This window comes from Cynocephalus volans, chromosome X (assembly GCF_027409185.1).
Source record: "Cynocephalus volans isolate mCynVol1 chromosome X, mCynVol1.pri, whole genome shotgun sequence".
NCBI classification, from domain to species: domain Eukaryota; kingdom Metazoa; phylum Chordata; class Mammalia; order Dermoptera; family Cynocephalidae; genus Cynocephalus; species Cynocephalus volans.
Window position 1 is genome coordinate 74,703,593 of NC_084478.1, and position 72,089 is coordinate 74,775,681.

At 36.9% G+C, this 72,089-nt stretch overlaps 1 pseudogene; it reads right to left on the reverse strand.

Moving 5' to 3' along the window:
• Window positions 1-16,166: 16,166 nt before the first annotated feature.
• LOC134368050 (importin subunit alpha-1-like) lies at window positions 16,167-39,786 on the reverse strand (annotated as a pseudogene).
• Between the last annotated feature and the right edge of the window lie 32,303 nt (window positions 39,787-72,089).

Below are 72,089 nucleotides of genomic sequence, written 5' to 3' on the forward strand. Positions count from 1 at the left end.
TACTGTTCTCTGACCAGTCATATCACATGGGAATCTGAATCGATGCCAGTATTCTTAAACAGAGAGAGAGAGAAGAGTATAGCTGGAACTGCCTCAACATAGGCCCTAGCTCTCTTACAGTACCCACAGAAGAGACAGAGGAGGAAAAGAAAAGGAAGGACCATATATAGGCATTGGGCCTATTTGAAAACATTCACCCCACGTATTATTAAATCTGACCCAATCAGGATCATGCCATCTGACCTATAATATAAGTATTCTTTTTTTGAGAAGGAATGAGATAAGTGCAGGGTAGAAAGACAAGTATTTTCCTGGTACAGGAAAAGGGCCTAGTGCTGTCTTCTCCGTTACAAATAGGAATTATTCAGGCCAAATAATTATAAAAGGCACTACAGTTTTCTGGCCAAAGGGAAAAGAATAAGCAAAGATACAGGAGTGTTAAGTGGTATGATAAAGGAAAGTAGTATGTTTATTTGCAAGAAACAGCAATTCAACTCAAACTAGCTAAAGCAACAAAAGGAATTTAGCACAAGGTTAGAATAGTGTCTATGGAACCCAAGAACAAGACAGCAAGTGAGCTTCAAGAAATAAGCTGGAGCTAGGAAGTCAGCTGCTGTCTAAAGTCTCCCTCTCTCATCCCTGCATCTATTTGTGTGTCTGCTTCATCTTTCATAGCAGACCAGCATTTTTTCTTTCCCAGGCCATATGGCAGAAAAATGGCTGCTGCCAACAGCTCTGAATTTTATAGTTCTCAGCATAAGAAAGCAACCAGGTTGGGCTGAAATCTCTTAGTCTAGATTTGAGATTCCTGAGGAAGAACTATGATAGTCCCAGACTGATCAACTGTGGCCAAGGGGACACATAAGATAAAAACTTATACAGTAACATTGGGATGGAGTCTGTGGGAAGAGTAGTGCCCAGAAGAAGGGGGATGTTCATCAAAGGAGAATTGCAAATAGTATATTTCTGATCTTGAAGTGGAATGTAGAGATAAGGCTGAAAAAGAGACAGATTATGAAGAGTAATATGTAGTTTGAAGTGTATTCAGTAGGTACTGGGGAATAGGTCTAAAACATTTTTAAGTGAGGAGAAACCTGGTAAGTTTAGCGTTTTAGATAACTCATTCAAGAGAAAGAGTGGAAGATGTTTTGGAGGAGAGGTAAAAATAAAGGCAAAGAGCCCAATTAGGAAGTTGTTAAGTGAATTAAGCCAGACACAGAAAGAGAAATACCACATGTCCTCACTCATAAGTAGGAGCTAAGAAAGAAGGAAAGAAAGGAAGAAAGAAAGAAACCACAACAATACGTTGATCTTTCAGAAACGGAGAGGGAGAGAGAGGTGGGGAGAGATAGGGTAAGGGGCATAAAGAATAATTACAATTTGTAATAATTAACATGCTAATAATATTGATTTGATCAACACACGTTGTGCACAGGTGATGGTAGTCAAAGTTGTACCCCCCAAAATATGCCTAATCTATCATGTGTCAATTTTTTAAAAAAGGAGCCCAACTGGGAAGTTGTTAAGGATTTCTGGGGAGATGGTAGACTAGAGGTACCAAGGCACATTCTTCCCACAGAAGATTGAAACTGGCCCACCGCCACTGCCACTGCAGTCGCTGGAGCCATTGTCCAGTCCCAGAACCATCGCCCATCACAGAGCAGCTCCCCACAGAGCAACAGTGTGTAGGTTGCCCATCACTGTAGCCACAGACTCTGCAAATGTGAGGGAGGTGGCTTCAATGACTGCCACCATTGCTGTTGCTGTGAGTTAACCCCACTGCTGCCAGGGACACTGCAGATGCAAGGGAGACAGCTGCTATGAGATAACCCGACTGCTGTTAAAGACACTTGAGATGAGAGAGAAGGCTGAAGCTGCTGGCATCATTGCTGCCCCCATGAGGTAACCCCACTGCCCTCAAGGACAGTGCACATGTGAGGGAGATGGCTACAGCCACCAGCACTGCTGCCAAGGATACTGTAGATATGAGGGAGGCAGTTGCAGCTGCTTGCATCCCTGCTACCCCACCAGTTATCCCCACTGCCTCTGCAGATACTGCAGATGCAAAGGAGGCAGTTGCAGTTGCAGGCAACCTGATGCCCCCATGATGTAACCCTGCTGCTGCTGAGGATGCCACAGACATGAACAAGGCAGTTACAGCCATCAGCACCTCTGCCACCCTGACAAGCTAACTCCACTGCTGCCAAGGACACCAGAGATATCAGGGAAGCACTTGCAGCTGCTGTCATTGCTGCCACCATGAAGTAACCCCACTGCCACTGCAGACACCATAGCTGCATGGGCCACACTGTGGACACTGCAGCCAAGTGGTTAGCTACTGCAACTACCACTGCTGCAGTTGCCACAACCACTGGCAGCCGCCATCATTGTGCGGGCAGCCAGCTGCTGTTGGAGCCATCACTGTCATGCAGGAAGCCTGCCAAAGCCACCTCCACAACCACTGCCAACATAAAGGTGGACCTCTGACACTTGACTGCATTGACACAAGGAGGGTCACTAGTGGAGTCCAGGGAAGGAGAGTAATAGAAGCAACTGATGTACCAAATGACCAGACATCAATGTAGAAATAGAAAGAAAATATGAGCCCACAAAAAGAATACGATAACTCTCAAACACCAGACTCACAAAACAGGAAACCCTCGAAATGACTGAAAAGGAATTCTGAATAAAAACCTTAAGGAAACTCAACGAGATAAAAGAAGATGAAGTTAGATGACACAATGAACTGAGCAAAACTATCCTGGATATGAAGGAGAAAATTTAAAAAGAGGTTAATACTTTAGGAAAGAATGACAGAGAGAACAAATCTATGGTTACTAGAGGAGATGGATAAACTTCTGGACACATACAAACTACTAAGACTGAACCAAGAAGACACAGAAAACATGAGCAGAGCAATAACAAGCAACAAGATTAAAGCATTAACCAGCCATCTCCCAACAAAGGAAATCCCAGGACTAGATGGCTTTATTGCTGAATTCTACCAAAACTTTAAAGAGGAATTAATACCAATTCTCCTCAAACTATTCCAAAAGATCGAAACAGAGGCCATTCTCCCAAACTCATTCTATGAGGGCAGCATCACCCTAATACCCAAACCAGACAAAGATACAACAAAAAAAGAAAACTAAAGGCCAATATCGTTGATGAACATAGATACAAAAATCCTCAACAAAATATTAGCAAATAGAATATAGCAACACATTAAAAAAATTATACACCAAGATCAAGTGCGATTCATCCAAGGGATGCAAGGATGATTCAACATACATAAGTAAATAAATGTGATACAGCATATCAACAAAATCAAGGACAAAAACCATATGATTATCTCAATAGACAGAGGAAAAGCATTTGACAAAATTCAACATCCCTTCATTAAAAGGACTCTCAGAATATTAGGTATAGAAGGAAAGTATCTCAACACAATAAAAGCAATGTTCTTAAGCTTTTCCCTTAAGCACAGGAAGAAGACAAGGATGCCCACTCTTGAGGTACTAGCCAGAACAATCAGGCAAGTAAAAGAAATAAAAGGCATCCAAATTGGAAAAGATGAAGTCAAACTGTCCCTGTTTTCAGATGACATGATCCTATATATAGAAAAGCCTAAAGATTCTACAAAAAAACCCTCTTACAGTTGATAAAAGATTTCAGTGAAGTCGTAGTATACAAAATCAACCCACAAAAATCAGTAATGTTCTTATACTCCAACAATGAACTAGCAGAAAAAGAAATCAAGAAAGCAAGCTCATTTACAATAGTCACCAAAAAAATTAAATACCTGGGAATAAATTTAACCAAAGAGGTGAAAGATGTCTACAACAGGAACTACAAATCACTTTTAAAAGAAATTAAAGAGGACACAAAAAGATGGAAAGACATTCCATGCTCTTGGATTGAAATAATTAACATTGTGAAAATGTCCATAAAGTGATCCACAGGTTCAATGCAATCTCCATCAAAACACCAATAATATTCTTCACAGAAAAAAAAATCCTAACATTCATACAGAGCAACAAAAGACCCCCAATAGCCAAAGCAATAATGAACAGCAAAAAAATAAAGCCTGAGACATAACACTAATTGATTTCATATTATGCCACAAAGCTATAGTAGCCAAAGCACATGGTACTGGCATAAAAACAGACACTTAGAACAATGCAACAGAATAGGGAACCCGGAAATCAACCCATACTTAACAGCAAACTGATCTTCGACAAAGGCACCAAGAATATATATTGGGGAAAAGACTGTTCAATAAATGATGCTGGGAAAAGTGAACATCTATATGTAGAAGAACGAAACTAGATCCCATACCCTCACCATATACCAAAATCAACTCAAAATGGATTAAAGACTTAAATATAAGACCCAAAATTATAAAACGCCTAAAAGAAAACATAAAGAAAACACTACAGGTAGTAGAACTGGGCAAAGACTTTATGAATATCACCTAAAAAGCACAGGGAACGAAAGGAAAAATAAACAAATGGGATTATATCAAACTAAAAAGCTTTTGCACAACCAAAGAAACAATTAACAGAGCAAAAAGACAACCTACAGAGTGTGAGAAAATATTTGCAAACTATGCATCCAACAAAGATTAATATCCAAAATATACAAGAAACTCAAACAACTTAACAGTAAAAGAATAAAATAATAAAATTAAAAAAAAATAAAAAATGGGCAAAGGAGCTGAATAGACATTTCTCAAAGGCAGATATATATAAATGGCCAACAGATCCATGAAAAAAATGCTCAGCATCACTATTCTTCAGGGAAATGCAAATCAAAACCACATTTAGATATCATCTCACTCCAACTAGATTGGTCAGTATATTAAAAATACAGAGAATAAGAAATGCTGGTGAGGATGAAGAGAAAGGGGAACCCTCCTATACTGTTGGTGGGACTGTATGTTGGTGCAGCCATTATGGAAAATGGTATGGAGATTCCTCAAACAACTACTGACAGAACTACCATATGATCCAGCAATTTCACTGGTGGGCATATACCCAAAGGAATGGACTCATCATGCTGAAGGGATACTTGCTCCCCATGTATATCACAGTTCTATTCATGATGGCCATGATTTGGAACCAAACTAAATGTCCATAGTCAGACGACTGGAGAAGGAAAATGTGGTATATATACACAATGGAATACTACTCCACTACAAAAAAAGAATGAAATACTGACATTCACAGCAACATGGATGAATGTAGAGAAAATCACATTTAAGTTTAATAATCACATTAAGTTTAATAAGCCAGGCACAGAAAGAGAAATATTGCATGTACTCATTCATATGTGGGAGCTAAAAAATAAACAAATAAAAAGAAAAGAAAGAATGGTACAACAATCACAATAATACATTGAACTTTAGAAAAGAGAGAACAGAACTGAAGTTCTCAGAGGTGGAAAATGGGGAGGGGAAGGCAGATAACGGAGGAATTGGTAAAGTGCAAGAGAAGCTATATTACATTGTTTAATGTTGACTATACTAATGATCCTGATTTGAACATTACATATTGCACACAGGTAATGATATTCAACTCTGTACCCCACAAAAATGTATAATCAACTATGCTATTTAAAAAAAAAAAAGGAAATTGTTGAAATAGTTGTGAAACAAAAATGATGAGGGCCTGATAGAGTTTGGATGTGTTGTCACTCCAAAACTCATGTGGAAATCTGACCCCCAATGTGGCATTGATGGGAGCTGTTTGAGTCACAGGGGTGGATCCGTAATGAAAGGATTAATGCTCTCCCTGGGTAGGGGAGCAGGTAGTGAGTGAGTTCTTGCTCTATTAGTTCCCACAAGAGCTGGTTGTTTATTTTTTTTTTTATTTTTTTTTAAATTTTATTATGTCGATATACATTGTAGCTGATTATTGCTCCCCATCACCAAAACCTCCCTCCCTTCTCCCTCCCTCCCTCCCCCCCAACAATGTCCTTTCTGTTTGCTTGTTGTATCAACTTCAAATAATTGTGGTTGTTATATCTTCTTCCACCACCCCCCCCGGTTTGTGTGTGTGTGTGTGTATGTGTGTGTGTGAATTTATATATTAATTTTTAGCTCCCTCCAATAAGTGAGAACATGTGGTATTTCTCTTTCTGTGCCTGACTTGTTTCACTTAATATAATTCTCTCAAGGTCCATCCATGTTGTTGCAAATGGCAGTATTTCATTCGTTTTTATAGCTGAGTAGTATTCCATTGTGTAGATGTACCACATTTTCCGTATCCACTCATCTGATGATGGGCATTTGGGCTGGTTCCAACTCTTGGCTATTGTAAAGAGTGCTGCGATGAACATTGGGGAACAGGTATACCTTCGACTTGATGATTTCCATTCCTCTGGGTATATTCCCAACAGTGGGATGGCTGGGTCATATGGTAGATCTATCTGCAATTGTTTAAGGAACCTCCATACCATTTTCCATAGAGGCTGCACCATTTTGCAGTCCCACCAACAATGTATGAGAGTTCCTTTTTCTCCGCAGCCTCGCCAGCATTTATCGTTCATAGTCTTTCGGATTTTAGCCATCCTAACTGGGGTTAGATGGTATCTCAATGTGGTTTTGATTTGCATTTCCCGGATGCTGAGTGATGTTGAGCATTTTTTCATATGTCTGTTGGCCATTTGGATATCTTCCTTAGAGAAATGCCTACTTAGCTCTTTTGCCCATTTTTTAATTGGGTTGCTTGTTTTCTTCTTGTAAAGTTGTTTGAGTTCCTTATATACTCTGGATATTAATCCTTTGTCAGATGTATATTTTGCAAATATTTTCTCCCACTCTGTTGGTTGTCTTTTAACTCTTTTAATTGTTTCTTTTGCTGTGCAGAAGCTTTTTAGTAAGAGCTGGTTGTTTAAAAGACCCTGGCATCTCCCTCTCTCTTGCTTCCTCTTGCTTTGTGATCTGCTTGTACCCACCAGATGCCTTCCGCTTTCTGCCATGAGTAGAAGCAGCCTGAGGCCTGCACTAGATGCAGCTGTCCCAGAATTGTAAGCCAAACAAACCTCTGTTCTTTATAAATTACCCAGTCTCAGGTTTTCTGTTATAGCAGCATAAAAACAGACTAATACAGGGCTTAAGCTAAGGAAATGTGTCTTTTTTGCATCTGAACTAGGGCAAAAGGAAATTGTAACTGCAATTCATCTAGATTTCTTCCATGGAAAGTAAAAAAAAAAGAGAAAAGGAAGGGTGAAAACACTTTATTTACCTGGCAGTAAAAGTGTAAAATAATTGATGGCAGTGCAAGTATAAAAGGATGTTGGATATAGGAGATATTTAGGAGATATAATCAGCAGGCTTAGAAACTTATTTAGATGTGGAGGGCAAAAGAGACAGTCCAAGGTGACTTTCAAGTTTTTGGCTTCAGAGACAAGGTAAATACATCAACAAAGCTTAATATAGGACTGTCGGGAGGTTTGCCAGACTTGGGAGTACACCCCTTCTCAAGACAAGATCATACTTTGGTTCTTTTGGTCTCAATGAGACAGAATGTTCATGATGCCAAGAGACAGAGCCCAGGCAAATGGTTTCAAATGTCTTTTATTCACTATTGAATATAATGCCAAACAAGTTCCAGATTGTATTAGTCCGTTTCCATTGCTCATAACGAAATACTTGGAACTGGATAATTTTTAAGAAAACAAAATTTATTGCTTACAGTGTCTGAGGCTGGGAAGTCCAAAGTCCAGGGAACACATCTGGTGAGGGTCTTGGTGGTGGCAACAGTGACACAGGGGTCTCACATAGCAGAAAATGGCTGAGCAGAGAGAGTAAGAGTCTTACTGCTCTTAAAGTCCTCAGAACCATGCCCCTAACCGCCATTATTTATCCATTCACTAAGGCAAGGTCCTGCAATCTAATCACCTCTTGAAGGCCCCACCTTTCAATTACCATAATAGGGTTTCCCACCTTCGACAGTTAAAGTGGGGATTTAAGATTCAGTGAGGTTGGGTGGCATCCAATCTACAGCACAGATCAACCTTCTGCTCGAAGTAGGCATTTTCAGTTGTCTGAATCATCCTGATTCCTGGAGCTGGCATTGTTCACATAGGGATTGAAGTCAAACTACAGAGGAATTTTACCTACAGTAGGCATCTAAGCATCTGGAAGAACTATTCCAAGAGGTAAATAAAGTGTTTTCACCCTTCCTTTCCTCCTTTTTTTTTTTTTTTTTTTTACTTTCCATGGAAGAAATCTAGATGAATTGCAGCTACAATTTCCTTTTGCCCTAGTTCAGATGCAAAAAAGACACATTCCTCCTAAATATATGGATATATATTGACATGGCTATCTATCTATCTATCTATCTGCTACAATCTACTAGAATTCCTAAACAAAGGGTCTTTAAGCAGAGGATATACAGACTCATCCATTTGTTTATTCAACAAAAATTTATTGAGGGCCTACTATGTGCCGAGTACTATTCTAAGCATTAAAGTTACAGCAGTGAAGACAGCAGACAAGAATCCCTGTCCTCATGAAGCTTCCATTGTAGTGATACAACTATTCTTCCTTGGTGCATATATACAGCCTATTTTTCAGGAAAAGGTAAAGTCTTGGCTTAATCGTTGTCTGCAGGCCCTTATTGGTAGGCAAGGACCATTCAAGAAAAAATTATTGATGATCAAATCACATGGTTTATTGATCACACATAACACACTTTCACTTTCAATTACTCTATGTCCTAGCCTACTTCTCACTTAAACTAAATGATCCCTTAAGGGCACACTGCACACAACTCCTATTCTTTATCCTGTTAGGAACAGGTCAGGGATCTTATGGTCCTTTCCTGACTCACATCCACCAGGAACTGGGAACAGCTGATGGAGTGCGATTGATGATCTTTGAGAAAGTGGCTTGAGCACAGTATACAGCTGGGTCCCTCCTCAGTGCGGCAGATGCAGCACTCAAAGGTCCTTATCCTCACAGGCTAAAGGTCCTGTGGGCTTCAACAAGACTGGCTTCCACCTCTGTGTGTGAGTAGCCCATACAAAGAAATGTCAATTTCAATCTGTTTCTGTTCACTGGACCAAGATCTGAGTGACTGGCTAGCAACCTGCCACAGCTGACAGACACAGTGAAGACAGTCTGTCAGGTAGTCCAGTTTATACCCTGCTCGATGTCTGGTAAGGTTGATAAGGTGATGACACATGGATGACCATCTGGAGTTCCTCCATCCAGATGGTAATATCTCAAAAGGGTGTGATCGGTTAACATGAGCATGACTTGCTTAGGCCTGCCAAGTTCCCTTGACCAAAGTTCCTCCCTTTTAAATTAGCACAAAGCACTTATTTAGCACTCCCAACATTAACTCACATAAAATTGTCATAATCTAGTCATTTCATCTGTTTCTATGAGAAGGTGAAATCATCATGTGATGATACCAGGGTCCCCTTTTGGGGAATTTTTTTTTGGTAAACTGCCCTAATAAAGAAAAAGAACACAGCATGGGAAGATGATGAGTTTAGGTATGAACAGGTTGAATTTGAACTGGTTGGGGGGGGCATACAGGTGAGGCTTTCTAGTAGACAGTTGGATCTACTGATCTAGATCGCATAAAAGAGGTCTAAGCTAGCGATACAGATTTGAAAGTCATCCATATACAGGTAAAAGAGTACAGAGAGTAGAACAACAACAACAAAAAAATAGGCCAAGGGCAGAACCTTCGGGGAACACCAATATTTAAAGGGTGGATAGAAGAAGAGGGGCCCATAAAAGTTACATAAATAAAAAAGGTAAAGAGGAAGAAAAAGAACAAAGAGAATGTGTGTCTGGAAGTCAAATGAATAGAGACCAAAGTGGTGAACACCATCATATGTGGCAGTGACGTCCAGTAAGAAGAGGACTGAAAAGTGCTCATTGCATAGAGATATTTGTCAGTAATTGGTTGTGATATTGTGAAATATATATTTGGTCTTCATCCTGTTACCTGGCATACAACTCCTAAAATCCTTAGAATCTCCAAAGTGATGTCTATTTTGTATGCTAATGAGTTGACTGATGGCTGAGGCCCCTGAATAGCCTCAGGATGGGGTCTGGTCACAGGAAAGACCAAGGCAGGATTATAGGGTTGTGACTTTTAGCCCCATCCCTCACCTCTGGGGAGGGGAGAGAGGTTGAAGGTTAAGTTGATCAGCAATATAATCAATCATGCCTACATAATGAAGCCTCCATAAAAACACAAAAGGACAGAGTTTGGAAAGCTTCTGGATAGCTGAATGTGTGGAGTTCCTGGAGAGTGGCACACCAGAGTTCCATGATCCTTCACCCATACCATGCCCTATTCATCTCTTCATCTATGTCCTTTGGAACATCCTTTGTAATAAACCAGTAAATGTATTTTAAGGGTTTCCCTGTTTCTGTGAGCCACTCTAGCAAATTAATCAAACCCAAGGAGGGGCTGTGGGAACTCCAATTTATAGCCAGCTGATCAGAAGCACAGGCAAAATAACCTGGGGCTTGCAATCTGCATTGGAAGCGGGGATCAAACTTGTGGGCCTCAGTGCTCAACCTGTGTGATCTGACATTATCTCCAGTCAGATAGTGTCAGAATTGAATTGAATTGGAGGACAGCCGGCTGGTGTCTGCTGTGGAATTGATTGTTGCTTGGTGTGAGGGGAAAATTCCATACACATTTGGACACAGAATTCTTCTATGTTGATTGTGGTGTTAGAGCAGAGGAAAAACAGTTTGCTTTTCCCACTCAGATTGATGTTTTTAACCAAAAAGATTTTACTGGAGAGGTGGAGGTGATATCCCTATTACAATGGTTAAAAGGTGAGTGGGGAGTGAAGAAATGGAGGCAGCGAATGTAGATAACCACTTTTGAGACCTCTAGGTGAGATTAAAAGGTGAAAGAGTAACAGGAGACACTTCCAGGAAACTTGAGGAAGCTCCAGAATTAAAGGAGAGTATTTATTTTAAGGATAGAAGAGCCTTGAGTATGTTTATAGGCTGAGGAGAATGATTCGGTAGAGAGGGAGAGGTGTAAAGTATTGGAGACAGAAAGAAAAAGTGATGGGGCACGATCTCTGAGGGGCTGGGTGAGACAAAGACCAGGAGCTCAGATGAAAGATTTAGTCTACGTGAGACTGGGGGGATAAAGGTATAATATGGGAACAGATGCCGAGTGTAGGCGAGAAAAATTCCTGTTAGCTTCATTTTTTTAAAGGAAGGTAGGTAATAAAGTCATCAGTTGGGTGGTGGGTTTGGTGGGTGGGTGACAAAATCATCAGTCATAGTGGAAAATGGTTAAGGTTTGAAATAACAGCTGAATAGAATTGGAGAGGGACTGACCAAGAAAAAGTAAAAAGATGGCTCAGTAGGGCTGAGATGAGAAACTAAATCTGTGGTGACATATATTTGCATTAAAAGGTCAGAGTGAATTTCTTCAGAGGAGTTGCATTAGAAATAGTGAACAAAGGGTGAAGAACTATAGCATAAGCCTATATCCTCCCCCTCAGATATGAAGGGTCCTCAATAAGTTCATGGAAAGATCACAAACTTTTTGTGTTATGGAATGGATGCGGCAAGGAAGCTCCAGACACTGGGGGGGTTGGAGAGTCAGAAAGTGTATTATGCTAGCAGGACCCAGGCAAACTCACCTCCTGAAATACTGGGACCCCACCTGAATCTTACAAGGCTTTGTATAGGCAGGTTAGGTGGGCTCTTTAAGTTTTGGTTTCTCCAAATTCTTATGACTTGAGCAGGCAGCTGATTATTAACTGGGCTGACTTCTGGGGTCCCTGGTAGATAAGCACAGTTAGCCACAGAGGTGCTGCATAAGCACAAAATAATTTTTAATCTTGAGTTTTCCCAACATTTGAAGTACATGCATACAGCTGTCAATTTATGATATTTCATTTAAGTATTTGTTATATTGTTTTCTTGAATCCTTTAGATTATAAGCTCTTTGGGGCTGTGGCACTGTCTAATATTTGTGCCAGACCCTCAAACAAATATTAAGAGCTTGCCCTTGACAAAGGCTCTGTCCTTGACCAAACTTGAGTCAGGCTCCTCTGAGCCCTCTTCTCAACTAGGCTCCAACCTTGGGCTCTATTCTTGCCTACTTAGTATAATTTTATCAAGAATCCTGCTGAGCCAGTTTAGTGAAAATCTCCCACCCTTGGTATCTGATCACCCTGGATATCTGATCAGATTCTTCATCTTCTACCCTAGATATCACCTTGGTCTACTTTTAGCAAGAATCCCCTTAGCCTTGATGTTTCCTCTTAGTAATATAATTTTCCATCCACTGACCTCCACCCTGTTCCTTGGTTATAAATTCCCAGTTGTCCTTGTTGGAGTTAGAGTAGAGCTGGATCTCTCTCCCCTACCGCAAAACTCCATTGCAGTAGTTCCTCTTGAATAAAGTCTTCTTTACCATCTTTAAAGTGTCATGAAAAATATTTCTTTAACATTGCATTTAGCCATCAGATACAGACCTTTTCCAAACTCTTTGGCATGGAATACAAGGCATTTTACAATCTATCCCCAACTTATTTCTCTATGTTCAACTCCATTACACCCTTATGCTGCCCAGCCTCTAAACACAGATACAATATGTGTAAGTCAAACTTTTCTACTTTCACTAAACACATAATGCACTTTCACATTTTCTGAGCTTTTGAACTTACTGGTATGTTCATGGAAAAGTGGAATTAAAAGATAATGCAAATCTTTCTATGAACTTTTTCTATGAATTTTTTGAAGGCCCCTTGTACACTTTCCTTCGTATGGAATATTCTTATCCCATTCTGGAAAACGCCTACTCATCTGTGAACACCCAGAGCCATGCCACCTTCCATGACTTTCTTATTTATTTAAGAAGGATTTCCTCTTGATCTACTAGGCACACCTGCTGTGTCAGCACAGAGCTCCATTTTTTGAATAACTCACTGACTTGTAATTGTAAAGGTAAATAAAGATGAATAAAGGATAAAGAGACTATTTACTCCCCCTTAGCTTCATAGAGTGTCTCTTTGGGGGACATAGTGTACCTTTATTCTTTCTCTAACTTTTGGGATGTAAATAAATCTCTCCAGTGACTAGAAAGTCTCAATCTCCAGCTTTACAATGCACACATTTCCAAGGTCATGTCATACTCTCCTTTGAAATGTAAAGACATATCTTTAATGTAAGAACCCAACTCCAGGTGTAACCATTTGTCTTTCAGGAAGACTTGGGTGTCTTTGGGTAGGTAAGGGAAGTTTTATTATTCTTTTGGAAGAAGTCAATTAACTAAACAAATAGTTACCTCAACTCCCAAGTGAAATCTGTATCTGCTTTACTGTACAAGTTGTGTGAAATTTTATCCTGAATTTGCAGTATCTTGAGGGCTACCTATATGCATGTACACTGTTGTGCTTACTTAATAATAAATCAGCTTTATTTCTTTCCATATTGATATGGATGGGTCTTTTTGTTGATAGGAGTTTTCATTTTGTCAACGTAATAGAGGCAGATACCTTAATGTGGGCAAAGGAGCTCAGACTTTATCCTGAAACCCCAGGAAAAATATTGAAGGAGTTAAGTACAGCGATGACACAGTTCTGTATCTAGAAACAAACATAAAAGAATTAAAGATGACTAGCAGCATTTTATATATTTATTCCTGTTTCTCTATAAACAATAAATATGTGCTATGGAATGTAATGAGTTCAATAAGTGAACAGAGAATATAGGTTTCATGAGACTAAATGCAGGTTTTAGAAGATATAAGCAAATTCTGTCAAAAGTCTGTCCCTGTGAGTTATTGATGGTGATTGAAAAAGACAACACTAGGGAATTGTCTTCCTTTGAACCTGCGAGACGTGTTTGTACCATATGGAAGGAAAGGTATGAGCTGTGTGAGAACTCTGTTTAAGCTCTATTGCCATATTCCCAGTTGTAATACACATTCCCTATGTTTATGCCCATTTATTACAGCTGGTTAATTATTTCCACCTGATGCTTCTATTTAATTAGTCTTAGAGTGATTCACTCTTTTTTACTTTTCCAATTGTTCTACTCTTTCTTCAATATTTTCTGGCTGTTCGGTTCTAGTAAAGTTTGATTTTAGTCTATAGTCCATTTGAGCTCTCCACTAATGTTTCATTAGAACTTCTTCTAGGGCTTCTCAGAGTTCTTAAACACGGTACAGCTATTTTTACACTTCCTAAAATGTTTAAATCCTTTATTAAGTAAATAAACCAGCAGGAAGCATTTTCTAAACATGTTCATGCATTAATGTATTATGTTCAAAATTGGTGACATTTTTATCATTACACATTACAGAAACTCTAAGTCTAATAAACTCTAAGTAAATACGCCCTCAGAAAATCACAATTTTTGTATATAGTCACTGCCTACATGTCAATTCTGTGTCAATATTTTAAAATTGTTAATTGTGTAGTTTTGGAAGGATCGCTACAAATTTACATGTTCATTAATTGGAGGGTTCGCATAAACTTCTTACCCAGGTAAACCTTGGAAATATATCTAAGCATTTTATAGATCTAGATGTATCTCAGACACTGTAAGGACTGGTCTGTGGCTTGGTGCCTAAGGGGGAGTGGAAAGAGCTAGGGCTAGAAAAATAGAGGAACGATCTTAGAGGACGTTGAATGTTAAGCTAAGGAGTGTGTACTTTCTCCTTTCTTACAGGCAATGAAGATCTATTGAAAAACAGCTCTAATTTTTACTGAGTGCTTATTCTGGGCCAGAGTAAGTTATGTATGTTAAGTGCTTTACGTGAACTCTCATTTAATTCTCATAACTATTATATAGGTGCTATAATTATCCCTATTTTACACATGCGGAAACAGACACAGATTAAGCATCCTAGCTCAAGGAAACACAGCTACTCGGTGGTGGAGCAGAAATTCAAATTTGGCTTTGACTCCAAAGTCCATTCCCTAAAGCATGAGAACCGACCAGAAAGGATGCTGTTGCAGTAGTCAAGAACTGTTAGCTCCTACTAAGGGGGCTGTTCCTTAACCATCGGAGTTAAGCAGAACGAGTGAAACGGTCAGAGAATTTATTTAGAAAATTCCTCTGGCAGCCATTGTAAAGGATGGATGGGAGGAGGCAAGACTAAAAGGAGCAAGATAAGTAAGTAGGGAAGTTGTTGGGACTGTCACTCAACCGCCTAGGTGCCTATCGAGGAGCTGGGGAACGGTCGAATCCCAAGTCTCCGGGCCTCTTTCGAATTGCAGAGTATCCTAGACCTCTCCCCACTCCACCCTTACCTGACGTCGCTCCATCTAGGCCCTACGAAGTTGAGTTTTACGAACTTTTCTAGGTCGCAGACCGGTTGGTACGAGCTCAACAGCCACGCCAGCGTTGGCCGCTGTCGGAGGCGGTGATTGGGCGCATGCGCGCGGTAGCTAAGCAACGGCGGTAGAGGCGCCAGGGCGGTAACCGTGCTGGGCCTCTGTGTGTAGGCAGCGGCACCAGAGGAGGAGGAGCACGGGGATGCAGCTGCGACCGCGGCCCCAAGAGGGAGCCGCCACTTCTCTGTGGTCGTGGGGACCGAGGGACGGGAATCAGGCCTGGGAGTCGCGTCGCTGAGGGGGTCGGGGGCAGCCGTCCCGCCAGAGGCTCGGGCCTAGTACCCCAGGAGGGTCGGGGCCGCTGGGCTAAGGCCTGCCCCCCGTTGTCTTCCCTCGTCCCTCCACGTCGATAGTGGTGAAGTTGGCGGCGTCAGGGAGCGCAAGGCACCAAGCTGCCTCCCTTGCACCCAGCTCCTCTCTGGCCCAGTCTCTCGGACACCTGCGCCGTCGCCTCCTTTCGCCCGCCGGGCCCACCCTCAGCGGCGGGCGGGGGAGGGGCTGCCCCTTGCAGGGGTTGCGTCCAGCCCGGCGACGACGGGAACCGTAGGAGAGTAGGGGTGAGTAGTGGCACCGCACTCGCACGGTGCTGGGGCGCCTTTCCGGCCTCCGGGGCCACGGGCGGCGAGCGAATCTCTGCTTTCTCCCGCGGAAGCCTCTGACGCCTCTCGTACATCTGCTTACTGCTCTCTATTCCCTTCGAGGTAGTTTTCCTTCTCAGCGCCACCACTTTCTGGTCTCAACCCTGGCGTCCAGGAACGCGGGGTCTGTGCTTAAGGCCTGGTTTTGCTTCTTAGATGCCATAGATGCTGATAATTCTACGTACAGTCACGCAGCCTGGTCGCTGATTCGAGGATAGACTCTCTCAGTGCTGTCTCTGAACCTTTCCCCTCCCTCTGGCTCTCGTTCTCCGGAGGCTCATCCTGACTGCAGGCTTCTGAAGAGCCCATTCTCCGGGCTGCTGTCGCCCCATGCCTCAAGGCTTCAACAGATAGCTGGAGTTGCCCCTTGCTTTTCGGTGTTATTGCTACTCCTGTGCAGAGAGCTTCTGAAAGCCTTGTTCCTGGCTTCTGACTCCTGACATGTAAGAAGGAAGACAGAAGTAATAATAATAAAACAAACTAGTAACACACATTCCACTTGACTTCCAAAGTGCCGTCACACTTGAAGATGAGTAGGCAAAGAGTTCATCCAGAATGGCATACTAATTTTCTTTATCAATATGATGATGAAACCTAAAATGTCCCTAATAAAAAAGAGGATGACTTGTGATCTGTTCTTCTGGACATAGCCAGCAGTTGAAAATAGTCGCTTCCAAACAAACATTGGCATGAGGCACTTTAAGTGCTATTTGGAAAAGTGATTGGATAAAATTTAAAGTTGTGAGGTGCTTTGATGAGTGAGGTTGTTTTTTTTAAAAGCAAATAGCTGAAAAAAAAATACAGTTCACAGTTGATCCCTTTTGAAAGTGGACTGAATTTATATTAACTAGTGATTTTGATTGTAAGTAAGGCACTTCTGTGAGCAGACAATAAAATATGGATTTCTTCTTTTATTTGGCTCTCTTCCCTCCCTACTGATTTTTAAGCCATTTCGGGTTTATTTTATTCAAAAAGCAGTGGTGAAAAAGACGTGCAATAATGGAAAAGCTAAATTTAGTTTTGGTAAACTCTTTTAAGCTAAAGACTTTTAAGAAAGACATAAATGCCATTTGTAATTATATAACGTTATCTAGTGAATCTGTCAATACTGCCAGCTCCTTGATGGTTTTGGGTAAAAAAATGCTTTGCTTTGGCAGCTTTCATGTTGTTCAAGGTGCTCTTGGGTATGGTTTAAAGCACAATATAATTCTGGTACCACTGCGAAATAATCTTGGATCTTAGCGAGTATGGTTTGTTTTGTGCATTAGCAAACTGACATGCTTCTAGTTGTTAGATTCCAAAGTTACAGATGTTTTTGTTTTGGAAAAGCTCTTGATGAATTCTAGTCTGAATTATTTGAAGTAATAATGTACCATGTGAGTACTTGCTGTTCACCTTCATATACTTTCAGAACTGGGCAGTAATTTGGATCCAAATTTAGAATTCTATTGTAATGAAGGTGCCAAGTACTCAAGAGTGTTTACTTAGGGTGCCATAACCACATTATGAGATAATATTGATAGCTCATTTTACAAGTGCTGTCAAGGTGCTTGACCAGTGAACTCTGGAATGAGAGTTTTTGGCTTTTTTTTTTGAGTGACTTTCAACAAGCTTTTATTTTCCAGCTTCTACTGAGTGTCCACTACTTATACGAGGTATTGTGGAGAATAGAACAGAAACAGGTCCCAAGAGTTAAATTGCTTATCCATTGAGGAAAGAAGATACATATATGAAACATCATGATCAACAATTGGAACATAGAGCAATAAAGACTAAGGGCTAAAAGAATTAAGAGTAAAGGCAGATTACTGGAGGCTGGTGTTTGTCTGAGAAAGCTTTATAGAGACAGTCAGATTTGGTTTGGTTCTTGGTAGAGGTAGAAGCTTTGTTGGAAGGGGGTGGAGTTCAGCATAGCATGAGCTAAGGCACTTCATATTCTAATCCTGTGTATATTATTCTCCTGGATAAACCTAACAGGGGAGGAGACTGTCAGTGGCAATTAACTCCTTTGTAGTGGGCAAAGTTTTCTATAATAAATTACATACTAAATTAAGAAATTAAATATAAGTAATTTTACAAATGTGCATATTTTAGAAGTCAGACTTAAAATAATCATCCTATTTCCTGGGGCAAGTGAGAATATTTTCTAAGCAGATAGAGTATTAAGTTCACATGTTTTTATAATCTGTACATTTTTTACTCTCTGCTAAAAGGCAATTACAATTTTAGTGTTTTGTACAAGACTGGTCTGATTAGTACAACCTTAGATTATTAATATGCTCCCCAAACTATTTCTTGATAAAGGAAAATATGGAAATTCTATAAGTTAGATGGATTTTGGTTCATTAAAGTATATGATAACTTAGTTTTTAGTGCTGCCATTTATTACTACTATTGCTACCATTTCCTGCAAACAAAGGGAGGGGGTATGTCAGAGTCCTGAAAATTGATGTCTGTCAAAGTTCTAATATGGTGTTACTGATAATGCGTGTTTTAATCATCGGCAACTAACGTCATTTTTTAAAATGCAGTTACTGATAATGCGTGTTTTAATCATCGGCAACTAACGTCATTTTTTAAACTGCAGTTACAAACCTCTGCAAAACTTATTTTAGTGCATTTCTAACAACTTTGTGCTGTGTTGAGAATTAGTTATATTACTAATATAACTTTTTTGGTTTTAGTCAACCATTGTAAGTTGATGTTCACATGTAGAAAAAATAACAGCAAAATATACTACAATTGTTACATCAAAGGAGAGGCATGTCTCCCAACGGAAATTCACATATTACAATTCCAAATACAAGGAATTCACAGATTTTCTCTAAGGAATGGTATACTCAAACTTGAAATTTTTGAGGCTTCTGTACATTTCATTTGGTATCTTTTGCTGCTAGCAATAGACTTCTTGGATTAAAGTTATTACTAATAAACTTTAATTCACAGTAGCTAATAGTTTCTAGGCTTAACAAATGTAATTGTAATCTTGAACATCCTCTACTTAGAACATTGGCTATTAGTTAAATAAACAAGTTATTAGTTAGAGAACAGAGTGGTCTACCCAGCCATAGTCAACAAATATATGATTTTTGATGGAAATTAACCAATTAACAGTAGGAAAATATATTCAGAAAGCATTGTGATAAGCAAGTATTGCACATTCATTTCTGTTCTTAGCTACTTATGCTGGTATCAAAGGGAAGATCTTTGGAAAGAGAACTAGTGAATTCAAATGATAGGGAAACTGCCAAACAATTAAAATTACCTTATATGTCAGCTTCTAAGTACTGTGGTGGTTTAAGGTGGGTACATATCTTAGTTAAATTGCTAAACCTCAGTGGTGGTAGCATATGAAATAGGGCAAGGAACTGTCACTTTTCATTACATGTAATTGTGTCACTCAGTATTTTTACCTAATTACTGAGTCTGGAGGCAGAACAGCATTGCACTTAGTACCAATGATTTATCTATAAGTTAGAATTTTCCTTAAATACGTAGTTTTAAAACTGTTATTATATTTTAAAGTATGATATTTATTATGTCAATGGACCAAAATTTTTCTCAGCTGAGCACATCTCTAGATTTTATGATGGAAGCTTGTGCAAAAAAATCTCTTTTACTCAATAATTCTTTCTGGAGCAAATTCTCCTGGAACATAACCTTTTTCACTAATTGAAAGATACCTATAGCCAATTCACTGTAGAAAGAAAAGTGGAGAGTGGAATTCCTTTTTAAAGTATGGTAACTACAAACAAACAAACAAACAAAAAACCTTCATATACGAACTGTAAACTAAATTCACAGGAACTGTCTCACACACAGTTATCATTTTCTTAAAGTCATGTCTTATGAATTGTTAACTCTCTTTGGACTATTGGCATACAAAAGTTACCTACCTCGGAATCAGTGGTCTGATTCATTCTTATTTTCCTGATGACAAATGTACCCCTGGGATTTGATGGGGAGATTAGTTTTGTTACTGATAGTATTTTACTGTAATAGAAAACTTTTGTAACAATTTTTAAACTGCAATAAATATTAACTGAAACCTGAAATTGAATTTTGATATGAATAATAATGATAAAATGGACATTTTTCTAACAGTCTTCATTTAAAACCATTGTACAGTAAGTATTAGTATCTCCATAACCTTTCACAGCCCTGAATTTCATAGCTCCTCATTGTGCTCACTTTCTGTACCTCACTTCTACTTTTGCTAACCACTGTGGATGTTAGTTTGTTTTTGCTGTCACTTCTAAGCTACTTCTGTGGCTCCTAAATGAGTTTTACAAAAGACATTTATATTTTTTAAAAGTTACTAAGGAAAGATTTTCTCTGATAGTCTAAAAAACCAGACCCATACCAAATAAACTGTATTTGAAACTGTGTGTTTTAACTAGAAATAGCAGCAAGGAGAAGAATTGTCTAGGTTCTTTTAAAATACTGTGTCTAACTCAGGCAATTTTTGAATCACTAGATTTTTATTTCAAAAATAATTATTTTCTTTACTGTAGGAAATAAGAAGTCATAAGTTAGATCCTTCTGGAGTAAAAGTAGGGATCCTTTCATCCAGAGATCATCATTACGTTTTTACCATCACAACTTTATATAGTTTTTCATTTTAGAATAGAAAGGACTATCCTCTATTTTCCCATTCTATCTTATTGCCACTATTGTACTTATACAGCATCTTTTAACAGGGGAATTCAAAGAATTCTTTTTAAGTTCTGTGACATTTTTTACCATCTACCTGGAACTATTTTAATTTTTCTTTCAAACTGAAAACTAGATGACATATGAGGTGTTACATAAGTAGTAAGTTTGATTCCACAAGTCATATATAAGCCAGTCTCATTACTTATAAGTTTCTCCTTGCCTTTTGCAGGGCTGAACATATATCATATACTAATACATTTGGTGGTTCTTACTGATTTTAATCTCTAAATGTGCATATAGATCCTTATATTCTGTTTATCTTCCTGCATGCTGTCAAGGCTATCATTATTAACTGGATTGTTTTTGCTTATCATCAATAGATTTAATTATCATGGATTGTATTGTTATTGCTGCCCAGTTGGTCTAGATACTTGTGATTACATAGAAACAGAGAAAAAGTGAGGGTATTTAAAAGGTGGGCGTTAGATTTTATATGTTTCAAATTTTTAATTTGCAATAATTTGGGAAAAATAAGTCTAAAATGGTTGAAGTTTTGAATTTTAGAATATTTTTATGAACTGCCATCTTTATGGCTTCCTTGTAAATGTAGTGACCAGAACTAGGTTCACAAAGGATTACCCTTAGGGATCTTGCTTTAATAAATAGATGCAAATGATTTGTATTTCGTATATCAATGAATTATATGCTAACAGATATCTCTAAAGTACTTAAAGGTGCTTGGAAGCATTTGTTCTTTTAAGCAGTTTCAACAACCTCTCTAACTTATTTGTTTAGCAAACTCTTATTTGTTTAGCAAACTCTTTATGCAAAAATAATCCTAAAGTCAATATAATCTCAGTCCCTTTCTGAATTATCACAAATTGTGAATAAGTAAGGTCCAAATTACAGTATAACAAAATTTCATTAATTCAGGCCCCACTAATCAAGAATTTACTATAGCTTGAATACATACAATAGTCATGCTAAAAATGTTTATCTGCTGAGTACTGACCTATGCAGGTGATAGATTACACTCTACAGGAGAAGCAGCCAGAGTTTTATCAGAGATTAGGAAGTATTGGAACTTCTTTAGTGGGTATTAGAGTACTGATACTGAATTAAAGTAAATGCTAAAAGGGATGAAGGTAGAAACATCTAGATTTTATGTATTTAAAAACATCTTCCAAGTGATCTATTATTACTTAGGACCTTAATTGTATTGGGCTGTTTATGAGAAAGGGGATTTGAACATCAGTTAATAGTGTAAGGAAAATCGAGGCAATAGTAGCAATATTATTTGTGTGTAAATTCTGTGCATTTACAAATTCTTCTTATTGATTCATCACAGTAAGAAATTAAGTGTTCATTAAAAGTTACACCCAGTAGTCTTAATATGTTGCTGGTGTTGCCACATTGCTGAAAGTAATAAAACTTCAGGAACTTCTTTTTCCCCAGTTCTCAGTTAATAATCATATAATGAATGCATGCATATTGATTCTGATTTGTTCTGTTTATGTTATGATGCAATAAGCTCCAAAAAGCAGCACTTCTGATGTTGTGAGATGAAATTCTTCTTACAAGAAACAGGAACTTCTAGTCTGTTTAACTTTAACAAGTTAATCAGAGCAGAGCACAACTATACCTAGTAATAGGGTTGCTAGAGGCTTGTTATTTACTATTGATGCTCTCTTGAGAGAGGGAAAAGCTAGTTCTTTGCTTCAAAGCCTTTTGTAGTAATAATAATTTGCCCCTACTGTGTACCTCATTGCTCTTTACTTACAGATCTTAGATCTTAGGAGTAAGAGCAAGGGACACAATAACACAGAGGTTATTGGATCAACTACAATAGAAATTTAGCTCTTTGGAATTTTTTAACTAATTAGAATTCTTTCTATCTCCCACCCCCTTTGCCATTCCTGTGACATGCGTGATAAACTTTTGTGTGTGTATTTATGGATAGGAGGAAGAGAGACTGAGTATTCATGTATCACTTTTCTCATAGCCACGCATCTAATGCAGAGTAGGAATTAGTCTACGCTAACAGAGGGGAGTAGAAGCTTAGAAAAAATTTTAAAATCATTTGATTTTGGAAAGAAATTTTTATTTACATTTGAATATGAATGTTTCTAATCTAGGTATCCCAGAGACTCAGTTAAATAAAGGCTATGAAATAAAATATCTTGGTTAATGAATTTTCTAATTAACTAAGGATTAATCCAAGGATGTAGTGAAACTAGGGCAGGGATACTTTGCATAAGATGTCCAGAGCTTTAAGTTGTGTGTCATTTATTTGTTGGCCACCTGGATAGGTGTGTGTGTCTTGATTAAAGATTTTTGGTTGCAAATATTAAAGGTCTACTTCAAATTAGCTTAAAATAAAAAAATTGTATTAAGGACATGAGAGGTTCTCATTGAACCCAAGGGCAGGAAGTATAGCCCAAACATATGAGGGACCTGAACTAGAATAAAAAACTCGGTAGCTAAAGGAACTTTCCACCCTTTTTCTCTTCTCCCTCTGCATTCCTGGGACCATAGGGTCTCCTGTTGATTTCTGTTTCTTTCAGCTTGTCTACTTCATTCTTCTCACTACCTTAGCACATAGCCAAACACAGCTTTCCCAAGAGTTCCCAAGTTCACATATTCTAAATTCAGGCAATCAGAAGAGACTCATAGCATCTCTGAATCCTAATTCCCAATTCTGATTGACCCAGTTTGGATTGTATGTCCAACCAGGATCTGATTATCTATGGCTAGAGGGACAAGATTGTGCCCTACAAACATGGCTACTAGGCCCTAACCCTAAATTCCCAGAGAAAGGGAGGTTGTAGGCTGAATAGAATCTCAAATGGTGTCTGTCATGGAGTATAAACTGTACTTCATGGAATTCACTATGTAAAGACAATGTATAAAACATGTATCTTAAAAAAGTAGCACATTTATCATATGCTTATCTTCATTCATAGAACAAGAATGAACATTAGAAATCATATTATCTAGTCTCCTCATTTTGAAGAGAAGGAACTTGAGGCCCGGAAATAATTTTAAAAAGTAACACTTATCCAGGGTCACACAGCAAGGTAGTAGGAAAGCTGTGACTAGACCTCCATCTTGGAAGCAGGCAAGAGAGCATGCCCAGGGTGCTAGGCAAGGAGCCAAGGGCTGCAACCCCTTCTGCCCAGAAGAGGCAAGAGAGCATGCTGAAAACACCACTCCATGTGGGTAGCCCACCACAGCCACTGCCACAGCCATGGCTGCCAAAATGTGGCTCAATATCATAGTAGCAGTCACAGCTACTGTGCAGGCAGCTTGCCAGACACTATGCTGCACAGACACAAGGAGAGTCACCACTGGAGACCGGAAAAAGAAGATGTCTCTCTCCTCAAAGCCTAGTCCAGAGTAATGGAAGAAGCAACAGCTCTTCCAGAAGACGAGGCATCAACATAGAGATACTAAAAATATGAAAACCCAAGAAAATATGACACCACTGAAAGAATATGGTAATTCTCAAATGCCAGACTCTATTGAGCAGGAAAATGTTGACTGATCCCTGAAAAGGAGTTCCAAGTAACAGTCTTAAGGAAACTCACTGAGATACGGAAAGACTCAGTTAGACAACACCATGAAACAAGGAAAAAAAAAAAGAAACCCAGGACATGAAGGAGGAAATTTACAAAGAGATTAATACCTTAAAAAAGAATGTAGCAGAACTCATTTAGCTGAAAGATTCATTCAGCAAAATATAAAACACAACTGACAGTTTAATCATCAAGCTAGAACAAGCAGATGAAGGAACTTCTGATCTTGAAGATAGTCATTCTTAAATAACCTAGGTGGACCAAAAAAAAAAAGGAAAAAAGAATTTAAAAAAATGAAGAAAAGTTAAGAGAGAGCTAGAAGACAACCTTAAGCACACAAAAATTCAAATTACGGGTGTTCCAAAAGGGGAGAAGAAAGGAAAAGGCATGGAAAACCTATTCAATGAAATAATGGTCCCCAAACAGATTCAAACTAAAAGGATCCTCTCCAAGATGCATTATAGTTAAACTGGCAAAGCTAAAAGACAAAGAGAGAATCTTAAAAGAATCAAGAGAAAAGTGTCAACTCACCTAAAAGGGAACCCCTATCAGACTAACAGTAGACTTCTCCGCAGAAATTCTACAGGCCAGAAGAAAATGGGATGACATATAATACTAAAAGAAAAAAATCTGCTGGCCAAGAATACTATATCCAGCAAGGCTGTCCTTCAGAAATGAGGGAAAAATAGTATATTTTCCAGGCAAACAAAAGCTGTGGGAGTTCACCACCACACAACCAGCCCTACAAGAAATCCGCAAGACAGTCCTGCATCTGGAATCCACAAAACAATTATCACCACCATGAATATACGGGAAAGAACAAACCCCTCTGGTAGAACAAAAATGCAAACATGAAAGAGAAAGAAACTGAATCTTACCACTAGAAAAAGCCATACTGACAATGCAGTAATGCCCCTGCTTTATTTCTGATTTTAGTAATTTTGGTTTTCTCTCATTCTTCTTGGTCAGTCTAGATAAAGGTTTGCAAATTTTATTGGTCTTTTTAAAGAATCAACTTTTGGTTTTGTTGATTTTCTTTATTTTCTTTATTATTTTTAAAATTTTAATATTTTTTTTATTTATTAAGAATCCTCATGAGATACAAAACTAATTGTCACCCCTCATGCCCATGATGTGAGGGCCAGATTCCTACTGGCAGCATACCCATTACCAGAAATTACTTTTGTACCCTGTGTCCCCACCCAATTATTCCCAAACCTCCCTCCCCCTCCCCCTCTCCCCCCCACCCTGCTCTGTAGCCCTAGGAATGTTCCCTCCCTCTGTAAGACCACCACATTACTGTGGTCTTTCTTTCCTTCCTTCCTTTCTCTGTTAGCTCTTACATATGAGTGAGCACATGTAGTATTTATCCCTCTGTGCTTTACTTATTTCACTCAATGTAAGTTTCTCCAGATTCATCCATGTTGTTGCAAATGGGAGTATATTATTGTTTTTTATGGCAGAATAGTATTCCATACTGTATGTATACCAGTTTCCTTATCCAATCATCCATTGGTGGACATTTAGGTTGGTTCCATATCTTGGCTATTGTAAACAGAGCTGTGATGAACATGGGAGTGCAGGTATCGCTTTGACATGATGATTTCCATTCCTCTGGGTATATACCCAGAAGAGGGATTGCTGGATCGTATGGAAGACCTATCTGCAGTTGTTTGAGAAACCTCCATACTGTTTTCCATAGTGGTTATACTAATTTACAGTGCCACCAACAGTGGAGTGTTGCCTTCCCTCCACACCCTTGCCAGCATTTGTTATTCAGCGTCTTTTTGGTTATAGCCAGTCTAACTGGAGTGAGGTGGTATCTCAGTGTGGTTTTAATTTGCATTTCCCTGATGACTAGTGATGTTGAGCATTTTTTCATGTATCTGTTGGCCATTCATATGTCTTCCTTTGAAAAAATGTCTATTTAGCTCCTTTGCCCATTTTTTAATTGGGTCATTTTTTTTTTTTTTACTATATAATTGCTTGAGTTCTATGTATATTCTGTATATTAATCCCTTGTCGGATGCATAGTTAGCAAAAATTTTCTCCCACTCTGTAGCTTGTCTTTTCACTCTGTTGATTGTTTCCTTTGCTGTGCAGAAACTTTTTAGTTTGATATAGTCCCATTTGTTTATTTTTTCTTTTGCTGCTTGTGCTTTTGGGCTCATGTTCATAAAGCCTGTGCCCAGACCTAATGGCTGAAGTGTTTCAACTATATTTTCCGTTAGTAATTTTACATTTTCAAGTCTTATACTTGAGTCTTTACTCCATTTTGAGTTGATTTTAGTGTATGGTGAGAGATGCATATCTAGTTTCATTCTTCTGCATATGGATATCCAGTTTTCCCAGCACCACTTGTTGAAGAGGCAGTCTTTTCCCCAATGTAGATTTTTGTTGCTTTTGTCCAGTAACATATGGCTATAAGCCTGAAGAGTGATTTCTGGGTTCTCAATTCTACTCCACTGGTCTGAATGTCTATTTTTATACCAATACTATGCTGTTTTGGTTACAATAGCTTTGCAGTATAATTTGAAGTCAGGCAGTGTTATACCTCTAGCTTTATTTTTTTTTGCTCAAGATTGCTTTGGCTATTTGGGGTCTTTTATTTTTCTGTATGAAAGGTAAGATTGTTTTTTCCATTTCTGTGAAGAATGTCATTGGTATTTAGATGGGGATTGCATTGAATCTGTAGATTGCTTTGGGTGGTATAGACATTTTCACAATGTTAATTTTTCCAATCCAAGAGCATGGAATATCTTTCCATCTTTTTGTGTCTTCTTTAATTTCTTTCAGAAGTGGTTTGTAGTTCTCATTGTAGAGGTCTTTCACCTCCTTGGTTAAATTGATCCCTAGGGATCTTATTTTTTTTCATGACAATTGTAAATGGGCTTACTTTCTTTATTTCTCTTTCTCTAAATTCTTTATTTGAGTATATAAATGCTACTGATTTGGGGGTATTTAATTTGTATCCTGCAACATTACTGAAGTTATTAACCAACTCTAGGAGTTTTTTGATAGAGTTTTTAAGTTTTTCTATATACAGTATCATGTCATCTGCCAATAGAGAAAGTTCGACTTCATCTTTTCCAATCTGGATTCCCTTTATTTCTTTCTCTTGCCTGATTGCTCTGGCTAGTACCTATAGTTCTGTGTTAAATAGAAGTGGTGAGAGTGGGCATCCATGTCTTGTTCCTGTCCTTAAGGGAAAGGCCTTTGATTTTTCCCCATTCAGAATGATACCAGTGGTGGGCTTGACATAAATGGATTTTGTTATGTTGAGATATTTTCCTTCTATACCTAACTTGTTGAGAGTCTTTATCATGAAGTGATGTTGAATTTTGTCAAATTCTTTTTCAGCATCTTGAGATAATCATATGGTCTTTGTCCTTGAGTTTGTTGATGTGATGTGTCACATTTATTGACTTTCATATATTAAACCATCCTTGCATCCCTGGGATGAATCCCACTTGATCATACTGTATAATTTTTAAAAATATGTTCCTGTATTCTGATTGCTAATATTTTGTTGATAATTTTAGCATCTAGGTTCATCAGAGATATCGGCCTGTAATTTTATTTTTTTGCTGTGTCTTTACCCGGTTTTGGTATCAGAGTTATGTTGGCCTCATAGAATGAGTTTGGGAGAGTAGTGTCTCTTTCAATTGTATGGAATAGTTTGAGGAGAACTGGTATTAACTCCTCTTTAAATGTTTGATAGAATTTAGGTGTAAAACCATTCGGACCCAGACTTTTTTGGTGGAAGATTGCTAATTACTGCTTCAGTCTCCATGCTTGTTATTGGTCTGTTCACGTTTTCTATCTCTTCTTGGTTCAGTCTTGGTAGTTTATATGTGTCTAGAAAGTTATTCATGTCTTCCAGATTTTCATATTTGTTGTCATACAGTTGTTTATAATAGTCTCTAATGATTCTTAGTATTTCTGTGGTATCAGACGTAATGTCTCTCTTTACATTTCTAATTTTTGTTATTTGGGTCTTCTCTCTCTCTCTCTCTTTTTTTTTTGTTAACATAGCTAATAGTTTGTCTATTTTATTTATCTTCTCGAAAAACCAACTTTTTGTTTTATTGATTTTTTCTATTGTTTTTTTGGGTCTCTAATTCATTTAGTTCTGCTCTGATTTTAATTATTTCTTTCTGCCTACTACCTTTAGGTTTGGATTGTTGTTGTTTTTCAAGTTATTTGAGGCATAGTGTTAAGTGGTTTATTTGAAGTCTTTCCATTCTTTTGATATAAGCATTTACTGCAATAAATTTGCCTCTTAGTACTGCTTTTGCAGTATCCCACAGGTTTTGGTATGATGTATCTTTATTTTCATTAGTTTCTACAATTTTTTTGATTTACTGTTTAATTTCTTCTCAGACCCATAGGTCATTCAGGAGCCTATTATTTATTTTCTATGTATTTGTGTCGAATCCAGCAATTTGCTTATTGTTTATTTCCAATTTTAGTCCATTGTGGTCTGAAAAGATAGTTGGAATGATTTTGATTTTTTAAAATTTGCTGAGACTGTATTTGTGACCTAATATGTCATCTATCCTGGAGAATGTACCATGAGCTGATGAGAAGGAAGTGTATTCTTTAGCTGTTGGGTGAAATGTTCTGTATATATCTGCCAAGTCCAGTTGGTCTAGGGTGTAGATTAAATCCTGTGTCTCTTCGTTGACTTGTTGCCTGGAACACCTGTCCCGTACTGTGAGAGTGGTGTTCAGATCACCCACTGTTAATGTATTAGGTCCTATTTCTTTTTTAGGTCTAAGAGTGCTTAATATATCTAAGTGCTCTGGTATTGGGTGCATACATTTTTATGATTGTTACGTCTTCTAGGTGGATAGATCCCTTTATCATTATATAGTGGCCTTCTTTGTCTTGTTTTTTGTATTTTGGTTTCAAATCTATTTTGACTGATATAAGAATAGCTACTCCTGCTCGTTTTTTGGTTTCCATTTGTGTGGTATATCTTTTTCCATCCCTTCACTTTTAGTCTGTGTGTGTCTCTATAGGTGAAGTGGGTCTCTTGAAGACAGTATATACTTGGGTCTAGATTTTTAATCCAGTCTGTGTCTTTTGAATGGGGAGTTTAGTCCATGAACGTTTAAAGTAGTTATTGACAAGTATTGCTTAATTCCTGTCATTCCATTCTTCTAAAGCAGAAAAAGACGCAATCTGTGGGTAAATGAGGGTGGCGGGTAGGGTAATTTTTTTAAATTTTGTTTTATTTTGTCAATATACAACGTGGCTGATTATTGAGGGTGATTACCAAAATCTCCCTCCCTCCTCCCTCTCCCCACTCCCTCCCAACAACCTCCTTTCTGTTCACTTGTCATATCAACTACAAGGAATTATGATTGTTGTGTCTTCTTCCCCCCCCATTTATTTGTGTATTTATTTATTTACTTTTTTAGTTGCCACAAATAAGTGAGAACATGTGATATTTCTCTTTCTGTGTCTGACTCGTTTCACTTAATATAATTCTCTCTAGGTCCATCATCTTGTTCCAAATGGCACTATTTCATTCTTTTTTATAGCAGAGTAGTATTCCATTGTGTAGATAAACAAAATTTTCCATATCCACTCATTCGATGATGGACATTTGGGCTGGTTCAAGCTCTTAGCTATTGTAAAGAGTGCTGCAAAGAACATTGGAGAACAGGTATACCTTCGACTTGATGATTTCCATTCCTCTGGGTATATTCCCAGCAGTGGGATAGCTGGGTCATATGGTAGATCTATCTGCAATTGTTTGAGGAACCTCCATACCATTTTCCATAGAGGCTGCACCATTTTGCAGTCCCACCAACAACGTATGAGAGTTCCTTTTTCTCTGCAACCTCTCCAGCATTTATCATTCACAGTCTTTTGGATATTAGCCATCCCAATGAGGGTGAGAGGGTATCTCAGTGTGGTTTGATTTGCATTTCCCAAATGCTGAGTATGTTGACCATTTTTTCATGTGTCTGTTGGCCATTCATATATCTTCCTTTGAGAATTGCCTATTCAGCTCCTTTGTCCATTTTTTAATTGTGTTACTTGTTTTTTTCTTGTAAAGTTGTTTCAGTTCCTCGTATATTCTGGATATTCATCCTTTGTCAGATGTATATTTTGCAAATATTTTCTCCCACTCTGTTGGTTATCTTTTAACTCTGTTAATTGTTTCTTTGGCTGTGCAGAAGTTTTCTAGTTTGATATAATCCCATTTGTTTATTTTTCCTTTGGTTGCCCATGCTTTTGGGGTTGTATTCATGAAGTTTGTGCTCAGTCCTACTTCCTGAAATATTTCTCCTATGTTTTCTTTAAGAAGTTTTGTTGTTTCAGGGTGTATATTTAATTATTAAATACATTTTGAGTTTATTTTAGTGTATGGTGAGAGGTGTGGGTCTACTTTCATTCTCCTGCATATGGATATCCAGTTATCCCGCACCATTTGCTGAAGAGGCAATCTCTTACCCAGTGTATATGCTTGATGCCTTTGTCAAAGATCAGATGGCTGTAGGTATGTGGGTTGATTTCTGGATTCTCTATTGTATTCCATTGATCAGCGTGTTTTTTTTGTATGCCAGTACCATGCTGCTGTGGTTATTATAGCTTTGTAGTATAGTTTAAAGTCAGGTAGTGTTATGCCTTCAGCTTTATTATTATTATTATTATTTTTTGCTCAGCATTGCTTTGTATATGCATGGTATTTTGTTATTACATATAAATGTCTGGAATGTCATTGGAATTTTGATGGGGATTACATTGAATTTGTATATCACTTTGGGTACTATGGACATTTTCACAATGTCTGTTCTTCCAATCCAAGAGCAAGGAATAGCTTTCCATTTCTTGTGTCCTCTTTAATTTCTCTCAGTAGTGGTTTCTAGTTCTCATTATAGATATTTTGCACATCCTTGGTTAACTCAATTCCTAAGTATTTTATTTTTTTGGTGGCTATTATAAATGGGCAAGCTTTCCTGATTTCTCTTTCTCATGTTCTCATTGGAGAATAGAAGTGCCACTGATTTTTGTGTGTTGATTTTGTATCCTGAAAATTTGCTGAAATCGTTTATCAACTCCAGGAGTTTTTTTGTGGAGGCTTTAGGCTGTTCCATATATAGGATCCTGTCATCTGCAAAGAGGGACAGTTTGACTTCATCCTTTCCAATCTGGATGCCCTTTATTTCCTTCTCTTCTCTGATTGCTCTGGCTAGCACTTCCAACACTATGTTGAATTGGAGTGGTGAGAGTGGGCATCCTTGTCTAGTTCCTGTTCTTAAAAGAAAAGCTTTCAGCTTTTCCCATACAAGATGATACTGGCAGTGGGTTTATCATATATGGCTTTAATTATGTTGAGATACTTTCCATCTATACCTAACTTATAGAGTCATTATCATGAATGAGTGTTGAATTTTATCAAATGCTTTTCAGCATCTATAGAGATGATCATATGATCCTTGTGTTTGATTTTATTGATATGGTGTATCATATTTATTGATTGCATATGTTGAACCAACCTTGCATCCTTGGGATAAATCCCAGTTGATGATGGTGTATAATTTTGCATATGTGTTGCTGTATTCTGTTAGCTAGTATTTTATTGAGGATTTTTGAATTTATATTCTGCAAGGATATTGGCCTGTAGTTTTCTTTTTTAGTTGTATCTTTACCTGGTTTTGGTATCAGGGTGATGTTTGCTTCATAGAATGAGTTTGGGAGAATTGCGTCTGTGTCGATCTTTTGGAATTGATTTCAGTCTTTTGTAGAGAATTGATGTCAATTCCTCTTTGAATGTTTGGTAGAATTCTGCTGCGAATCCATCTGATCCTGGGCTTTTCTTTGTTGGGAGCCTTCTGATAAGAGCTTCAATCTCTTTTATTGTTATTGATCTGTTCAGATCTTCTACATCATCTTGGCTCAGTTTTGGTAGTTTGTGTGTGTCCAGAAATTTATCCATTTCCCCCAGATTTTCAAACTTGTTGGCATATAGTTGTTTATAGTAGTCTTGAATGATTCCTTGTATTTCAGAGGTATGAGTTGTAATATCACCTTTTTCATTTGTAATTTTTGATATTTGGGTCTTCTCTCTTCTTTTTTTAGTTAGCTGTGCTAATGGTTTGTCAATTTTATTTATCTTTTCAAAAAAAGAACTTTTTGATTCATTGATCTTTTGTATTGTTTTTTGGGTTTCCATTCATTAAGTTCTGTTCTGATCTTAATGATTTCTTTCTGTCTGCTAACTTTGGGTTTGGATTGTTCTTGTTTTACTAGTTCTTGAAGGTGAAGTATTAGGTTTTTCACTTGCCATGTTTCCATTTTTCTGAAGTAAGCATTTAATGCAATAAATTTCTCCCTTTAGTACTGCTTTTGCAGTATCCCACACGTTTTGGTATGATGTGTCATTGTTTTTATTAGTTTCAGTATATTTTTTGATGTCACGTTTGATTTCTTCTTGGAACCATATGTCATTAAGTAGAATGCTGTTTAGTTTCCATGTGTTTGTATAGTTTCCAGAATTTCATTTGTTATTGGTTTCTAATTTTAATCCATTGTGGTCTGAAAAAATACATGGGATAATTCCACTTTTTTTCGAATTTGTTGAGCCTTGATTTGTGACCTAACGTGATCAATTCAGGAAAATGATCCATGTGCTGATGAGAAGAATGAATATTCAGAGGTTGTTGGATGGAATGTTCTGTAGATATCTGCCAAGTCCAGTTGGTCTAGAGTGTTGTTTACATCTTGTGTTTCTCTGCTGATTCTTTGCCTAGATGATCTGTCCAATATTGATTGTAGGGTCCTCAGGTCCCAGGTTATTATGGTATTGGTGTCTATTTTCTTTTTTAGGTCTAATAGTTTGTTTTATAAATCTGGCTGTTCCGACGTTGGGTGCGTATATATTTATGATTGTTATATCTTCTGGATGGATGAATCCTTTTATCATTATGTAGTGGCCCTCATTATCTCTTTTTATGGTTTTTAGTTTAAAGTCTATTTTATTAGATATAAGAATAGCTACTCCAGTTCGTTTTTCATTTCTGTTTGCATGGTAAATCTTTTTTCATCTTTTCACTCTTAGTCTATGTGAGTCTTTATAGGTGAGGTGAGTCTCGTGAAGGCTGCAAATAGTTGGGTCCTCCTTTTTAATCCAGTCAGCCAGTCTGTGTCTTTTGATTGGGGAAGTTAATCCTTTTTCATTGAGTTGTTATTGTAAACTGTTGATTTCCTCCTAGCATTTTATTAATTTTTGTTTTGATGTCTTAAGTGTCTTTTGTTCCTTTCTTTCTGATTTACCATTTGTTTTCTGTGTTTGTTGGTTCCTTGGGTTGTAGATCAACTTTTTTTTCTCTTCATTGTTGGCATTTTTGTTTTACTAGTGGGTTTTGATTTTTCTAGAGTCTTTATGGCAGTGGTAGTTATTTTTCAGGTGCCAGACCCAGTACTCCCTTGAGAATTTCTTGTAAGGTTGTAGTCATGTGGTAGTTTACTCCTGCAGGTTTTGTATAACCTTGTGGGGTCGAGTATTCTTGGCTGGCAATCTCTATCTTATAGTATTTTGAAAATATCATCCCATTCCTTTCTGGCTTTTAAGGTTTGTGATGAAAAGTCTGATGTTAGTCTGATTGGGGCTCTCCTGTAAGTGGTTTGACACTTCTCTCTTACAGCTTTTAAGATTCTCTCTTTGTCTTTGAGTTTTGCCTACTCGACTATAACCTGTGTTGGAGAAGACCTTTTTGGATTGAATACATTTGGGGATCTTTGAGCTTCCTGAATCTGAAGATCTGTGTCTTTTCTTATACCTGGGAAGTTTTCTGCCACTATTTTGTTGAGTACGTTTTCAATGCAATCTCCTTTATCCTCCCCTTCTGGAATACCCATGACTTGGATATATGAGCTCTTAAGGTTGCCTGATATCTCTCTTAGATTTTCTCAAATGTTTTTAATTCTTTTTCTTTTTTTTCTGCCTGTGTTATTTCAAAGAGTCCATTTTCAAGGTCAGAAGTTCTCCCTTTTGCTTCTGCAAGCCTGCTGGTTAAACTTTGTGTTGTATTTTTTATTTTGTTGAATGAATTCTTCAGCTGGGCAAGCTCTGCTACATCGTTTGTCAGGGCATTGATTTCCTTGTACATTTATTCTTTCAGGTCCTGTGTACTTTTCCTCATTTTTCATCTTGTCTGGTGGAGTTTTCTTGTATTTCATTTAGTTTCCTTAGAATTATCACTCAAAATTCCTTGTCAGATATTTCAAGGGCTTCTTGTTCTATAGGTTCTAGAGCTTGGGAGTTATTACCCTTTGGTGGTTTACTTTCTTGATTTTTCATATTTCTGGTATCTTTCCTTTGATGTTAAGTCATTGTGGCAGGGGATTTCACGGTCCACTGGTTCGACACTATTGTCTGGCTAGGATGCTGCTGGGGCTGCCAATTTTGCATGGCTGCCTCAGTGTCTGCTTAGTTGGCCTCTGGTGCCTCGGGTGCATGGTAGCCTTAGGTCTTGGGCTTTTCTGGGGAGGTGCCTCTCTGGTCAGTGTACCCTCAGCCTGGCTGGGGATGAAGTCAGGCAGTGGCAGTGAGGCCTACCTTCTGGGTCGCATGCGACCATTGTAGGGCACGTGGTCTCTGCGGATCCTGAACCCCTCCAGCTGGGCGCCTCTCTGATTGGCACACACTCCACCAGGCTGGGGATGAAGTCAGTTGGTGGCAGCCAGGACTACCTGCTGGGTCACATGCTGGCACTGCAGGGCACATGATCCTGGGTAGGGTAGTTTTAAAAGCATCCTCTACAGCCTTCTGATCCATAGTCAGATGCATTATCCATTGTGCCATATATACGTTTATAGAAGAATGAAACTTGATCCATACCTTTTATTGTATACCAAAGTCAACTCAAAATGGATTGCTGACCTAAATATAAGGCCTGAAACTTTTAAACTCCTAGAAGAAAACATAGGGAAACACTCCAGGTTTTAGGACTGGGCAATGACTTTATTAATAACACTCCCAAAGCATGGGCAACAAAAGAAAAAAATAAACAAATGGGATTATGTAAAACTAAATACCTTATGCACAGCAGAGGAAACAATCAGAGTGAAAAGATATCCTACAGAATGAGAGAAAATATTTGCAAAATATGCATCTGACAAAGGACTAATATCTAGAATATACAAAGAGCTTAGACAGCTTTACAGCAAAAAATCAAATAATCCAATTAAAAAATGGGCAAAGGAGCTGAATAGACATTTCTCAGAGAAAGACATACAAATGGCCAACGGGTATATGAAAAAATGCTCAACATCACTAATCATTAGGGAAATGCAAATCAAAACCATTCTGAGATGTCACCTCACCCCTATCAGAGTGGCTATTATAAAAAAGACAGAGAATAACAAATGCTGGTGAGGATTTGGAGATAGAGGAACCCTCCTGCACTGTTGGTGGAACTGTAAATTAGTACAGCCATTATGGAGAACGGTATGGAGATTCCTTAAACAACTACAGAGAGAACTTCCATATGATCCAGCAGTCCCAGTACCGGGGATATATCCAGAGGATTCGAAAACCTCAGGTCGAAGGGATACTTGCACTCCCATGTTTATTGCAGCTCTATTTACAATAGCTAGGTGATGGAACCAACCTAAATGTCCATCGATGGATGACTGGATAAGAAAATACTACTTAGCCATAAAAAAGAATGAAATTCTACCATTTGCAACAACATGGATGAGCCTGGAGAAAATTATCCTAAGTGAAGCAACCCAGGTACAGAAAGAGAAATACCACATGTTCTCAGTCATAGCTGGGAGCTGAATCCATAAATAAACAAAAGAACGAAAGAGAGAGACAGAGAGAAAGAAGCAACAGTCACAGTAATGCTTTGAACTTTTAGAAAACTAGAAGTGGAAAAGCTGAGGGGAGGGAAGATGGAGGGGGTGCTAATGCGGAATTGGTCAACAGACACAAAGAATGATTGCATATTGTAATGATGAATAAGCTAACTATACTGATCTAACCACCACACATTCTACACAATTATTGAAAATCAACGTTGTAGCCCACATGTATGTATAATAAAAAAATGAAAATTGAGTAAAAGTAAATAAAAATAAAAAATAAAAGCATCTTCTGTGAGGAATTAGAATTGCAAGTAAAAGGACTGCTCAGCATTTTTGGAATCCCAGGTGATGCTGAAGCTTTCTCTGCTTTTAACTCCTATTGGTATAACAAATGTAAAACACTTAACACATTGGCATATAGTAGATGTAAATAAATGTTAGTTGTTTCTTTCCTTGTTCCCCTGATAGCATCAGATATTTTAGCAATTATTTGTTTATGGTATATTATCTCAGCATTTCCACATTGTATACTTCTTGATAGCAGAGACCATATCATATATTTCTTTTGTATTCTCAACCCCCTTCCCTCTTTGACACATTAATGATGACAATAGCAACATAAGTGAACTCATGGGTGGTATTTTGTAATTTACAAAGCCCTTTAGTATAGATTATTTCATTTAATTTTTAGAATAACATTGTATTATTGTGAGCTTTTAATAGGTGAGGAAACTGAAGCTCAGAAAGATTTAATGGCATGCTCTATGTTTCACAGAACGCAAGTGGCTGAACCAAACTCCAAATCCTACTAGGTAGTAGACCTCGATACATACCAACTGACTGAATCTATGAGACTTTGCAGGAGGTGGATCTTATGATGGGTGGAATTGGTAGACTAGTAAAGAAGACAGTCAGAGACAATGCTGGTGGATGCTAGAACCTTTTAAACTAATGTGTAAACTGAGAAGAGAAACTGGGAAGGCGATTAAATAATGAGATTGGATTTTGGCATGTTAATTTTCGGGTATTACTGGGATATCAATGAGGAGATAAGCTATAGGAGCCATTCTTTATATAGCATCTGTCTTTTAAAAATACAGCTCTGATCATGTTATTCTCCTAGTTAAAACCCTGCAGTAGCTTTCCATTGTGCTTAGGATAAAATTCAAACTCATAGCACATTCTACAGGACTGTCTGTGTTCTGCTCTCTGCCAACCTCTATAGTCTTCCCTCTCATCCCATTCTTTCTTTTGCCCACTATGATTCAGCCACTCTATCTTCCTTTCAGTTTCTCACATTAAGCTCTTTGGCTAAATCCTATGCAACCCTCACTTCTCTGCTTGCATATCACTTCCTTCCAGTCTGATCTAGTCCCCTAGTTATAAGTTCTCACTGGCTCCTTTACTTTTCCCACAAGGTACTTACCACAATTTATAATTTTATATTTATTTGTGTTTATCTGCTGAAGATCTGTCTCCCTGACTAGACAGTACACTTTAGAAGGTACCACATCTATTGTGTTTGCTTTTGTATATTTGGCACTCAGAGCTGTGCTTGATACAAAGTATACTTTCAGTAAATATGTATTGATTGAATGAATGAACCTAAACTTCTTGTCTATGAACCCAAAACTTTTTTCAACAGTCTATATTGCCTTTGACAAATGGCACTTTCTTTTTAAGTAAAAAGGGTAGAATTTCGTCTTTATTTCTAGGACACTGCAGACTCCACCTGGTTCAAATTCCACATAGAAATAAGAAACCCATCAGAGAGAGAGAGAGGATTTGAACAGTATGTATAGTTTGGAACTGTTTAAGTATACTTGAGTTGTAAAAAGTGCTGAATTACAAATCACATTTAAAAAGAGGTCTTTCTAGAGAAACAGTAGGACAAACTTAAACCCAACATGGTATGCAGCAAACTACTTCAGCTGTAAAATCTAAAACTGAAAATCTAGGGAGTATAATCCTAAACTGCATCCATCAGAGGTAGATTTTGGTGTGTCATTCTTATCCTTTTCTTCCTCTACAGAGAAATACTCAGTCAAGCTTAATGAAATCTTGTAAATAGTTTTGTTTTCATGGTTTTGAAGACCTTTAATTTTGTCCAGGTCACCATGCTCTTCACTGTACTAAGAATTTTTTTTTCAGTTTCAGCCAGTTTCTCCACAGTTGTGAAGATATTTGAAATGGCGTCCAGAATAAACAGGACAGTCATATCTTTTGCACTTAAAAGGTTCATTAGTGCTTCTATCATGGTACAGTGGATATGGTACACAATCTGTTCAAGTGTTCCTTCACTTGTATAGTCAGTGACTAACCATATAGTTTGATTGTATATCTTCAAATCTGCCTTCAAGAAAAGGTCAAAATGGCCAACAAAGAATGAATACAACAAGAAATGGAACTTGCTTGTTAGGTGGCTGTGCTTTTTGACATTGTCCATATAGCCTTCTTCTGAATGTTAGTTTTGGCCTTAGCAGACTGGGAAAAACTGAAAGCGCACCTATATCTACTGTAACCTAAGTCTGTTCATCTTAAATACAGTCCTGGCGACTTTATTTCCCATGGCTCTTCAGACTGGAGTCATTGTTGGCAATTCAGTAGCTCCTAGAAGCTTTATAAGCTGCGGCAAAACTCCTATTTTAACAGTTATTTCGGTTACTTCATTTGGACCATCAGTGAGGTAGAAGATAGTCCATCAAATATCTGTAAATACTTCTAGATCATTGTGATGCAGGTGATAAACTAAAGTAGGAAGAATTTGCTTGACAGTATCTAACAGGGGAGTAGGATTCTTATTGCAGCATAGGTTTGAAAGAGTCAAGTTAAACCGATGTGAATAACCACATGCTGAAGATGACGTATCAGGAACTGTAAGCAGATTTAATAAAGTGCTATTGTACCATTCTTTTTGTGTGTGTATTTTGAATTTTATTTATTTATTTTTGATTATGCATATTTATGGGGTACAGAGTTGACTATCAGTATTTGTGTACAATATGTGATGATCAAATCAATATTATTAGCCTGTTCATCATTACAAATCATTATTCTTTGTGTCCCTTACCCAATTAGTGCCTAACTCCCCTCCCCCCCCTCCACCTTTCCCACCTCTAGTAACTATAGGTCTGTTCTCTCCTTGATAACCAAATCTTGGAAAGCTGAACTGTTACCTGCAATGTTTCATAAGATCTTATATAGCTTATTCACTGATGTGTGAATGGAGAGATGCTAACAGAGCAATGAATGCTGGAATAGCACCTCCATCTACCATAGCTTTGTCTATTTTGATTTCCCAGAATCAGCATTAGTAAGTGCACCTAAGCAAATTAAAATTCAGTAGGACTACAATCAGAGAAAGGCACACATTTTGGAATAAAACCAGCCTGGATTATATTGTCTGTGGAGGGCTATTATAGAAAGCAGTTTTCTAGCAACTTGGGTAGCTGGGAGTTGGCTTCCAAATACTGCTGTTTCTATCTTTCACAGTGTCATCAACAGAACAGTTTACAAAGCCCTAGTAGTTATGGTTTTCCTATAGTGGAGAAGTAGCAGCAGCAGTAAGAAAGCGAGCTTACATTTCTCCTTTCTAGTACCTGGTCATCTTTCTTAGCTTTCCTCAGTTTCATATTAACTTCTATACACCACTGTATCATTTCTGTTGTGTCTTTCTCTTCATTCTTGAACCTGTTAAGGTGGGCAGCTGGTGAATTAGCTTTCTCATTGGTTAACATGTATGGTGTTAGACACTGGGAGAAAGTTAGAAGATAGCTGTGGATCTGGCTCAGGTTTTATGGGTAACAGCATCAGCATTCAGACTCAGGACAATATTCCCTGGATGACTGAAAAAATTATACTTTAAAATTCTAAACTGTAAAGGCACTCAGAATTGTCTTTTGATTTTCTAATGATGTATGAAAAAAATGGTAAAAGACTCTACCCCTATACAGTGGGGAAATACGTTTCTAATTCAAGAGGAGATTGCCGAAGGGAAAATAATATCCACCAAAGAGGGAAAAAAGTGATTTGGACAGTATCCTGTAGTCAAAATTATGGTAGAATGATTTTAGAATTACTTTATTTTTAAATGGGTAAATTAGAGGGTTGGGGAGAGGGGGTTTAGTTTGAACTAGAATTATATGCTTTATTTTTTGTTCCTTCTATCATGCCTGTCCTTTTTAAAAATCATAGCAATTATGATTAGTATTTATTATAAAATAATCATTATTATTGACAGAGAAAATTGCATTTCCATTCTTTCTAGAACTTTATTTTTTAAATGTCTGTAAAGACACAGCACAAACTCATGTAAAGAAGCTATGGATGTTGTTTCCCCTGGCTTGTTAACAAAGTGAAACTTAAGATGGATAGGCAACATGTAATGTAATTAAGATTTAAGTTACCAAATGGCAACCTTACCTTCTGAGAGATGTTTTCCTGGTTATAAAAAGAGCCCAGTTCCTAAACTGAAGATATATAGTCAATATTAGCAAAATCAGTTTTTAAAAACCCCATATATTTTGGAAATAACTCTTTTCCATCTTTATTTCAAAGTTGTGTTTCATTGGATTGTCCTTATATTTGAATGTGAGGAACTGTCATCAAGCTCTTAACTGCTGCTCACTTCTTACTCCATTGGTCTGAGGCTTCTGTATACAAGCTTTCGGGAAGGTGCAAAATCAGATTTTAAGGGAGTTATCATTATTGTCATGCTTTATCTGTCTTTTCCAGTTTCTCTATTCTTTCATAGCTGTCACTTGCCATTGTCCTCTGCACACTTCTAATTTATTTAGTCTAGCACTTACCAGGAAAAGAAATAACCACAATTTTTAGGAGTTTGTGTAAATAAAAGTTAATAGGCTTGAATGAGACTCAAAGGGCTCCTTGATTGTCTCCTCCTCCTCCTTCCTTCTTCTTCCTTCTCACTCTCCCCTCCCCCTCTTCTTCCTCCCCCTCCTCGTCCTCCTCCGCCCTCCTCCTTTCTTCTTCACCTTGTTGTTGTCGTTGTCATTGTCTTCTTGTGCTTCATCATTATCACCATCATCATCACCATCACAGTAGTTGCCATTTACTGAGTACTTACTATGTTCCAGGCACCATGCTAAATGCTTTATATACATTACATTACTTAATCTTCACAGCAGCCCTATGAGATAGGTAGTATTATTCCCATCTTATAGATAGAGAAACGAAAGTCCAGAAAGGTTAAGTGACTTACTCTAAGTCACATAGCTAGTAAGTGATAGAGCTGGATTTCAAATATAGGTTGGTCTAACAACTTAAAATCATTATTACTGTTTGTAATTGTGTGTGTGTGTGTGTGTGTGTGTTTGAGTGATTATTTGCTTAATGTCTTTCTCAACTAGACTGTAAGCTCTATGGTAACATTGACCATGTCTGTTTTGCTCAAAATTGTGTCTCCAGCATCTAGCACAGTGCCTGGAATGTACTAGATTGTCTATAAAAATTTTAAATATAAATATTTTATGAATTAATGAAGGACAACAAAGTTCAACCAGCAGGTTGAATTAATCATACTTAATTCATGGCACATTATCATCATTGGTCTATATAAAGGTCATTACTTGTTTTTTAAATTTGTTTATACTTATTTCCTTTTATGAAGGGTCTTCAAAAAGTTCATGGTAAGATTTGTATTATCTTTTAATTCCCTTTTCCCACAAACTTTTAAAAGTACCCTTATATATCCATCGTCTACTCTCTTCCTGACACCTCTGTAGGATACCATTTTAATATATGAGGTGTTCTTTTTTATGTTCTTGTAAATTGTTTACTTTTTTCTGTATATGTATTTTTAGATTTATATAAATAATATTATATATCTCATTCTGTTTCTTGTGTTTTTTTTAAATTCAGCAATATAAAAAATATCCTGATAGGTTTAATGTATAGTATAGTTTTATTTTTGCCTGTTTTGAAATTGCTAACATGCCTTAACAATTTGAAACAAAAGACATGTTTAAAAATAATTTTGGAACTTAAAAAAATTGTTCTAGAATTCTATTTGGGGAAATTAATAGGCAGAATTAGTCAAGACCACTTTAAAAAGAATAACAATAAGGGGAGCTTCCCTTATTGTATATTAAAATGAATTTTAAAGCTAGTAGTAGTCCTAAAATAACTGACAGGCTATTCAAGGGATAGGATATATAGCCTAGACAGAAACCTCAGTATATTTATTCAGTACTTACTATGCAGGCACTATTTAAGGCACTAGGGACACAGCAGTGAGCAAAACAAAATCCCCACCCTTATGGAGTCTACATTCTAGTGGCATGTATATTATACATAGATACATATTTCTCTTTGACATGAGAAATAGAGCTATATTTACTATATGGCTTAGATAAATATGTGTGTATTTAATTTGTGATAATATTTGGAGGAAATTGCTTCACAAATCATTGGGAGATAAGGAAGAGTTTTTCTAGAAATGATATTCAATTAATTAACAATTATGTAGTGGAAAGAATGTTAAACCCTCACTTTTAAAAATAAATTTTATTGTATATATTTAAGGTATTCAACATGATGTTTTGAGATACATATAGATAGTAAAATCATTGCTATAGTTACCCCCTTTTGTGGCAAGTACAGCTAAAAATGTCAGCAAAAATACAGAATACAATACAATGTTATTAACTATAGTCCTCATGTTGTATGTTAGGTCTGTAGACTTGTTTATCCTATATATCTGCTACTTTATATTCTTTGACCTATATCTTCCCATTTCCTCCACCCCCACTTCTGGTAACCACTGTTTTATTATTTATCTCTGTATATTCAACTTTAAAAAAATATTTTAGAATCCACATATAAGTGAGATCATGCAATGAATTTATTTCTGTGTCTGTGACACACACTTAGGTCATTTCCATATCTTGGCTATTGTGAATAATGCTGCAATGAACATAGGGTGCAGATATCTCTTTGATATGCCAATTTCATTTCTTTTGGTTATAAGTGTCCTACAGATGAATGGATAAATAAAATGCAACCTACATCTATATCTATCTATACACATACACATGATGGATTGTTATTCAGCCATAAAAATGAAGGAAATCCAGCCATTTGTGACAACATGGATGAACCTGGAGGACATTATGCTAAGTGAAATAAGCCAGACAAAGAAAGACGAATACTGTATGATCTCATCTATATGCAGAATCTAAAATAGGCAAACTTGTAGAAGCAGAGAGTAGAATGGTGGTTACCAGGAGCTGAGGAGTTGGGGAAATAGGATATGTTGGTCAAAGCGTGTGTGAGGAGGGCATTAAACTATAATGCCCTCCAAATTGAGAAGGTACTTTGAGACCAAAGAAGGAAGTGGGCTGGTCTATTTGGTAATCAGTTACATTTATTAATGGGGATGACTTACATATAAGAAAGCTGCACACAGTGAAGAATCATACGTCTACAGCAGATCAGAGCTCGCTCTCTGAGGTTAGACAATGTTTATACAGCAAAATCCACTGTTACTAAAAATAACTTCAAAGGAACATATTATGAAAAATAACTTTATAACATCATTTACCATATTAAACGATTCAGAGGCAGGGGGTATTGTGATTTTAGTACTCAGACCATTGATGCTGCCTGCTGTAATAAATCATTCACTCCCTGAAATCTATATTCCTTCTACAGCTTGCCCTAGGGCTGATGTAAGGAATGAGGTTAAGCAAGAGTCCACATGGTGGGCAAAGCACAAAATTGCATTGGTTTTGTTCACCCTCTAACAAAGGGTATAAACTTTCAGTTATATGATGAGTAAGTTCTGGGGATCTAATGAACACCATGGTGACTATAGTTACTAATAATATATTGTATACTTGAAATTTGCTAAGAGTGTAGATCCTAAATATTCTTCACACACATACACACACACACACACACACGAACAAAAAAAGGTGACAATGTGAGTTGATGGGTGTGTTAATTATCTTGATTGTGGTAATCATTTCACACTGTATATGTATATGAAATCATCATGTTGTACACCTTGAACATATACAACTTTTGTCTCTTGTACATCAACAAAGCTGGAAAAAAAAAAAGAAGGCTTGGAAATCCAGAGAGAAATCATGATGGGTAGCCATAAAGGTAAATATAATAGACTATTCTCGTGTGTGTGGTTTTTGTTTGTTTTATTTCTTTTGTGGTAAACACTTTACATGGATATACCCTCCTAAATTTTTTAAATGAATTTTATTATTTATTTATTTATTTATTTATTTAGAAATTGACAAAGGGTATATATTTATGGGGTACAATGTGATGTTTTGGTAGACATATATGTACATTGTATAATGGTTAAAACAAGCAAATTAACATATCCATCACCTCACCTACTTATTTTTTTTGTGGTGAAAACATTTAAAATCTACTTTTAGAAATTTATAAATATTCATTAATTATTAACTACAATCTTAAACGAACAATGCAGTAATGCTAACTGCACCATGTTGTACAACAGATGTCTAGAACTTAATCATCTTGCATAACTGAAACTTTATCCCTGTTGAATAGCAACTCCTTTTATTACCCTCCCCGCTAGCCGCTGGAAAGCACCATTTTTCTTTCTGGCTCTGTGTGTTTGACTATTTTATAACTTTGTATAAGTGGTATCATGCAGTATTTCACCTTTTGTGAGGGGCTTATTTCACTTGGTCTAATGTTCTCCAGGTTCATTGATATTGTCACAAATGGCAGGATTCCTTTTTTTCTTAAGGCCAATATTCCATTGTATGTGTATACCACATTTTCTTTATCCGTTTATCTTTGGACATTTGGGTTGCTTTCATCTCTTAGTTATTGTGAGCAATGCTGCGATGGATATGGGTGTGTAAATATCTCTTCAAGATCTTGTTTTCAGTTCGTACTGTTTTCCACAGCAGCTGCATTATTTTACATCTCCTGCCACAGTGCAAAGGGTTCCAATTTCTCCACATACTCACCAATATTTGTGGGGTTTTTTGTTTTCAATAATATCCATCCTAATAGGTATGAGGTGATCTCATTCTGGTTTTGATTTTCATTTTTCTGATAGAGTTGTTGAGCATATTTTCATATGCTTGTTAGCCATTTGAATATCATCTTTACAGAAATGTCTATTCAATTCCTTTGCCCATTTTTTAGTTGTGTTACTTGATTTTTTGACAAAGGCAGAACATATATTCAAGAAAAGACTGCCTCTTCAATAAATGGTGCTGGGAAAAATGGACATCCATATGTAGAAGAATGAAACTAGACCTGTACCTCTCACTATATACCAAAATCAACTTAAAATGAATTAAAGACTTAAATATAAGACCTGAAACTATAAAACTCTTAAAAGGAGCATAGGGGAAACACTTTAGGAAGTAGGACTGTACAAAAGCTTTATGAACAAGACCCCTAAAGCATAGGCAACAATAGAAAAAAATAAACAAATGGGATTATATCAAACTAAAAAGCTTCTGTACAGCAAAAGAAACAGTTAACAGGGTGAAAAGACAACCTACAAAATGGCAGAAAATATTTGCAAGCTGTGCATCCCAACAAGGGATTAATGTCCAGAATATACAAAGAACTCAAACAGCTTAACAGTAAAAAACCAAATAACCCATTTAAAAAATGTGCAAAGGAGCTGAATAGGCATTTCATTAAAAAAAAAATTTGTTGAAGCATAATTGATTGTACATATCTGTGGGGTACAGCATTGAATATCAATACCTGTGTGCAATATTTATGCAGCTCAAATCAGGATAATTAGTACATTCAACTGTACACATTGTAATCATTTTTTGTGGCCCTTTACCAATTTCTTTCTAGCTGCCCACCCCTCCCCCTTTCCCACCTCTGTTGGACTCAGTTCTGTTCTCTCCTTTTGAAAGTTCAATGAATTATTGTGATTGTTGTGTCTTTCTTTTTATATTTGTTATGTTTTTAGCACCCACTTATGAATGAGGACATGCAGTGTTTCTTTTTCTGTGCTTGGCTTATTTCCTTAACATAATTTTATTTTATTTTTTATTAGCATATTCATTATTACAAACCGTAATTTTTCTTTTTGCCCCATACCTGACCTATCACTCCCAACCTCCTCTCTCCCTCCCTCCACCTCTAGTGTCCTTAGGTTTGTTCTCTCCTTCTGAAAGTTCAATGTATTATTGTGTTTTTTCTTTTTCTTCCTTCCTTTCATATTATCTATCTTTCTCTTTTTCTTAGAACTGAATGATGAGTGTGGACATGCAGTATTTCTCTTGCTGTGTCTGGCTTATCTCACTTATAACTTTCTCCAGGCTCATCCATGTTGCTGCAAATAGCAGAATTTCATTCTTTTTTATGGCTGAGTAGAATTCCATTGTGTATATGTACCACATTTTCTTTATCCAGTTGTCTGACAATGGACATTTAGGTTGTTTCCAACTCTTGGCTATTGTAAATAGAGTTGTGATAAACGTGAGAGTGCAAGTATCCATTCGGCATGACAATTCCCATTCCTTTCAGTATATCCCCAGCAGTGGGATTGCTGGATCATATGGCAGTTCTGTCTGTAGTTGTTTGAGGAACCTCCATACTGTTTTCCATAATGGTTGCACCAATTTTCAGTCCCATCAACAGTTTAGGAGTATTCCCCTTTCTCCACATCCTTGTCAGCATTTGTTATTCTCTATCTATCTCTGATAGTGGCCAGTCTAATTAGCATGAGGTGATATCTCAGTGTGGTTTTGATTTGTATTTCCCTGTTGCTTAGTTAAGTTGGGCATTTTTTCATGTGCTTTTTCTCCATTTGTATGTCTTCTGTTGAACTGTGCCTCATCAGGTTCTTTGTCATTTCTTAACTGGGTTATTTGATTTTTGCTGTTAAGTTATTTATATATTCTGGCTGTTAGCCCCTTGTCTGGTATGTAGTTGCAAACCCTTTCTCCCGTTCTATAGGTTATCTCTTCACTTTGTTGAGAGTGTCCCTTGCTGTGCAGAACCCTTTTAGTTTGTTTTAGTCCCATTTGTGTATTTTTGATTTAGTTTCCTGTGCCTTTGTAGTCTCACTCAAAAAAGTGCTGCCCATTCCCATTTCATATAATGTTTCCCCTGAGTTCTCTTCATACTTAAGTGTTTTAAATTTAGGTCTTTGATACATTTTGAGTTGTTTTTTGTGTATGGTAAGAGATAGTGGTCTAGTTTCAGTGTTCTGCATGTGGATATCCACTTTTCTCAGCACAATTTATTGAAGAGGCTGTCCTTTCACCACTGTATATTTTTAGCATCTTTGTCAAAAATCAATTGTTTATACTTTTGTAGATTTATTTCTGGGATGTCTATTCTGTTCCATTGGTTTTTGTAATATTTCATACAAGTACCATGCTGTTTTGCTTACTATAGCTTTATGTATTTTTTGAAGTCAGAGTGTGTTGAAGATTGCTTTATCTGTATGTGGTCTTTTGTGGTTCCATACAAATTTTAAGATCATTTTTTCTCTATCTGTGAAGAATGTCTTTGGTATTTTGATAGGGATTGCATTGAATGTATAGATTGCTTTGGATGATGTGGACATTTTGATGATGTTAATTCTTCCAATCCATGAACATGGGATACCTTTCCATTTATTTGCGTCCTCTTCATTTTTCTTCACTAGTGTTTTATAGTTTTCATCATACAGGTCTTCTACCTCCTTGGTTAAATTGACTCTTTGATACTTCATTTTCAATGTAGCTATTGTGAATGGAATTGCTTTCTTCATTTCTTCTTCAGCTATTTCATTATTGGGATATTGGAAGGCTAATTATTTTTGTTGATTTTTTTTATCCTACTACTATACTGAATTCATTTATTAGTTCTAGTAATTTTTGGTGGAGTCTTTAGGGTTTTCTATGTATATGACCATGCCATCTGCAAACAGGTGTAATTTGACTTCCTTATTCTGATTTGGATGCCTTTTATTGTTTTCACTTGCCTTATTGCACTGGCTTAAACTTCCACTTCTGTGTTGAATAAGACTGGGGAAAGTGGGCATTCTTGTCTTGTTCCAGACCTTAGAAGAAAAGCCTGCAGTATTTGTCCATTCGGTATGATATTAGCTTGGGGTTTGTCTTACATGGTCTTTATTGTGTTGAGGTACATTCCTTCTATAACTATTTTGTTGAGTGTTTTTATCATGAAGCGATATTGGATTTTATCAGGTGTTTTTTCTGCATCTATTGAAATGATCATACAGTTTTTTCCTTCATTCTGTTGATGTGATGAATTATGTTTATTTATTTGCTTATGTTGAACCATCCTTGCATCCCTGGGATAAATCTCACTTAATAATGGTGAGTGATCTTGTTAATGTATTCTTGGATTCTGTTTGCTAGTATTTTGCCGAGGATCTTTGCATCTGTGTTTATTAGGGATATTGGGTATGTAGTTTTCCTTTTTCGTTGTGTCTATTTCCAGTTTTGATATGAGGATAATGCTGGCCTCAATGAGTTTGGAAGAATTCCCTCCTCACAATGTTTTGGAAGCATTTGAGAAGAATTGGTATTAGGTAAGTTTGGTAGAATTCAGCAGTCAAGCTGTCTGGTCCTGGGGTTTTCTTTTTTGGGAGACTTTTTATTACTGTTTCAATCTCATTACTCATTACTGATCTGTTTAAGTTTTCTAGTTCTTCATAACTCAATGTTGGTAAGTTGTATGTGTCCAAGAATTTATCCATTTCCTCTGGGTTTTCCAGTTATTTGCATATGGTTGTTTGTAATAATCTCTGATGATCCTTTGTATTTCTGTGGTATCAGTTGTTATTGTCACCTTTTTCATTTCGGATTTTATTTATTTGAGTCTTCTCTCTTTTTTTCTTTGTTAGCCTATGATGGAGTTTGAATGTGTTGTCCCCTCCAAAACTCATTTGGAAATTTGATCTCCAATGTGGCAGTGTTGGAAACTGATTGAGTCATGGGGGCAGATCCCTCATGAATGGATTAATGCTTTCCCTGGGGGTGGGGAGATTAATGAGTGAGTTCTCTCTCTCTTAGTTTCCATGAGAGCTCGTTGCTTAAAAAGACCCTGGCACCTTCTCTCTCTCTCTTGCTTCCTCTCGCTATGTGATCTGCTTGTACCCGCCGGCTCCCTGCCACTTTCCGCCATGAGTAGAAGCAGCCTGAGGCCCATGCCAGATGCAGCTGTCCCAGAATCGTAAGCCAAATAAACCTCTTTCCTTTATAAATTACCCAGTCTCAGGTATTTCTGTTATCGCAACAAAAAATGTACTAAAACAGTCTAGCTAAAGGTTTCCTGATTTTGGTTATCTGTTTGAAAAAAAACAACTCTTTGTTTCATCAAACTTTTATATTTTTTTAAATTTCCGATTCATTTATTTTTGCTCTGATCTTTGTTATTTCCCTTCTGCTGATTTGGAGCTTGTTTTTGTTATTTTTCCAGCTCCTTGAGGTGTAATGTTAAGATGTTTATTTGGAGTCTTTCTTCTTTTTTGATGTATGTGTTTATTGCTATAAACTTCCTTCTTAGAACTGTTTTTGCTGTATCACATAGGTTCTGGTATGATGTGTTTTCATTTCATTTGTCTCTAGGAATTTTTAAATTTCTTTATTGATTTCTCTTTTGACTCTGTTGTTTGGGAACATCTTGTTTAATTTCCATGTATGCATACAGTTTGTAGTGTCCCTTTTTTTGTTGATTTCTAGTTTTTCCACTGTGGCCAGACAAGGTACTTGATACGATTTCAACTTTTTGAAATTCATTGAGAGTTGTTTTGTGATGTAGCATGTGTTCCATGTGCTGCTGAGAAGAATGTGTATTCTACAGCTCTTGGATAAAATATTCCATAAATATCTGTTAGGTCTAATCGGCATAGAGTAAATATTAATTCTGATCTTTCCTAGTTTATTTTCTGTCTAGATGATCCATCCTTTGCTGAAAGAGGGGTGTTAAAGTCTCCAACTATTATTGCATTGGAGTCTATTTCTCCTGTTAAGTCTAGTAGTAATTGCTTTACTATTGCTCCAGTGATGGGTGTGTATAAATTTAGACTCGTTATATCCTCTTGTTGAATTGATCCCACTATTATTATATAATGACCTTCCATATCTTTTTTTAACTTTCCTTGGCTTGAAGTCTATTTATCTGATGTAAGTATAGCTTCTACTGCGCTTTTTTGGTTACCATTTACACAAGATATCTTTTTTCATCCCTTCACTTTCAGAAGACATGTGTTTTTATTGGTAAAGTGAGTTTCTTATAGGCAGTATATTGTTGGTTCTTGTTTTTATAATCCATTGGGCCATTCTTTGTCTTTTAATTGGGACATCTAATCTATTTACATTTAGAGTTATTATTGATCTATAGGAACTTTTTACTACCATTTTGTTAATTTTTTCCTGGTTGTTTTATATATCCTTTTTTATTTTTTTCTGATATTACTATTGTTCTTTGTGGTTGAGTGTTTTTCTCTAGCAATATATTTTGATTCTCACTTTATTTTTAGTATATCTCACATAAGTTTTTGTGCTATGGATATCATGAGGTTTACAGAAATTGTTATTGTTATAACAGATTATTTTATACTAATAACTTTCATATCTAAGAAAAATTTTTAAATAGCCAACTCTACACTTTGGCATTATTCCCCCTCACACACTTTTTGACATTTTGTTGTTTCAAAGTTACATCTTTTGGTATTGCCTATCTCCTATGCAGTTGTTGTATTTGTTGTTGTCTTGTTAAGTTTGTCGGTAGTCTCCATAGTAAAGGTATTTATTCATTCCTTTTACAGCATTAGAATATTATGAGGTTGTCTGTGTACTTACTTTCCTAATGAGTTATATGCCTTCAAATGTTTTCTTGGTACTCTTTAGCAACATCTTCTTTCACATTGACAAACAACCTGAGCATTACTTGTAAGGCAGGTCTAGTGTTGATGAATTTCCTTAGGTTTTGTTTGCTGGTAAAGAATTTATTTCTCCTTCATATTTGAATGTCAGTTTTGCTGGATACATTGTTCTTCACTGACAGTCTTTTTCCTTTCAGAATTTTGAATATATCTTTCCATTCTCTGCTGGAATATAGGGTTTCTAGTAAGAAATCCACTGACATACATGTTGGGAATCCATGTTATGTGTTTTTTTTCTCTTGCTGCTTTCAGTATTCTTTCTTTGTCTTTGGTTTTTAATAATTTGATTATGGTGTGCCATGGGGTGTTCCTCTTTGGGTTGAATTTGATTGGTGACCTCTGAGCTTCCTGTGCTTGGATGCTGTCATCTTTCTTCATACTTGGGAAGTTTTCAGTCATTATTTCCTTGAATACACTTTCTGTATCTCTTCCTTTTTCTTCTCCTTTGGGTATGCCAATTACGCAGAGGTTATTTCACTTGAAGGAGTCCCCTAATTGCTGCATTTCTGTTTCATTTTATCTTATTCTTTTTTCTTGTTGCTCCTCTGGCTGGATAATTTCATATGTTCTGTCTTCAAGCTGAATGATTCTTTCATATGTTTGTTCAAGTCTGATGTTGGAGCTTTCTATCAGGTTTTTCAGTTTTGATAATGTATTGTTTATTTCTAGAATTTCTATTTGTTTGTTTTTATTTTTATTTATTTATTTATTTATTTTTAAAATTTTATTTTGTCGATATACATTGTGGCTGATTATTGCTCCCCATCACCAAAACCTCCCTCCCTTCCCCCTCCCCGCCTCCCCCCAACAATGTCCTTTCTGTTTGCTTGTCGTATCAACTTCAAATAATTGTGGTTGTTATATCTTCCCCCCCCCCCCCGGATTGTGTGTGTGTGTGTGTGTGTGTGTGTGTGTGTGTGTGTGTGTGAATTTATATATTAATTTTTAGCTCCCACCAATAAGTGAGAACATGTGGTATTTCTCTTTCTGTGCCTGACTTGTTTCACTTAATATAATTCTCTCAAGGTCCATCCATGTTGTTGCAAATGGCAGTATTTCATTCGTTTTTATAGCTGAGTAGTATAGTATTTGTTTGTTTTTAATTGATTCTATTCCTTTGTCAAGTTTCTCATTCTCCTGAATTATTTTCCAGGTACAATTTAATTTTCTATCAGTATTTTCTTGTGACTCCCTCCTTGAACATTCTTAAGAGGACTATTCTGAATTCTCTTTCAGACATTTCATAAATATCCCTTGTTCCTTTGGGTCCATTTTTGGTGCTTTGTTTGCTTCCTTGATGTTGTCATATTTCTCTGTTCTTTGTTGATGTTTGTGTCTTTACATTGATGCCTAGGCATTTGAGGAGACTGCTACCTCTTCCAGGTTTTGTAGATGTTCTTTGGTGATGTTAGACATTTGTTTTTCAATATGAGAACTTTTTCTCTGGTCTGTGGGTTTTTTCTGTTTTGCAGTGTGTTATTAACTACTACCACTGCTTAGACTCTACACTGGAACTAATTTGCTATCCTGTGCTTAATTCCCAAGTTGGGGGAACTTCCTGTGGGGACCAGAACTTGAGCTCTGTGCTTCAGCTAAGTCATTGCTTTATTGCTGATTCTCTGGGAGTGGCTTTTTGTGTGGATTGGAGTTTGTTTGCCTTTTAATTGCTTCTGGGTCTTTGAGATTACCACAGGCAGAACTGAGAATTCAATTCTAGAATTCTGGCTCGGAACTGAGGCCTTCCTGTATACTACACCCTCTGCACTTTTATCACCTTCACCAGTCATCACTGAGTTGCACCCATGCTGATCAGAAGGCAGATCAGGTGTTTATGCTATGCTCCAATGTTCTCTTCATGGGTCAGCCTCCCCCTCCCCATTCCAAATATTTCCCATCAGGCAGGCCATGCACGAATTCCTTGCATTGCCTCACCAACCTCTGAAATGGTGGGTTCTGAAATCCTTCCCTCCCTTGGAAACTCATAGCAGATTCATGCTAAGGGCTGCAGCTTTGCCTCTCCTTCTAGCCACTCTGTGTGTTGCAGCTCTTCCCTGCCCTGCACCACATCGTCTCAGAAGTGGCTGGGGTCCAAAAGGTCAGAGTGTTCCCTACTTCCTCTTGCCACAGCCTCTCATGACTTCATGAACTCTGCAGGTCTCTCCTCCTCATACCCTAAGCTGTCTTTGCTTTTAAATAGCTGTAAATTGATTGGTTGTAGGGGGGATGATGCTGGGAATCATCTATTCTGCCATTTGGATGATGTCACTCTAGTCGAACTTTCTGGAACTGTGGATTCATAGATTTTATCAAATTTGGAAACATTTTATCTGTTACTTATTGAAATATTTTCTATCCTCCTGCTTTGGGGAGTCCATTAATATATATATATTAAATTAGGTGAAGTCTTCAGTACATATCACTGAAGTTCATTAATTTTTAAATTTATTTTCTGCCTATTTCATTTTCAGTAGTTTCTTTTGCCATACTTTAAAGTTTACTAGTCTTTTCTTCCATGGTGCCTGATGTGTCATTAACCCCAAATAGTCTACAGTCAGCCCTTTGAATCTGTGGATTCTACGTCCATGCATTTATCCAATTGTATACTGAAAATACTAAAAAGAAAAAGATGCATCTGTACTGAACATGTACAGACTTTTTTTTCTTGTAATTATTCACTTAGCAATACAGTATAACAACTATTTATATAGTTTTGACATTGCATTAAGTATTATAAGTAATCTAGAGATTGTTTAAAGTATATAGGAGGATGTGAATAAGTTATATGCAATTATTATGCCATTTTATATCAGGGGCTTGAACATTCATGGATTTTGGTATTGTGGGAAGTCCTGGAACTGATCCCCCATAGATAGTGAGGTCTGACTCTACTTTTTTAAAAAAAATCTCATACATTATTGTTTTAACTTCTCGAAATTTGATTCGGAACTTTAGAAAATATTTTCCATATCTGTATTTCATTGTTTGAACTTAAGGAATAGAGTTATAATATTTATTTTAACATCCTTGCCTGGCAAATCCTACATGTGTGTCAATCCTGAATCTGTTTCTAATGATTGATTTTTTCCCTCATTATGAGTAATATTTTCTTGTTTCCATGTCTCATAGCTTTTTATTAGATGTCAAACATTGTCAATTTTACTTTGTTAGTTTCTGGATATTTTTGTATTTCTATAAATATTCTTGAGCTTTGTTTTACGATACAGTTAAGTTACTTGGAAACAGTTTGATCTTTTTTTGGGTTTTGCTTTTGAGTTTTTAATATGCGGGAGCAGGGTAGTGTCCTACTTAAGGAATTTTTTAAAAAGTTTGCAGGAGGCTATATTACAAGTCATTAAATAAACTGGCAGTAGAATTTGTAAGCTCACTAGGTTTTAATATCATTAGAAGGTAGTAGGGAATTGAACTAAAGATACTACGATGAGAGACAAAGATAATTTTTAGCACCAATTTTTGTTAGAGTTTCCTTTAACCTTCCATTTATTCATTCATTTATTTTATAGTCTTTTGCTATATTGGTAATAGCATATTGGCCTGGACTTGCCAAAATTTAAGATGACAATACCAATTGTTGACAAAAATCTATAACAATTGGAAATCTCATAAACTCCTTTTGGATATATAAAATGTTATAATAAGTTTGGAATACTCTTTGTTAGTTTCTTAAGTTAATTATCCACTTACCATATGGCCCAGCCTTTCTCCTCCTAAGGATTTACTCAAGAGAAGTGACAATATATGTTCACATAGACTTTTGCACAACTGTTTGTAGCAGCAATATTTGTAATAACCAGAAACTGCAAACAGTCCAAATGTTCTTCAACAAATACATGTATATAAACAAATTTGGTATATCCATAAAATGGAATACTATTCAGCAATGAAAAGGATCAAACTATTGATACCCCCAAATGTACAAAGAGAAAGTATCCAGATACAAAGGAATATACATACTATATAATTACCTTTAATTTCTAAAGTTCTAGAAAACACAAACTAATTTTTAGTTACAAAAAGGCAGATCATTGGTTGCTGAGGACAAGGGGTATAAGGAGGGATGAATTACAAAGGAATGCAAGGAAAATTTTGAGGGTGATGAAAATGTTCCCTATCCTGATTGCAGTGCTGGTTTCACCTCTTAGAATTCATCAGATTACATATTTTAAATGGATGCAATTTATTGTATGTAAATTATATCTCATAAGTTTGATCAAAACAAATACATAATTAGTGTTTACTCAATGAAGACTCAGTTCTTTATATACATTAGAGCTACATCTTTGTTCCTCTGATGTCTAGCACAGAGCTCAATAAATGTTTGCTTTTGTATAACACTGGACTACAATTCTGGGAGAGGTTTCTAAGCTACTATTATCATATGGATTGATACCTGGTATGAATTGGTCTAACAAAGATGAGTAAATATAAGAGAAACATCCCATTTTTTTTCCCAATGAGAGCTCATTATTCTTGGCATAAAATCTCCCATATATGCATTATTTCTTTAATTTTCAAAGTTTTATTTCTTAACTAGGATTAAAATATTGAAAATTCAGATGTCACAGAAAATAGCAATGTAAGGAACTCCAAAGTTTTGTCCCTCCTCAAAAGCAACCAGTGAGCTGGAAAAAAAAGATCATAACCAGCTTTTGCAGAATTCTTGGACCTAGTCAAATACTTAAATCAGGGAATTACTGATTAAGAAAGCTGCTGCATTACAGTCAAAGAGCATTGTGGTATTTTAAATTACCCAGCTAAAATCCTTTACAACACAGATTGGCAGCCACCATGAAAGCATCCTGCATTCTTGATGGACATTACCAGTGACAGAGGGAGCACTATGAACCTTACTCTTCCATAATTGCGGTTATTGATTTTGACATATGTGGTAGCTCCCTGAAGGACCAATGCAAGCCTTTGTGATACCCTACTTGGAGCAGTCCCAGGGCTGGGGCAGATTCCTGGGCAGCTTTTGCTGAAAGCATTTAAAGGCAGAAGTATTTCTTACTGCAGCCTGAGGAAAGGCATACCACTTGAGACAAATAATAGATTGAAAATCCTGGGAAGAGATTGTGGATAATACTGAGGGGATAAAGGCTCTTATGACACAAGTGTAAATGGCTAATCTCAGTGTTGAAGGGGTGCACAGAATCACATCCAATCTGCAAAGACTGTGAGAGTATATTTTTTGGTTGGTTATTGTATTTTTGTTTTTGTTTTTATTTTGTTTTTTGACCCCAAGCATTTAAGGAAATGATGTGACAGCACTAGCTGACCCTAAGCTAATGGCTGTAGTAGCACCACATGACAAAGAATACAGACTTTACAGAAATAATTTTGAAAAGTCACAAAATAAGCAAAAAATGACAACCTACAATAAACAGTGAAAACAAACCCCAAGGAGGGGGGAGGTTGTAATCTGATTTGCAGTGTCACCACATTATAATATTCAAAATGTCCAGTTTTCAACAAATAATTAGAAGTGTGAAGAAACAAAGTATGGCTCATTCATATGGGGAAAATATATAAACTATCTTATTTGAAATATCCGTAGTAGGGAAGTCCACACAGACAGAAAACATTAGATTAGTTGTTGACAGGTGTTGGGGGGAGGGCAAAACTGGAACTGTTTGTTTAGTGTGCTCAGGCTTTCATTTTGGAGTGATGAAAAAGTTTGGCACTAGTTGGGGATGATGTTTGGATAACATTGTGAATATGCTAAATGCCACTCAAGTGTATACATTAAAATGGTTCATTTCTGTCATATGAATTTTACTTCCATATAAAAAAGTAATATTTCTTTTTAAATTTATTTTTTAGTCTATGAATAAAAAATGTATATTTTTTTGTGTGCAATGTGATGTTTTGATCTAGGCATACCTCAGAAGTATTACAGGTTTGGTTCCAGACCACCACCATAAAATGGATATTGCAATAAAGTGAGTCACACAAATTTTTTGTTTCCTGGTGCATATGAAAGTTTCATTTACACTATACTATAGTCTATTAAGTATGCAATAGCATTATGTCAAAAAACCCACAGAATATACATGCCTTAATTATTGCTCAAAAATACTAACAATCCTCTGAACCTTCAGTGAGTCGCTCTTTTTGCTGGTGGAGGGTATTGCCTTGATGTTGATGGCTGCTGTGGTGATTGCTAAAGACTGCAGCAGCTGTGGCAATGTCTTAAAATAAGACAACAATGAAGTTTGCCATATCAATTTACTCTTCCATTCATGAAAGATTTGTCTGTAGTATTCAATGTTAGCATTTTACCCAGAGTCGAACTTTTTTCAAAAGTGGAGTCAATCCTTTCAAACCCTGCTACTGCTTTATCAATTAAATGTGTGTAATATTCTAATTCCTTTGTTGTCATTTCAACAATGTTCACAGCATTGGGGGAGACTTCTGGAAAGATCGTGGACTAGAGGTGCCCAGGGCATGATCCTCCTACAGAAGAAGTTCGAAATGGGCCTACTGCCACTGCTGCCACAGTCACTGGAGCCACTGTGCAGTCCCAGAACCATTACCCATCACAAAGCAGCTCCCCACTGAGCAGCAGTACTGTGGGTGACCACTTGCTGCAGCAATGGACTCCACAGATGTGAGAGAGGTGGATGCAACCACTACCACCATTGCTGCCACCACAAGTTAACCCTGCTGCTGCCAAGGACATGAAGGAGGCAGTTTCAGCCACTGGTGACATTGCCACCACCAGTGACACTGCCGCCCCCATCACGTAACCCTACTGCTGCCAAGGAAACCACTAAGGACACCACAGGTGCAAGGCAGGCAGCTGCAGCAGCTGGCACCGCTGCCACCCCCATGAGATAACCCTACTGCTGCTGGGGACTTCACAGATGTGAGGGAGGCAGGTGTAGCCGAAGGTACCACTGCTGCCCCCGTGATGTAACCCTGCTGTCACTGCAGAAACTGCAGATGTGAGGGAGTAAGTTGCAGCTGCCTGTTCACATTGTTATCCAAACATCATCTCCAACTAGTGCCAACTCCATCTAGCTGCTGCCACCCCCATGAGGTAATCCCACTGCTGCTTCAGACACCACAGATGTGAGGGAGGCCATTGCACCACTGGCACTGTTACCACCCCTAAAACCCTGCTGCCAGCAAGGGTACTGCAGACACCAGGGAGGCAGTTGCTGCCACCAATGCTGATGCCACTGCCATGAGACAATCCCACTACTGCTGCACACGCAGTAGCTATGTGGGTTGTTGCTATGAACACCACAGCCAAGCAGTTGGTTGCTGCAGTGGCTGCTTCATTGGTCAGACTGCCGACCACTCAATTGAATTAACACAAGGAAGGTCACCAGCAGAATCCAGGGAAGGAGAGTATTAGAAGAAGGAACTGCTTTTCCAGATGACCAGACATCAACTTAGAGATACCAGATATATGAAAAATAAGAAAATATGAGTCCACTAAAGGAATACAATAACTCTCAAGAACCCAACACCATAGAGCAAGAAGTCCTTGAAGTGACTGAAAAGGAATTTCAAGCAACAATCTTAAGAAAAGTCAGTGGCGTACAAGAAGACTCAGATGACACAATGAAATGAGAAAAAGTATGCAGTGTCTGAAGGTGGAAATGTACAAAGTTTTTTTTTCTTTATTGGGTTCATAAATGAGTTTGCCATTTATTTTGGCAGTACCAGAAAATGTACAGACACAAATAGGATTGATAACGATAAGTGACAGAGTAGTGCTTAAAAGGAAGGAAATGGTAATAGTGATATTGTTACATATTAAATACTTTAACAATGTTTAGATATCAATTTCTAGAAACACAGTGGTTGAGTGGATATACTCAAACATGAAGAAATACTATTGCTTTATTTCATTACTTTTTTACTGGTTATGAATACGCATGGGGTACAAAGCTGACTGTCACCATTAGTGCCCAAGATATGATGGCCAGATCAATACTATCAGCATGCCCATTACCACAAATTGCAGTTATTCCCCGTGTCCCCCACCCAGTAAATCCCTGTCCTCCCTTCCCCTTCCCTTTCACCCACCTCATTCTGCAGTCCTAGGTATGCTCTCTCCCTCTAAACGTCCAACACACCACTGTGGTCTTTCCTTCCTTCCTTCTCTCTTAGCTTCCACTTATGAGTGAGGACATGTGGTATTTTTCCTTCTGTGCTTGGCTTTTTTCTTATAAGTTTCTTCAAGCTCATCCATATTGTGGCAAATGCCAGAATTTCATTCTTTTTTATGGCAGAGTAGTATTCCATGGTTTATATATACCACATTTTCCTTATCCATTTGCCCATTGATGGACACTTAGGTTGGTTTCATATCTTGGATATTGTAAATAGGGCTGTGATGAACATGGGAGTGTAGGTATCCCTTCGACATGATGATTTCAATTCCTCCCTCCTTTTAGGTGTATACCCAGAAGTGGGATTGCTGGATTATATGGTAGTTCTATCTGTAGTTGTTTGAGAAACCACCATACTGTTCTCCATAATGGTTGTACTAATATACAGTCCCACCAACAGTGTAGGAGCATTCTCTTCTCTCCACATCCTCACCAGCATTTGTTATGCTCCATCATTTTGATTATTGCCAGTCTAACTGGGTGAGGTGATATCTCAATGTGGTTTTCATTTGCATTTCCCAGGTGATTAGTGATGTCAAGCACTTTTTCATATACTTGTTGTCCATTTGTATGTCTTCCTTGGAAAAATGTCTATTCAGCTCCTTTGCCCATTTTTTAATTGGGTTATTTGCTTTTTTACTGTGTAATTACTTGAGTTTCTTGTATATTCTAGATATTAACCTCTTGTCAAATATATAGCTTGCAAAAATTTTCTCCCACTCTGTAGGTTGTCGTTTCACTCTGTTTGTTTCCTTTGTTGTGCAGCAGCTTTTTAGTTTGATATAGTCCCATTTGTTTATTTTTTATTGTGTTGCTTGTGCTTTTGGGCTCTTGTTCATAAAGTCTGAGCCCAGACCTAGTTCCTGAAGAGTTTCCCCTATATTTTAACTTAGTGGTTTTACAGTTTGGAGTCTTAAATTTAAATCTTTAATCCATTTTGAGTTGATTTGTGTATATGGTGAGAGGTGCATGTCTAGTTTCATTCTTCTGCATATGGATATCCAATTTTTCCAGCATCACTTATTAAAGAGGCAGTCTTCCCCAGTGTATGTTTTTGTTGCCTTTGTCAGATATCCAATGGCTGTAAGCCTTTGGGGTGATTTCTGGATTCTCTCTTCTGCTCCACTGGACTGTCTATTTTTATGCCGGTACCATGCTGTTTTGGTTACTATAGCTTTGTAGTATAATTTGAAGTCAGTGTTATACCTCCAGCTTTATTTATTTATTTATTTTTTGCCCAGGATCACTTTGGCTACTCGGATCTTTTGTTGTTCCATATGAATGTTAAGATTGTTTTTTCCAATTTTGTTAAGACTGTCATTGGTATTTTGATGGGGATTGCATTGAAACTGTAGATTGCTTTGGGCAGTATGGGCATTTTAACAATGTTAATTCTTCCAATCCAAGAGCATGAAATATCTTTCCACCTTTTTGTGTCTCTTACAACGTCTTACAGTAGTGGTTTGTAGTTCTTATTGAACAGATCTTTCGCCTCATTTTTTTTGGCAACTATTGTAAATGTGCTTACATTCTCGATTTCTTGATTTCTCTTTCTGTTACCTCATTACTGGATAAAAGAAATGCAACTGATTTGGGGGCATTGATTTTGTATCTTGCAATGTTACTGAAATTATTAACCAGCTCTAAGAAATTTCTGATGGAGTCTTTAGGATTTTCTATATATAGTACCATGTCATCTGCAAATAGGGACAGTTTGACTTCATGTTTTCCAATCTGGATGCCCTTTATTTCTTTCTCTTGCTTGATTGCTCTGGCTAGTACCTCCAGTATTATGTTAAATATAATTGGTTAGTGTAGGCATCCTTGTTCCTGTTCTTAAGGGAAAAGCCTTCAGTTTTTCTCCATTTAGGATGATATTGGTGGTGGGCTTGTCAAAGATGTCTTTTACTGCATTGAGATACTTTCCTTCTATACCTAATTTGTTGATTCTTTATCATGAAGCAATGTTGAATTTTGTCAAATGCTTTTTCTGCATCTATTGAGATAATCATATGATTTTTGTTCTTAATTTTATTGATGTGTGTTATCACATTTATTTCATATGTTGAACCATCCTTGCATCCCTGGGATGAATCCCACTTGATCATGATGTATAATTTTTTTTGATGTATTGCTATATTCTCATTGCTAATATTTTGTTGAGAATTTTCCCATCTATGTTCATCAAGGATATTGGCCTATAATTTCTTTTTTTGTTGTTTCTTTGTCTGGTTTTGGTAACAGAGTGATTCTGGCCTCATAGAATGAGTTTAGGAGAATGGCATCTGTTTCAATTTTTTGGAACAGTTTGAAGAGAATAGGTATTAATCCCTCTTTAAAGTTTTGGTAGAATTCAGCTGTAAAGCCTTCCAGTCCTTGGTTTTCATTGTTGGAAGGTTGCTCATTACTGCTTCAATCTCAATGCTTGATATTGATCTGTTCAGGTTTTCTGTTTCTTCTAGGTTCAATCTGGGTAATTTATATGTGTCCAGAAATTTATCCATTTCCTCTAGGTTTTCATATTTGTTGTTATACAGTTGTTTATAATAGTCTACAATGATTTCTCATATTTCTTTGGTATCAGTTGTAATGTCTCCCTTTTCATTTCTGATTTGTATCATTTGGGCCTTCTGTCTTTTTTTTTTTTTTTTTTAACCTAGCTAATGGTTTGTCTGTTTTATTTATCTTATCAAAAAACCAACGTTTTGTTTCATTGATCTTCTTTATCATTTTGGGGGTTTCTATTTAATTTAATTCTGCTCTGATCTTAATTATTTCTATGCATCTACTACTTTTAGGTTTAGATTGTTGTTTTCCTAGTTCTTTGAGGCACAGCATTATGTCATTTATTTGATGTCTTTCCATTATTTTTATGTAAGCACTTATTGCTATAAACTTCCCTCTTAGTACTGCTTTTGCAATATCCCACAGGTTTTGGTAAGATGTATCTTTATTTTTGTTAGTTTCAAGAAATTTTTTGATTTCCTGTTTAATTTCTTCTTGGATCCATAGGTAATTCAAGAGCCTATTATTTAGTTTCCATGTATTTATATAGTTTCCAGGGTTTTGCATGTTACTGATTTCCAGTTTTAGTACACTGTTGTCTGAAAAGATAATTGCAATGACTTTCACTTTTTTACATTTGCTGAGACTGGGTTTTTGAACTAACATGTGGTCTATCCTGGAAAACATTCCACATGCTGATGAAAAGAATGTATATTCTATAGTTGTTGGGTGAAATGTTCTGTTGATATCTGTCAGATCCAAATGGTCTAAGGTGTCGTTTACATCCTGTGTCTCTTTTCTGATTTGTTCCCATGCTGAGAGAGGGGTGTTCAGGTCACCCACTATTATCATATTAAGGTCTATTTCTTTCTTTAGGTCTAAGAGTGTTTGTGGTATATATCTGGGTGCTCCAGAAGTGGGTGCATAGATGTTTATGACTGTTATGTCTTCTTGCTAGATAGACACCTTTATCATTATATAGTGGCCTTCTTTGTCTCTTTTTATGGTTTTTGGTTTAAAGTCTATTTTATTGAGTATAAGAATAGTTATTCTTCCTTGTTTTTGGTTTCCATTTGCATGTATATTTTTCTCATCCCTTCATTTTTAATCTGTGTAACTTTACAGGTGAGATGAGTCTCTTGAATACAGCATATACTGGGTCTAGCTGTTTAATCCAACCAGTCAATCTGTGTCTTTTGAATGGGGAGCTTAATCCTTTAACATTTAGGGTTGTTATTGAGAGGTATTGTTTTACTCCTGCCATTTTGTTGCATTTTGTTTAGATGTTTTAAATATCTTTTGTTCATTTCTTCCCCTTTTATTCCTCTTCTTCAATGTTAGTTGGACATTTGAGGTGGCATGATTTTGCATCTTTCTCTTTCTCATTTGCATTTTTTGTTTTAATGGCGGGTTTTACTCATTCTTGTGTATCCATGGTAGTGATCATCATCATTTATATTACAGATGCAGGACTACATTGAGAATTTCTTGCAGGGCTGATCATGTGGTGGTAAACTCACACCATTTTTGTTGTCTGGGGTGTACACTATTTCTCCCTCATTTCTGAAGGTGAGCCATGCTTGCTATAGAATTCATGGCTGGCATTTTTTTTCTTTTAGTGTTTGGAATATATCATCCCACTTTCTTCTGGCCTGTAGAGTTTCAGGTGAGAAGTCTAATGTTATTGTGATTGGATATACCTTTTAAGTGACTTGATGCTTTCCTCTTGCTCCTTTTAGAATTCTCTCTTTGTCTTTGAGCTTTGCAAAGTTCACTATAGTGTATATTGGAGAGGATCTTTTTGATTGAATCTGTTTGGGGATCTTTGGCCTTCCTGGGTCTGAACGTCTGCATCTCTCTCTGTGCCTGGGAAGTTTTCTGTTATTATTTCCTTGAATAGGTTCGCAATGCCTTTTCCTTTCTCCTTCCCTTCAGGAATAACCATGATTCAGATGTTTGAGCAATTAAGGTTGTCTGCTAGCTCTCTTAGATTTTCTTTCTTTTTTTAATTCTTTTTTCCTTTTTTTTTTTTTTTTTTGTCTTTTGTCTGCCTGGGTTATTTCAAAAAGACCATCTTTGAGATATGAAATTCTTTCTTCTGCTTGCTCTAGCCTGCTACTCAAGCTCTGTGTTGTGCTTTTTTTATTTCATTGAGTGAATCTTTAATTTCAAGGAGTTCTACATTCTCTTTTAAGGTATTAATCTCTTTTTAAATTTCTTCCTTCATATTCTGGATATTTTTCTTGTTTCATTGTGTTTTCTAATTGAATCTTCTCTTATTTCTTTTAGGTTTCTTAAGATTGTTGCTCAGAATTCCTTTTCAGACCTTTTACAGTTTTCCTGTTGTATGGGGTCTGGTATTTGAACATTACTGTACTCCATCACTGCCATCATACCTTCTTGTTTGTTGGTAGTTCTAGTATTTTTTCATTGATGTTTGGTCATCTGGTAGAGCACATGCTTCTTCTATTACTCTAGGGTTGGCTATGAGGATAAAGAATTCCAACTCTATTTGCAGGCTCTACTGGTGACTCTTTTTGTACCTATGTAATCGATTGAGCAACAGGTTGCCTGCCAAGTGGCCCTGGCTGCTACTGTGGTGGTGTACTGTATGTGCAGTGACAGTATGTGTGGCAGATGCTATGGTACACTACCTTGACTCCTGTCCCAACCATTAGGTGGGCTTTGTGGGGCTGGAATGTGGGCCTCCAAAGGCATGTGGGACTGCGCTCATGTTGGTGCCTGCTGAGGCTGTGAGTAGGGCTTTTCAGGGTGGAGACTGTGCCCCTATTGTTGCATGGGGCTTGGCTCACTTTGGTGCCTAGGCACAAAGAGATTAATGCCCTAAAAAGGAATGTAGCAGAGCTGATGGAACCGAAGGATTTATTGAACAAAATAAAAAACACAACTGAGAGCTTAAATGGCAGGGTAGAACAAGCAGAAGAAAGAATTTCTGGTCATGAAAATGGTCTTTTCTAAATAACCCAAGGAGAAAAAGACAAAAACAGGAAAAATTATTTTAAAAAATTAACAAAATCTCAGAGAGCTACCAGACAACCTGAATTGCAGAAACATCTGAATGAGAGTTCCAGAAAGGAAAGAGAAAAGAAAAGGCATTTAAAACATATTCAATGAAGTAATATCAGAAAACTCAGCTAAGGGAGAGATATGGACCTTCAGATTCAGGAGGTTAAAAGATCTCCAAACAGATTCAGTCCTAACAGGACCTCTCCAAGACACATTATAGTCAAATTGGGAAAGCTCAAAGACAAAGATTGAATCTTAAAACCAGCTAGAGAATGTGTCAAGTCACCTATAAGAGAGTCCTCATCAGACTAACAGCAGACTTCTCATCAGAAACCCTAAAGGATAGAAGAGAATAAGGTGATGTATTCACAATGCTAAAATTAAAAATTTGCCATCCATGAATACTATACCATGCAAAGTAATCCATTAGAAATGAGGAGAAATAGTATATTTCCCAGAGAAACAAAAACTGGGAGTTCACCACCACATGATCACCCTACAAGAAAGCCTCAACAATAACCACTACCAGGAACACACAAGAAAGAACATATCTCACTAGTAGAACAAAAATGCAAATGATAAAGAGAATGAAAATTTATGTAACCATCCCAAAAAGCCAACAAACACCAAAGGCAGTCAATAAAATGGAAAGAAAAGAACAAAAGATATTTAAAATATCCAAACAAAAATGGATAATGTGCCAGGAGTAAGTCAGCACCTTTCTATAACCCTTAATGTAAATGGGTTAAATTCTCCCCTCTCAAAAGACACGGAGTAACTGATAGGGTTAAAAAGAGAGACCCAAGTATATGCTGTCTTCCAGAAACTCACCTCACCTGTACAGTCACACACTGACTGAGAGTGAAAGGATGGAAAAAGACATAGCATACAAATGGAAACCAAAAGTTAGCAGTACTAGCTATTCTTATGTTCGATAAAATAGACTTTAAACCAAAAACCATAAAAAGAGACAAAGAATGACAGTATATAATGATAAATGGATCTATCCAGCAAGAAGACATAACAATCATAAATATCTATCTGCCCAGTATTACCACCCAGATATATAAAGCAAACACTCTTAGACCTAAAGAAAGAGATAGACCCACATACTATAATAGTTGAGGACCCGAGCACCCTTCTGTCAACTTTGGACTGATTTTCTAGACAAAAAATCCTGGAGAAATGCAATATTTAAACCACACTTTAGACCAATTTGACTTTGCAGACATCTACAGAACATTTCATCCAACATCCACAGAATATACATTCTTCTCATCAGCACATGGAACATTCTCCAGGAAAGGTCACAAATCAAGCCTCAACACATTTTAAAATTTTGAAAATATTTCAAGTATCTTTTCAGGCCACAGTGGATTAAAATTAGAAATCAATAACAAGCAAAACTCTGGATAATATACAAGCGCATGGAAATTAAACAACATGTTCCTGAATGACCTATGGGTCCAAGAGGAAATTATGCAGGAAATTCAAAACCTTGAAACTAATGAAAATAAAGACACATCATATCCAAACCTGTCAGATGCTGCAAAAGCTATTCTTAGAGGGAAGTTTATGGAAATAAGCACTTGCGTCAATAGAATAGAAAGATTTCAAATCAACAATGTAACTACACTCGAAGAACTATAAAAACAATAATTAACTGGTCCCACAATTAGTAGTTGGAAAGAAATAAAGATGTAAATGAAACAGAATCCCTCAAAATTGAAACAAACGATCAATGAAACAAAAACTTGGTTTTTCAGGAAGATAAACAAAATAGACAAACCATTAGCTAGGCTAACTGTAAAAAGGAGAGAGATGACCCAAATAATAAAAAATAAAAATGGAAAAGGAGACATTACAACTGATATCACAGAAATACAAAGAATCATTAGAGACTATTATAAACAACTATTCACCACCAAATTTGAAAACCTTGAGAAAATGGATAAATTTCTGGATGCATACAAGCTACCAATACTGAACTTAGAAGACATAGAAAATCTGAATAACAGGCAACAAGATTGAAAATACAATCAGCAGTCACCCAACAAAGAAAAGCCCAGGACAAGATGGCTTTACTGCTGAATTCTACCAAAACTTTAAAGAGGAATTAATACCAATTCTCTCCAAACTATTCCAAAAAATTGAAACAGAAATCGTTCTTCCAAACATTCTGTGAGGCCAGTATCACCTTGATACCAAAACCAGACAAAGGTATACCAACAAATAAAACTATAGGCCAATATTGTTGGTGAACATAGACACGAAAATCCTCAGCAAAGTATTAGCAAACAGAATAAAGCAAAACATGAAAAAAATGTATACCACCATCATGTGGGATTCATCCCAGGGATGCAGGGATGGTTTGACATACACAAGTCAATAAACATACACCACAGCAACAAAACTAAATCAAGGACAAAAACCATATGATTACCTCAGACACAGAAAAAGCATTTCACAAAACTCAACACCTTCAGCAAATTAGTTATAGAAAGAAAGTATCTCAACACAATAAAATCCATAAATGACAAACCCATTGCTAAAATTTTATGACAAATTCATCCCGAATGAGGAAAAGCTGAAAAATTTTCCCTTAAGAATGGGAACAAGATAAGGATGCCCACTCTCACCACTCCTATTTAACATAGTATTGGAAGTACTAGCCAGAGAAATCGGGCAAGAGATAAAGGATATCACAATTGGCAAAGATGAAGTCAAATTGTCCCTGTTTGCAGATGTCATGATCCTATGTATAGAGAAGCCTAAAAATTCTACAACAAAAAACATTTGTAGAGTGTTATTTCAGTAAAGTCACAGGATACAAAATCAACATGGGAAAATTAGTAGCATTTTTGTACTCCAACAGTGAGGTAGCAGAAAAGGAAATCAAGAAATCAAATGTATTTACAATAGCTGTGAAAAGAATAAGATATACATTGAAATAAGTTTAACCAAGGAGGTGAAAGAGCTCTATGAGAACTACAGATCACTGTTGAGAAAATTTAAAGAGGACATAAAAAGATGGAACCATATTCAATACTCTAGGATTGGAAGAATTAATATTGTGACAGTGTCCATACCCAAGGCAATCTACTGATTCAGTGCAATCCCCATTAAAATACCAATGATATTCTTCACAGATATAGAAAAAACCATCCTAAAATTCATATGGAAAAACAAAAGACCCGGATAGCCAAAGCAATCCTGAACAAATAAATACATAAATAAATGAGGCTGGAGGTATATCACTAACTCACTTCAAACTATATTACAAAGCTATAGTAACGAAAACAGCATGGTACTGGCATACAAACAGACACATGGACCAATGGAAAACAATAGCAAACCCATAAATTACCCCACAAACTTACAGCCAACTGATCTTTGACAAAGGCACCAAGAACATACATTGGGGGAAAGACTGCCTATTCAATAAATCATACTGGGAACACTGGACATCCATATGTAGAAGAATGAACCTATGCCCATACCTCTCGTCATATACCAAAATCAAATCGAAATGAATTAAATACTAAAATGTACCTTCTGAAGCTATACAACTTCTAAAAAACATGGCGGAAACACTTCAGGAAATAGGTGTGTCCAAAGACTTTATTAGTAAGTCCCCAAAAGCACAGGCAGAAAATGAATAAACAAATGGGATTATATCAAACTAAACAGTTCCTGCATAGCAAAAGAAACAGCAGAGTGAAAAGACAAACTACAGAATGGGAGAACATATTTACAAAGTATTCATCCAACAAAGGATTAATAGATACTCTATTAATAGAGTATCTATAATAGGATATAATAGTACTATCTCTATAAGGAACTCAAACAAATTAACAGTACAAAAACAACCCAATTAAAAAAGGGGCAAAGGGGGCCATGGGCCTTGACCAACCCCCCTCTCCTTTCTACTCCTCCAACCCTATTTCCTTCTCCCTTTTCTTCTCCCCTCCTGCCAACTGCTCCACAGTAACATCTTAGAATGTAAAAAAAAAATTAATAAATAAAAATAACCCATAACACTAAAAAAAAAATGGGCAAAGGAGCTGAACATGTGTTTCTCAAAGGAAGATATACAAATGGCCAACAGACACATGAAAAAATGCTCAACATCACTCAGCATCAGGGAAATGCACATCAAAACTGCACTGAGATGTCATCTCACCCCAGTTAGACTGGCTATTATCAAAAAGAGAAAAACAAATGCTGGCGAGGATCAATAGAAAGGGGAACTTTCATACACTATTGGTGGGACTGTAAATTGGTGCAGCCATTATAGGAAATGGTATGGGGGGGTGGTCCATCAAACAACTACAGATAGAAGTGCCATATGGTCCAGCAATTCCACTGCTGGGTATATACCCAAAGAAATGGAAATCATCATGTAGAAGGGATAACTGCACTCCCATGTTTGTCACAATGCTATTTACAACAAAAATGATTACATTGTATATTGTTGAATATACTAATTATCCTGACTTGAGCATCACATATTGCACACAGGAATTTATATTCAACTCTGTACTCCACGGATACGTACTATCAGCTATATTACAATAATAATTTTAAAAAATGTTCACAGCATCTTCACCAGGAGTAGATTCCATCTCAAGAATCCACTTTCTTTCCTCATCCAAAGGAAGCAACTCCTCATCTGCTAAAGTTTTATCATGAGATTGCATCAATTCAGCCACATCTTCAGGATCTACTTTGATATAGTGGTGTATGTTAGTTCCCTTTGTTCTTCCCTGGCCATCTTTTACTTATGCTTTTATTTCCCCACAAACTCTGACTGTCAGGCTTCTTTATCAGTATACATATATCTCTTCCAAGGTGGTTTTCCTTAAAATTCATCTGTAGACAAACCTGATCCACTCCAGTTATTCTTTCTCTCCCAGTCCTTTATTGATTACAAAGTGTTTAAAATTGCTTTGTATCAATTGGCATAGTGTACCTATACTCTTAATAAACTTCAGTAGGTAATGATTTGTGTATTTGATGCTCTGCATTGCACATCTGAAGTTCTTTTATCCCTCCCTCCCTCTTCAAGTATTTCTACTAACTTAGTCAACACTATCAAATTTTATGAGATTCCTAGAATTTCCTTATTATAATTATTTGAGTAGTCTGAGAACTGTCTCTTTTATTACTGTAGCATAGTTGATTGCACATATCTGTGGGGTACAGAGTTGAATATCAATACCTGCATGCAATATGTGATGCTCAAATCAGGATAACTAGTATATTCAACATTATACATTGTAATCATTTTTGTGGCCCTTTAACAATTCCTCCCTTATCTCTCTCCTCGTCCCCTTTTCCCACATCTGGTAACTTCAGTTCTGTTCTCTCCATTTGAAAGAGAACTGTCTTTCAAAAGTAATTTTCTTAGCTATTGAGTTCTGTTAAATACTAGAAGTAGCACAGTATAGCTGTTGAAGTCCAGGAGAGTCATTGGATTACTTCCAATGAAATAGCAAAATAAACTAGTTAATTTTTTATGTGTGTAAAATCCTATGAATTGCCTGTCTACATAACTTTGATTCCATTTTAATAAGTAATGTCATAGAGTTTAATACCCACAGATTAAAAAGAAAAAAATAGAATTATCCTAAAAAAAAATATGGGCTAGGAAGCATGAGACTTGACTCTAGCAACATGATCTTGATAAACTACATATCTTCCCTGAGCCTCAGTATCCTTAACTGCAGCATGAAGTGGCTAGGTTAGATCAGTACTCTGAACCCTGGCTGCACATTAGAGTCATTTGAAAACATCTAAAGAAAATCTATACCTACCCCAGACAAACTGAATTTGAATATCCGGGGGTGGTATTTTATCCCCAGAGATTTGAAAATACATCTGGTATTTTCTTAACTTTTCTTAAATGCTCTTGTACTTCAAATACACAGCCAAGGTTGAGCACTGCTGTACTTCATGATCTCTAAAATTACCTGATGTGTGTGTGTGTGTATCAGTCAAAATGTTTTGTGTGAACATAAATCTCTGAAGTTCTAATGGAAATTAATTAACAACATGACTCAGTATGTAAATATTGCTCTATATTGCAGTTTCCCAAGAACATAGCAAATGATCAAAATATGGTGATGCTGTGAATGAGCAAATTAACATGGGCTTTAAGAAAACACCATCTAGAAACTACTGATTAACACAAAAGGCCATGAACTGAGGACTATCTTACAGTAAAGTGAGGCTAAAATGGATGTTGAGTATGTTGTAGAATAAGATTGCATTAGATTAACTTTTTATTCCACAGCCTGTGGAAGAGTTCAATAAGATTATTGCAAACAGAAGCAAAAATGCATGATGATATTTGTTTCTTTTATAAGTAGATATTACTCACAGCCATTTCACTGGGAAATTTTGACCTCACAAATGATCCAAATGGAGCTTTATTTTTAGGCTTAGGGAAAACATTAGTTATCTAGTAACCTTATCTTACTTGTTGAAAAAAATTAAAGTGTGTTTAAATAAATATCTGTCTGATATTGTTTGGAGAAAATAATATAAATTAAAAAGTATGGGATTTCAAAGGAAAGAGATCCTCATAGAAGAAAGTTAAAATGACAGTTTATTCTTTATAAGTCCCTAAAACTTACTAAATAAAACTCAAATTCCCTTTTTTCAATATTAAAGGCCCTCTACAATCTGGCTCCAAACTAGCCTTCTAATCTCTCACATTATTATTTCAGTCTACATGAACCATCCAGTACCAAGAACATTGTGCCCTTACCCATGCCATACTTCTCATCTTGAAAACCCACTCTGTTTTTATTATCTTTTTTTTGATACCCTGTGATGGAATTTGGATGTGTCATCCCCTCCAAAACTCATGTGGAAATTTGATTCCCAATGTGGCAGTGTTGGAAACTGACTGAGTTGTGGGGGCAGATCCCTCATGAATGGATTGATGCTCTTCCTGGGAGAAAGGGGATTAATGAGTGAGTTCTCACTCTATTAGTTCCCATGAGAGCTGTTTGTTTAAAAGACCCTGGCACCTCCCCCCTCTCTCTCTTGCTTCCTCTCACCATGTGATCTGCTTGTACCCACCAGCTGCCTACCACTTTCTGCCATGAGCAGAAGCAGCCTGAGGCCCATGCCAGATGCAGCTGTCCTAGAATTGTAAGCCAAATAAACCTCTGTTCTTTATAAATTCCCACTCTCAGATATTTCTGTTATAGCGACACAAACAGACTAATACCCCCTGAGTACCCATATTCCCCCTTCTCATTGCCCACACACAGTTTTCCCTATTATAAACATCTTGCAGTAGTATGGCACATTTGTTACAATTGTTGAATCAATATGTTATCATTAATTAAAGTCCATAGATTACATTAGGGTTAACTCTTGGTGTTCTACATTCTGTGCATTTTGACACGTGTGTAATGACATGTATCTACCATTACAGCATCATACAAAATAGACTCACTGC